General features: G+C 37.6%; 1 protein-coding gene across 1 annotated transcript; it reads right to left on the bottom strand.

Moving 5' to 3' along the window:
* Nucleotides 1–17,717: 17,717 nt before the first annotated feature.
* Nucleotides 17,718–52,124, bottom strand: SLCO4C1 (solute carrier organic anion transporter family member 4C1). The gene is made up of 13 exons (XM_070938760.1): nt 51,905–52,124; nt 46,271–46,534; nt 36,713–36,907; nt 34,565–34,661; nt 33,433–33,554; nt 32,106–32,212; nt 29,087–29,231; nt 26,871–27,066; nt 24,960–25,116; nt 23,193–23,374; nt 21,807–21,871; nt 18,673–18,810; nt 17,718–17,839 (listed from the first exon to the last, which is right to left on the bottom strand). Exons 1-13 carry the CDS (start codon nt 52,122–52,124, stop codon nt 17,718–17,720), a joined length of 2,010 nt encoding a protein of 669 aa, XP_070794861.1.
* Nucleotides 52,125–72,089: the final 19,965 nt, after the last annotated feature.

Raw genomic sequence — 72,089 nt, 5'->3', positions numbered from 1 at the left:
AGAACTTCTGCTTTCTGAATTAGGTACCAGATTATTGTGCCCATTATTAGGGGAAGCTTGAAATCAACAAACCAGATTAAAGTCTTTTTCAGAGAGGTCAGAACTTCATAGGAAACTTCTTTATATGTTACAGTTCTGTTGATACTTCTTTTATAGCTAATGGCAAAGGCAAATCTCAGAAGTCTTTAAGTTTCATGGATGGTTTCATATACATTGTCTTTGCAATCAGAACTCTAGCGGGGAAATTTTCATTAGAGGGACATTATAAATATAGGTTAAGGTTCTCTAATCTTTTGAGTGTGGAAATAAATATAATTTTCACATACCAAATGAAATGTTATAGCACTTGGATAAAAAGGAAACTGTACATTATCTAGCAGCAATTCCATTTTTGAGTGCCACCATATTATAAGGCAATGACTAAAATTCAGGTTTTGCAGTGAAATTTTGTATATAATCAAAAAGATATTGCACGGTACATCAACAATTTAAAACCTTAACTAAGTATCCCAGATATGGGTTGCTGAATGTCATTTTTGATACTTCATGGAAATTAGGAAACTCTGCAGTTTCTTTCTTTAATCTATTTGCAAAAGTCTATGGCCAAATAAAGATTGATTTGATCTGATTACAAAAGAACAGAAGTTTCATTACCTTCATTTAATTTGCTTTGAGTCCTTAAAATGGAGCCTATACTAAAGATCCTACACTACACTGGAGCCGCTTTAAATCTAAATTCCATTTTAAAATACAAAACAATGTAGATAAAGGAAAGAAAAAAGATACGCCCAAACAATCATTACTGCACTATAAATTACTAACACTGATGAACATTTGATTACAACAACCTAATTATTTATTAGCAGCTATGTTCTCTAGAATGGTACAGCTGCTGTATTCACTTATTTTGGAATGCTCACTCCACAACCTATGCTGTTTTTTCTCATAGATAGAAATGCTATGTCTTCCTATAGATTTTGTATAAATATTATTAAACAGATTGAATAGATTGAATATATTCAACCATAAAATTGATTTTAATTGCCAATGAATGGGGATATTCATTGCAGTTTAGAATAGATTAGATAAAGAGTTATTACTAGTTATGGTCATAAACCTTAATAAATGGATTTAAACTAGTTCTGCATCTGAAACATATCATATCATTCTAATGGGATAGGTGCCGGATGGGGTGGGTTCTATTTACCTTTACTACTGGTTCGCATCGTGCCCTCTACCAGAAAAAATGGAGCATGTGGTCTTCCCGGGCTCCATTTTCACTGGCAGAGCGCTCGGGCCACCACAGATGCCCCTGACATGTGTGACATCAAGCTGGCCATGCCCACCCTGGCCACACCCACACAAGCCCCCAGGGTCAAATGATGCAGCCCTGATGCAGCCTTCAATGAAATTGAGTTTGACACCCCTAGTATAAGGTCTCCTGTTCAAGCACGGAGTTGGACTAGAAGACCTCCAAGGTCTCTTCCAACACTGTTATTCTATGCACTCTGTTCTAATTTCTCTCATAGTATAATATCAGCAATATGTTGTCCAATATGTTTAAGTTCTCTAGTGAGTAATCATTCGCATATATGAAGCATCAATTGTAAATCATCAATGGCTTTGCTGGAAATCTATCAAACAGAGATCAAGCAGCTGTTTATTGTTAAAAACCACTAGATATTGATTGAACGTGTTGTACTTCCTGCAAGGAATGAGACATTAATTAAGAATAACACCCACTTCCTTGGATCAGAAGAGAGAAAGAAATGTCAGAGCAAGAAAGCTTTGTAAAAGCTTTACTTAAATAAAATTCACAGTTGGTTTAGAGTTTGCTTGAAACTATAAATAATGCCATATTGTTGAAATACTAGCTATATTTTCTTAGGATTTTAAAAAAGAAAGGAAACTTCAAATTGCCTTGTGTCTTTTAATTAAAGATGGAAAATTACAGATTTACAACCTTGTAGTTTACTTACAGTGATTTTTAAAAGAGAAACACTATTTTTTTTTCAAGCTCAGAAGAAGGCTGAAAAAAGTCAGACATGAGTAAGAGGAAACAGCTGTATTTGCATTCATGCAACGTCTAAAACACATCTCCTGAATCATTTTCAGAGTCCGCACACTCCTGCAAATCATTGTTTCCAACCCCTCATTTCCTGGTATGAAAGGAAGTATTATAGAAAATGGACTCAGACTAGAGAAGTCCAGATTCAAACCCACACGCAGTTAGGAAATTGCATAGGATGTCTTTGAATCAATCAACATTGCTTGATTGAAATATTCAGATCAGTCTCTGAGTGGGTCTGTAAAACCTCATAAGAAGCAGTGAGATTGGCGACTTCATAGTTCAATATACATTATAGTCCAAATTCATACAACTGAATTAATTCAGTAAAGCAGGTTTGTCATACATTTGCATTTTACGAACATATCCACAATTGTACAAGACTATTTCAGAGAGACGTGCAGATAACAGCACTTCGTTCCTGAAGGAAAAAAGCAATATCATTTGAATGTATGTATGTATAAATGATATTGCTGTCATCATCATCATCTTCCCCATCATCCTCATCATCAAAGGAAATTAATAATCCTTAATCCTATAAATCAACATTGATTCTATTTTCAAAAAGCTATCTCCAAACTCATTTATCCTGGAAGCAAGTTGATGGGTGAGTGGGTGGAGAATTAATAATAATTTTTAAAAACCTAGAAGCACGGTTAAGAAAACTGGTGACCCATATGATAATTGTTTGGGAATAGTTAAAGTTTCAAAAAGAAAAGATGCAAAAAGAAATTGAAATTACTTATAGAGCTGCATATCTAATTAGAGAACTTAGTAGGAAATCGTTGTTTATTGACATCTACTGTATCTTGTGAAATTTTAAATTTGGTTTTACCATGTAATAAAGAAAATGAAATGCATTACTTATATTGTAAGAATATTAAATGCAGGACAGTATTACAGCATCTAAGATTTCTACCAAGCAATTGAAGTTAGTCTTCTCTACAATTTCTGTACAAACTTACATTTACACAGAGCTTTCTAAATGGATATGTGCTGACAATATGGAAATATTGTTATAAGCTCAAGAACTAACATTTCACATAGCTGAAATAAGACACATTTCAAATTTGGGTTTCATGAAAGCTAGGCATATAGGCATTGCAAAAATCTAGAAGACCACTAGATGTAAACATGAGTCAAGGTTCCTTGCAACCCATTTGCTACCATCTAGTAATCATCTCTATTTCTGCAATCCAGAAATCTCATAGGCTATATATGTGGCCCAATTAAGATAAATGAATACTTGCATATAAACAAGTGGGTTTAATCAATGATCTTGGGTTAGTGGTCATAATACTAATCAACATTGCTGTATTAGAAAGAATACCAACCTTGTACAGTAGAGTCGAACTACATTTTTAATAAGATTTCTTTTTAAATTAGCACATAATGTCAGGAAAATCATTTTGGGGGGGGGTTATCATCTCAGTCCCTGGTGACCCTGCTGTTTTCTTGGCAAGGTTTCAGAAGCAGTTTGCCACTGACTGCTTACTAGGACTGAGAGAATATTAGTGGCCCAAAGTCACCTAGCTGGCTTTGTGCCTAAAGCAGAACTAGAACTTACTGGTTCCCAGTATCTAGCCTGATACCTTAACCACTACACTAAACTGAATCTCCATAGAATCATAGATAATGGTAAATGTCATCATGTTGTTTATATAGAATGAATATTCATTCACTTTCTTCTCAACAGGCTTCAGGATTGATGAAATAAAATGGTGGTGTCTTCCATCTTGTAGGGCCTTTCCCTATGTAGAGGTTATGCCGTATGCAACTAATTAATGAATAAGGAAGTAACTTACATTAAAATTATTAATGAAGGTGACCCTCTTTAGAGAAATCCAATAGTGATGTCTTTTTTTCATTTCTTCCAAGCATTACAGTTTCATCCCTCATTTCTTTTGTTTCATTTCACATCTCCTGTTATGGCTGCTGTAATATGCTTATTTGCCAATATCTCACTTGAATGGCTCCAGTTCACTTAATATAGCATATAGCTCAGAGTTTCTGAGCCCCTGTCATCTATAGCAGAGACTTTTAATATAGGCCAATTTTTGTGAATATTAAATATTAAAGCAAGGAATGACAATGGACATATCAGCAGAAAACATATCAGCAGAAAACATAATATGGTAATTGTACTGTATTATGCAAGTGAACAGATAATCTTAATTGTTGGCTTTGATCTCAACCCCAAAACTGTAGTTGTTTCATATATGGGTCATGTGTTACTAAGTCATGGTTTGTTTAAACCATGATTTGTTGAATAGGCCATAGTTTATAGCCATGATGGCAATTTAATTGAGTGCACAGTCCTTCCTTCTAATTCAGGGATTCCTAGCCTCCAGGATGAAGATCATTATTGGGCCGGGCCCTATTTAGAACTAGACCATACAAGCAACAGGAAGTGCACATGGTGGGTGCTCGTGTTTGCGGGTGTAGCTCCACTTGTCCAAGCAGTGAGCAAGGTTCCATTTGCTCAAAGGGAGTTGCGCATGATCATGTGTGCACCTGCCACTCACACGGAACCATTCCTCTTCCCCTCACTGGGCCACCAAGCCAGAAAGGTTGGAGGCCACTGTTCTAATGGCACAATTTGTTTCTCTCTCTCTCTCTCTCTCTCTCTCTCTCTCTCTCTCTCTCTCTCTCTCTCTCTCCAGAGAAAATAATTAAATATGAATGTGCATTCTCTTTTTGAAGAAAAGAATCTATACTTGCAATCCAAACATATATATTAAGATTTTAATTTCTACAATGAGAAGACAAGAAAGAATGGATTCTTTTGCAGTGTATGGTCTTGCTATCCTTTCTACATGCAGCAACATCCACTTTTCTTATTTTAACAGCCTGTATAAACATTTGGGAAATTAAATGTATTAATTCTTGATGATTAATTGCACTCAGGTAATGTCAAGATTACCCACTTTTTCTACCCATCCTGATATCAAATTGTGATATCCACTTTTTATACACACACACACACATACACACACACACGTATATGTGTGTGTGTATATATATATATATATATATTAATCCTCCAAATATTCCACTCTGTTCAGATGATGATATATACATTTTGGCAGCAAATCTATTGCTTGTAATCTATTTTTAATGAAGAATTGTTAGGAGATTGTTCTTTTTCTTTGATAATTTGAAACAAGGAGCATTAAGAAAAGACAAGCAGCTTTGGAACAAAAGCAAAAACAGTCAATAATGACTAACATGAAGTGCTATTTTTCACAAACGCTCCCCCCACACACACATTCCAAAAACTCTTTTCTCATTAAAATGGTTACAACTCACAGAAACAAATACAGAGAAGTTGACATTTGCAGGAGAAGAGCAGTTAAAAGAGTTTAAACAACCTTCTAAAGAATACTCCACGTACAAAAGTTCATTTAGTAACCATTCAAAGTTACAACAGCAGAGAAAAAAGTGACTTATGACCAGTTTTCACGCTTATGACCATTGCAGCATCCCCATGGTCATGTGATCAAAATTCAGATACTTGGCAACAAGTTCATATTTAAGATGGTTGCAGTGTCCCAAGGCCATGCGACCTTTTGACAAGCAAAGGCAATGGGGAGGCCAGATTCACTTAACAACTGTCTTAGTAACTTAACAACTGCAGTGATACTAACTTAACAACTGTGGCAAGAAAGGTCATAAAATGGGGCAAAACTCACTTAAGAACTGTTTTTTTAGCAACAGAAATATTGGGCTGAATTGTGGTTATAAGCAGGGGTGAAATCCAACAGGTTCTGACAGGTTCTGGAGAACTGTTAGCAGAAATTTTGAGTAGTTCAGAGAACCGGCAAATACCACCTCTGGCTGGCCCCAGAGTGGGGTGAGAATGGAGATTTTGCAGTATCTTTCCTCTGCCACGCCCACCAAGCCACACCCACAGAATTGGTAGTAAAAAAAATGAATTTCACCACTGGTTATAAGTCTAGGATTACCTGTATACCATCCTTTGACACACATTACTATAGCAATTAGAGGAGGGTTAGGCATTTGGCATTAAGAACATACAGTATTTAATTCTTGCCTTACTCAAGTGTGTTCAGGCCAGCCATCTTACAGGTTCCTGCCTAAATTAGAATCATTATGCAAGGCCCATTTCAACCATGAAGGAAAATCTAACATCAGAAGCAGTCAGTGGAGCAGAGACATCACTGTTAATTGTTGCCAGAGCTGATTAGGAAATCTGTCTCTCTTTGTCTTCCTCTGGGCTTTTCCTCCATCACTGAGTTCAACATACAACGTTTGCTGTCACCATTGTCCATCCCAATCATGCCTGTGGTGCAGCTGTTCTGAGTCACTGTTGGATGGGATTATATTGATTGACTGTGCCATTTGTTAAAGGCACCGTAACTGGATTTCTCCTCTGGCCTTGGTGCTTTCCTCCTTCAGTATTTCACCAGCCAAGGGGGAAATGGACACCTATCAGGGTTTTGCAGTGTGCAGAGTTTGAATTTTACCTCAAAAGTCTGTCTGGGCTTTTCTGTGGTGAAGAAACTTTCCATAGAAAAGCTTCTCCTCCTGTACTCCCTTTGACGCTTCAAATTAAAACAATCTCAAATACAGAAACATAAGACACATATCAGGGAAGAAATATCCACACAGAGGAGAGAAGCAATGTATTGTTTTTGTTCTCTTGAGTGGAGAATAAAATTGATTAGCTAGTAAGGAACCAAATCTTCTCCTTCAAAAGGAAAGGGAGAGAAGGTAATTGAAACTGACCATATGAAACTGACCATATGAGGAAGGTGGTGAATAAACAATAAAATATATCTCTCCTTATTTTCTGGACTAAGAAAGTCTAAAAAACTGTTCATGATGTCAAAGTGGCAGACAGAATGGATGATCAAAGCCATTATCTGATTTTGTTCATGGGATAGCTGCAGCATAACTTAAAAACAGACGTGCTTCCATCTGCCATAGAGAACCATGGTGCGCAGTGGTTAGAATGCAGTATTGCAGGCTAATTCTGCCAACTGCCAGCAGTTTGACTCTCACTGGCTAAACATTAATAACATTAACTCAGCCTTCCATCCTGCTGAGGTTGGTAAAATGAGCACCAGATTGTTGGGGGCAATATGCTGACTCTATAAACCACTTATAGAGGGTTGCAAAGTGCTATGAAGCGGTATATAAGTCTAAATCCGTGATGGCCAACCTATGGCACACATGCCAGAAGTGGCACACAGGGCCATGTTGCCTGGCACACATGGTGACACCCGTTCCTCTTCTAGATTTCTGGCGCACATGCGCATGCAACAATTAGCTGGCCTTTGAGCATGCGGCAGTGCCAGAAACCGGAAGAGCTGGTCTTCCGTTTTCCGGCGTGAGCATGTACACCGGCCAGGTGATTGGCGCATGTGCATTTGCAGCAGTAACCGGAAGACTTGCTTGCTGGCATGCATGTGCGTGCCAGAAACCAGAAGTACACTATCCAGCGCACACATCCCCTGGGCAGCTCCTCTTGCTGTTTACAGCCCTGACGAGCGCGCACGGAAAGTGCTTCCTTTTCAGCACTTGGTGCCTCAGAGGCGGGCGGGTGCTCAGTACCAAAAAGGTTCGCAATCACTGGTCTTAAGTGTTATGGCTATTGGCATTCGCCATTTTAGAATAGAATAAAAGAGTTGGAAGGGACCTTGGAGGTCTTCTAGTCCAACCCCCTGCATTGGCAGGAAACCCTACATCACTTCAGACAAATGGTTATCTAATCTCTTCTTAAAAAGTTCCAGTGTTGGAGCATTCACAATTTCTGGAGGCAAGTTGTTCCACTGATTAATTGTTCTAACTGTCAGGAAATTTCTCCTTAGTTCTAGGTTGCTTCTCTACTTGACTAGTTTCTACTCATTGTTTCTTGTTCTACCCTCAGGTACTTTGGAGAATAGTTTGACTCACCCTTCTTTGTGGCAACCCCTGAGATATCGGAACACTGCTATCATGTCAGCCCGGTCCTTCTTTTCATTAAACTAGACATACCCAGTTCCTGTAAGCCTTCTTCATCTGTTTTAGCCTCCAGTCCCCTAATTATCTTTGTTGCTCTTCTCTGCACTCTTTCTAGAGTCTCAACATCTTTTTTACATCGTGGTGACCAAAACTGGATGTAGTATTCCAAGTGTGGCCCTATCAAGGCATTATAAAGTGGTATTAACACTTCACGTGATCTTATTTATTTATTTATTTATTATTCATATTTCTATGCCTCCCATTCTCTGAGGACTCTGGGCGGCTTACACCAAAGAAAGTATACTAAATAGCATATTGCCCCCAACAATCTGGGTCCTCATTTTACCCACCTTGGAAGGATGGAAGGCTGAGTCAACCTTGAGCCGGTGAGATTTGATCCGCTGATCTGCTGAACTAGCAGTCAGCTGAAGTAGCTGCACTCTAACCACTGTGCCACCTCGGCCACCTGAGCCACCTGATCTTGATTCTATCTCTCTGTTTATGCAGCCTAGAACTGTTTTGGCTTTTGATTATTTTTTATTATTATTTTCTTGATCATTGCCATGGATATTGTAACAAGAAAAATAGGTTTGTTGCATCAAAAAATAAAGGTATAGTTCAGAATACCTGTCTTTCAATTATACTAAAAGTGATCTGGCGGTGGAGGACAGACGGACGTATTGTTAGAGAAAAGTCTTGATTTTTAAAAAATGGTAGGAGCTTTCATGAGAAAGTATTATATGTACTACAATATATTTGCTGAGATTTTTTTGCAAATGAACAAACCCTAAATACTTAGTTATCAAGTATTATAAGAGGCAATAGCACCACCTGTTGACCAGTAATGGAAAACAGCTCATTCATTATTTGCTTAGTGTTATCAATAGTTGTAGAGTTGTACAAAGTTTAAAGAGGTTCTCTGCTATGATGTTTGAAGCAAAGTATCTCCTCAAATTTACACTGCAAAACAAGGTGGAAATTCTGTTTCTATTTGGTCACATTTATTTTTTAAAAAAATCTTCATTGAAAAGTATCTAACTGGTATTTGTAAGTCTCACTTTTAACTCTTTATTGGAGCTTAGGTCTTCTTAACAATAAAAATGTAAAATGAGAATGAAAGGCAAGTGGACAGATATCAATATTATAATTGCAAGACTAATTCTATTTTATTTGAATCAACTACTATCAATGGCAAATAAATATGATTATGCCAAGGACAACAATTAGACTTTTCAGAAGTGGTGTAATGGTAAGGTGTTCGATTGAATTAAGGTGGCCAAAAACATTAAGATGATGGTCTTTATGATATAATCAAAGCCATGCCTGTTTTGTGTGTGTTGCATGTGACGTACATAAAAAAATAGGCAGGACTTTGGTTACTCTATTGTGGCTGCCATCTTGAATTTTTTTCTACACTCCAGGGACACCACTGAAGGTAACTTAAGTTTAAGTCAACATTTAGTCATAGTCATTCTGGGTAAGTAGATCAGTGGTGGTATTCAGCCAGTTCTCACCACTTCGGGAGAACCGGTTGTTAACTTTCTGAGCAGTTTGGCAAACTGGTTGTTGGAAGCAATCATTACGGCAGAGAACCAATTGTTAAATTACTTGAATCCTACCACTGAAGTAGACACATCTTCAAACAAAGCACTAAGCTGCACTTATTTTTTATTCTGTAGGGCATATGTAAGAGTCAAAGACAGATATAGACATGGATGATATAGATAAGATGGTGCTTTGCTGCATGTAGCTTCAGAATTTGAAATACATATATTTTTAAAAGTCATGGTGTGGAGAGTCTGGAAGACACACGGGTGTCCACAAATACTCCATTGCCTATATTGTATCTCCATTGATCTCCCAAGAAATTTGCCAGGCCATAGGACACCAGATTTCAGCCAGGCATTCTAAGGATGAATTAATAAATTTTGCCGGCATTCAACTAGCCCTTTTAGCAACCAACATAATAAGATAATCCTTAATGGGAGTACCCCAGGCGATCTAGCGGGTGAATTTACTTTCAGTTCCTCATGGGGGAGTAGTGTTATTGATTTTGTGCTGGTTTCCCAGCTACTAAGACAGGCAGTCCATGTCTTTTTTGTGGACTGCCTCACAGAGAGTGACCACTACCCACTGGTTACAATAATTGGGCTCTTTTCAAATATACATCTGCCTAGGGGCCCCCAAATATTGGATCCCTATGTGACTTCGTATGCAAGGAGGATCAAATGGTCTTCCAAGACTGAAAGAAGTTCCACTCTCTTTTATCATCTCCGGAGTGTCTTAGCCTATACAATCAGGCCCTAACATGCAGTGACTCAGAGGCAATCTCGTCTTTCGAATCACTAATTAATAGTATTCAAAGGGAGCTAGGAGCTGACTGTAGGCCAAGTGGCCCATATCATCCAAGAAGCAATTCCTGGTTTGATGAAGAATGTCTGCTGTTTAGGAACAAGATTAGTCAGGTTTACCTGCTTTATCATAATCGAGGGAATAAACGCCCACCTGAGGACTATTATCGCCTGAAGCGGGAGTATAAAGGATTAATTGTTAAGAAAAAGAGGGCTAAAGAAAAAGAGAAGTGGGATCTACTTCTCCTCTCCATCCAGTAGAAGAACACTCGACAATTTTGGCAAATTGTTGCCAGTTCGTTGCCTGGTCATCAAGAACTCCCTCTCTGTTGTATCTCCAACAGAGATTGGGAAAACCATTTTGGGTCAATCTTCCAGGCTTCAATAGTCATGACCGGACTTGGACCACAACTGCCCCCTGCAATTCAGGACTGGCATCCTGTGTCTCACACTGAGATTAATGAGTTTATCTCTGAACTCAAGTCAGGCAAAGCCCCTGGCCTTGATGCTATACCCCCTGATTTGCTAAAATCTAATCCTGAGTGGTGGATTCCTCTTTTAGCAACACTCTTCACCCATAATAATACCTCTGGCACGACCCCTTCCTCTTGGAGTCTAGCAATCATTGTTCCTGTTTTTAAACAAGGAAATAGGAACAACCCAGCCGATTATCGTCCTATAAGTCTGCTCTCCACCATTGGAAAATTGTATTCTAAATATCTCCAATGCAGATTCCTCACCTGGGTCGAGGAATCCAACATAATTGGTGTTAAATAGATTGGGTTTAAAGCGGGCTGTGCCACATTGGACCACTGCTTTTTCCTAGCGCACCTGGTTGATAAATACGCCACCATACCAGGTGGTAATTTTTTTACTGCTTTTATTGATCTAAAGACAGTGTTTGATTCAATCCCAAGGGAATTGTTATGGTCAAAATTGCTCAAAAGTTCCATTGATAGACGTCTTCTGTTCTTAATTAGATCCCTACATAATCAGACTTTTAGTCAGGTCAGGTGTGGTTTGCAGGGAGAGCTCTCAAATCCTATCCCAATAAAGAGCGGAGTTAGGCAGGGCTGTGTCTTGGCTCCTCTTCTGTTTAACTTATTCTTATCTGACTTGGTGTCTTACATTGGACATACTGAGTCCCATGCCCCAAAGTTGTCAACTACGAAGATCCCGCCTCTCCTTTATGCTAACGATGTGGTCCTCCTATCACTGTCAAGGCTTGGTCTGAAAAGGCTACTTTCTGCATTTGGGTCCTACTACGCTGAGAAGCACTTGTCCATTAATTATGATAAATCAAAAGTATTGGTGTTCTCTAGAGCCCGGAAGCTATATAACTGGGCTATTAAAGGTAATGCTGTTAAGCAGGTTCTCCATTTTAAGTATTTAGGTATCCATTTTCAGAACTCCGGTGCTTGGACTAGACATCGAATTCAGGTGCTGAATTCGGCCTCCTGTAGCCATCAGCAGATTCTAAGATTTTTCTATACCCAAGGAGGCCAGTTTATTCCTTCTGCTCTGCGTATTTACAAAGCCAAGACCTTGGCCCAAACTCTTTACGGAATTCCTATATGGATATGGGGCTTCAAGGAGTGTATTGAAAGAACTCAGGCTGTTTTTTTTAGGAAACTTTTGCATCTCCCTCCCTGTGTTGGCTTTGCTTCGATGTACCTGGAATTGGGCATTCGATCAGTCGAATGCATGGCGTGGATTAACACCTTTAAATGGTGGTTTTGGGCACTCTTTTTGGCAGCCTCTGGTAGCTACCTCTCCCTGGTGTTAGCTGACTCCTATACTTCTCGATGGGAGAGGGAGCTGACAAAGAAACTCCACCTGATAGGTTTTTCGGGGGATGCATTGGGAGACTATGGCCTTAAGGACACCCAATCTAGGGTAGTTCAATGGCTTGTCGACATAGACTTGCAATATCTAAGAGCTAGAGCTAATAAAACCTGCTCCCGTCTGATCTTCAGCCAATTTAACAATTATGGACTGAGGATGGTCTCATATTTTTACACTTTAACCATCCCTAAGTATAGAAGAGTCTTCTCCCTTGCTCGTTTCAACGTCTTGCCCTCAGCATTGCTGGACGGACGATTTAAGAGGCTCCTGATAAGTGAGCGGTTATGCCCCTGTGATAGAGCTGAGGTTGAAACTGTGGACCATGTTCTTTTATACTGCCCTATGTATAACACAGGCAGGACTAAATTACTGTCTCTCTTAGAAACAGATCTCTCTGGATCTAATGCTAGTAATTTGACCTTATATTGTTTAGGGGATGGCTCCTCACACATTACTTTTCAGGTTTCTAAATTTTTTTTAAGAGCTGTAACTATTAGAGGAGAACAATGTAATTCCTCTCAGCCAAGGCTTCTGGTAACCAATGTTCTTTTGCAATTATATTTGTACTTTGGTCTGTGACTGCAAATAAAAGTTATTATTATTATTTTCATTGTTAGTCATTTGCAAGGATAACAGAGTCCATAAAACAACAATGAGTACTTTAATTTCAACCACAATAACATAAGGGCTATCAATAGATTCAAACTCAATGTAATTCGCTCCAATCTTGATTGTAGGAAATATGACTTCTGCAATAGAGTAGTAAATGTCTGGAACACTCTACCTGATCCTGTTGTTAGTCTCACTAATCCCAATACCTTTTAGCTTAAACTGTCTACCGTGGATCTTTTATGTTTCCTAAGAGGTCGCTAAGGGGGCATGCATAAGCGCACCAGCGTGCCTAACATCCCTGTCCTACTGTCCCCATTTATATGTAATCATTCTATGTGTTTATGTTTATGGCTTATGTTTTGCCTATTTATATCCTTTTATTTGTGCCAATTTTTTTCATGTGTCCATGTCTATGTCTATACTATTACTTGTTTCCTTGTACTTGTGGATGAATGAATGAATGAATGAATGAATGAATGAATGAATGGTTGTTTAGGTGCTACAGAGCCAAGACAAGACCACAGATATCATGTGTAGTGTCCACATATATTCCTATCCTCCATTTTATCTCCAGGGTTAGTCATTTGAAAGATAACAGAGTCCACAATCCAAATGCATTAATGACAACTTTGAAAACTGTTTTAATCAGTATAAATAAATTACATAGGTTCTCACTGAACAAAGTAAATTTTCAAAATTATTTACATTGTATGATTATCTAAAATAAATGCCTCTTTCATTTAAAATATTGTGCAAAAAGTATTTAGACACAACTGAATGCTGTCCATTCAGATTATTTGCATAAATTATTGCCTTTTATTTCTTTGTTTCAGAAAATATATTCCTGACATAATACATGTCAGCACTCAACAGAAGCCTGGGAGCTGCATCCTCGAAACTCTTAAAGGACAGCTTATTGACTGCAGGTCAATATTTCATTATTTGAAATTTAAATATTATGAAATAAAGGTGTTTAAAACACAGACAAAAATAGTCTCTATAGAAAAATATGCATAACAAGGTTAATAATGAACTGTCTGCTATTTTCAAGTAAGCAACTTTTAAAAGAATAATTTTGGAACAAAATAAAGTACCTTTTCTAAATCATAAGGGGGAGCTCCAAAGCAATTTGAAAAGTACACTATCACATTTCTATACAGAAGTCAAAGGCACATCTCTGAAATGTAAGAATGCTGGAGCAGCCATCAACTACGTACATACCTCAAGTTTCAAATATTGAAGGCACCTCCACATTTTTTTAACTTGCTTAAAATGTGGTTAGATGGTTTTCTTTCTCAACTTTTCTTTTCATTTTGCAATGATGTTACAAAACTATCCACAGAGTCAGCCATTAATATAATAAACTCAGGGGAGAGGGAGAGAGATATTATAGCTGCTTTCCTTGATCTAGTACCTTGTTTACATGTTGCAGTTAAATCTGCCATTCAAGTGTCTTATTTACAATGCCCATTTGCTATTGACAATCCGAACCATTCTCAGATAACAATATGAAACAGAACAAGTACTGTAGATGAACACTATAGCAGGGTAGTATTCCATACTTCATAAATGCAAATAACAGTAGTCTCTCATGATACCTGCAGCCAGAGATTTCTTATAAATATAGGCCAAAATGTGACTTAGCATTTATGAATCAAGGAAATACTTGAAATGCTATGAGTGCTGAAATTAATACATCAGTGCTGAAAGTCTTAGTCACAGTTCATCAAGTCCTTGGAAATGGCCCAAGACCATTTTGAATAATTTTGGAGAACTCCAGTTTTGATTTCTGAGTGTGGTGAAACAGTTATTGGCTCAGTGTGGGCTACTCCCATTGTTTTTAGTGAACTGAGTTGATTAGATCTGTCTCGGTTTTCATACCAGCTTTAGGGCAGATCTTAGGGCTGTAACCTAGCAATAGCATAATCTGTAATTTGTGTTTCCAGATGATTAAATTGGCTATAATAATCCTGGACTTCTCCTTGACTGATTAAATGGATCAATCCTTAAAGGAAGTGATCTGTATCTCTTTGCAAGAGGAAGTAATAATGCTTTTACTAATGAGAAAGTTCTTTGACATGAAAGATCTGCATAATTATAGGTCATTCTCAAATATTCTAGTTTCGGGAAAGGTGAACAAGAAGATAGAGGCCTTACAACTTCAGACAGATGTGAATGATACTAATTTTCTACCTCTATATGAATTAGCCTTTCAGTTTGTCATGGTCAGGAATCTACACTGGTTCCCTTGATAGATGAGTTATGTCAGAAACTGAAATGGAATAGTATAAACTGCTGGACTTCTTGAATCTCCATTTAGACTGGGCGATGAAGGCATCACTTATAATAGTTCTAGTACTGCCAGGCCATGTCTAGAATATAGTGTCAGGGGACTACTGCTCAAGACCAGGGCTGACAATCTTTGATGATCCTCAGGGTTCCTTCCTGGGGAAATTCAATTGAAATTTTAAAATTTCAACGGGCCTGGTAGCTCAGCAGACTAAAAGCATTGTGATTAACACCAGCTGTCTGCAATTACTGTAAGTTCGAATCTCACCAGGCTCAAGGTTGACTCAGCCTTCCATCCTTTCTAAGGTAGGTTAAATGAGACCCAGTTTGTGGGGGCAATAAGCTGACTTTGTATAAATATACAAAAGTATGAAGGCTATTGCTTAACACATTGTAAGCCGCCCTGAGTCTCCGGAGAAGGGTGGCATATAAATCAATTTTTTTTAAAAAAAGAGTGTGTCATGCAGATCAACCTAAACTATCCTCATCTATCTCACCCAACTCCAAGGATACAAGAGGGTTGAATGAGGAAAAATATACTATTTGTATTGTATTTGTATTTATTGAATTTGTATACCGCCCTACTCCCGAAGGACTCAGGGCGGTGAACAGCCATAAAAATAAAACATGGAATTACAAAATTTAAAATAGAGATAAAACAAATTAAATAAATTTGGCTGAACCATATTTAAAACCCCAATAATTTAAAACCAAATTTAAAATTCCCATTTAAAAGCGGAGAAGTTTAGGTCAGGCCGGCTTGCTGGAATAGGAACGTCTTAAGCGTGCGACGGAAGGTACGCAGATCCGGAATCCTCCGTATCTCGGGGGGGAGCTCGTTCCAGATAGTAGGTGCCCCCACAGAGAAGGCTCTCCCCCTGGGGGCCGCCAGTCGACATTGTTTGGCCGACGGCACCCGGAGGAGCCCCTCTCTATGGGAGCGTACTGGTCGGTGGGAGGCTATTGGTGGTAGCAGGCGGTCCCGTAGATAACCAGGTCCTAAGCCATGGAGTTTTACTGAAGTAAAACTTGGAGGAGATGGTGATATTGTTGGTAAATAGGAAAATGTAAGTGGGAATCTTTCAGATGGAGTTCCACTTCCCATAGAAAAAATAAGTTTTCTATCTGAGAATCGTCTTTGATTCTAAGCTATCATTGGATTCATATATGGTAGCTGAGGTAAACAACACTTCTGAATAATTATATCTAATATATCAGCTGGGACGTGTTCTGAACCAGTCGGATTTCATGATGGCTATCCATGCCTTGCTTATATCCTATCGTGACTATCCCCATATACTTAATGTGGGCCTACCTCTGAAAAATATCCAGAAATTGCATTTGGAGCAAAATAATCTGACAACTAGGCTTTTTTTGGCTCAAGCATTATATGATACCTATATATAAAATATCTGCAGAGAGCCAGTTGTTTGTTACTTGGCACAAGTAATATTGGGACAATAAAGTAACATTGGGAGGGACCTTGGAGATCTTCTAATCCAACCCCCCAAAGTGTTGGCGCTAATCCTAAAGATTTTAGGATCTCACTATCTGAAGAACTGCTCTTCTGAAGATGACCTTTAAAAGGCCATTTTTTGTGACATGTAGAATTAGACCTCCCTTCTGTGTTGTTCCCACATTATACAGTGTATTTCCTTGGGAATAATACTTGGCATCAACTCTTTCAGCATTTCAAAAATTAATTGTTCAGTGGTTTAAGTGCACATGCTAGGGTTAATTTTAATAAATGTTTTTAATCTTGGGCAATTTTTCTTTTAAGACACTTTGCTTCTCACCCAAGAAGCTTCTTCAGCTCTGAGTGTATAGTGGGGAATTCCCACTATATAGTGGGATGAGAAGCGAAACATCTTCAAAGAAAAACCAGAAAGTCCAGTTGCCTCTTGAAAAAGCACCTTTAAGACAACCATGATCTGGATGATTGAGAATCTCCATAGACACTTGAGCAATCTGATATTTTGAGGTGGAGGCATTAATTTTGAAAGCTGCCTTTGAGTACTTAACTAGAGTAGAAATGGGGAGGTAAATAAAATACATAAAGGTATAATTGTAAAATGTATTATTGTGAAAAATTAGTAACTACTTGGTTAATAGTCATGTTAACAGATTTAATTTTATTTCATTTTGTTTTTATCCTGGCCCATAATCCTCTCAGTGTCCTGAGTTCTAACAGGCAAGATTGAAAGATTGAGCTTGCCTTTTACAGGACAAAATTGGAGATGCTATTTCTTATCAAAGTACTTTCAGGTCCCATGGAAATCGCTTATCGTCCTACAACCAATTAAATGAGTTTCTAAAGTTGATTTTTGGTTAAAATATTTAGACATTCTACACTACAAAAACCATACTATTCTCTTGAGAGAGTAAAAAGTTTTATGTAACTGAGATACACTTGAAGTAAAATGGACTTAAAGTAAAAGTGTTTATTTTATTTTATTTTTTTAAAAAAAGAATTAAATGACTTGCTCAAAGTCCTCCAGTGCTGGTACTCAGAAGTTACAGCTGCCATTAGATATCACTGAAATTTTTTCTTTGACTTTCTCTAGAAATAATAGTTTGTTCCTCATTCAAAGACGTACTGAAGTGCTTGTTTGATCTGCCTTCGAATCTGCAATAATATCTGGGGGAGGCTTATATAACACATATGATATGATAGTAAAAATTAGAGAAACTGCTTTGGAACATGCACCTGCAAAAATAAATTAAACAAAAAATAAATTAAACATTGCTGTTAATTTATCTTCTTGCTTTAAGAGGGAAAAAAACACAACCTTCTAAGCTGCCATTATACCAATAGATTTTATATGTATCCTTATCACATGACAATAGGTTGGACCTGCACTGCTTAAAAATCTGAAGAAACAAGGCTTGCAAATTACATAGGAGTTCCCAGCTCCGATCTCTGCCAATTAACACTTTTCTTTGATTAAAACTGCCAATCCATTGGCAGTTTTATGTGTGTAATCAGCCTGTAATTAATTAATATTAAATTGTTTCAATATAAATTTCAAATAATTATGGTTATGGCCTTGAATTGGTTCAGTTAGACAACTTACGAGGTGATCTCTACTATAGGTAGCTCTCAATTTATGACCATAATGGAGCCTCCCATTGCAGTCATAAGTAATTGCAGTCATTAAGTAATATGCCCACATGATTGCCTTGCTCAATGATCACTACTGTGGCCCTCCAAAGTGCTGTCATTAAGTGACTCTGCAGGTCATTAAATGAATGGAGCAAAAGAGGGCAGGAAACTCTGTTCTATGCACAGAAGGAAATTACTTCTCCTCTCCATGCATGGTTGGCTAGGGAATTCTGGGAGTTGAAATCCACCTATTTTAATGTTGCCAATGTTGAGAAACACTGTTTTAGACATTGAAGATCAGAAAACATTGACTCTTTTAACACATATTTTGTTTATATACCAAACCAAAGAAATGAGAGAATAAAGTAAATTATAAAAGTGTAAGCTGATCCTTTCAGCATATTTTCATCATTTTTAAGAAAAACAAAGATACTTACTTATACCAAACAGCAAATATGCCATTTTGGTGTTGTTATAGGTCCAACATGCTCCTTTACGTCCACATCTATCTATAGACCAGAGAGTGCAAGAACTGTCTATTGAGATACCAAAAAGGATCGGGCCAGGAATAGTGCCTGCAAAAGATGGAGTGATACAAAATTATAATAAGATACCAGCTACAGATGACTGAAACTATAAAATAGAAAATAAAGATCTAGAGAGATTTATAAATGTAAACGTGCAAATGATCTCAACAAGAAACCCTTTGCTAAAGTTGTAGACAAATCATTTAGTTATTTTTGCATAAATTTTTAAATGCCTTAAAGTTAGCCATTTTTAGTTCTCCCGCCTACCCCAAGGGTTTCATAAGAGCTAAACCAGGAGTGTCAAATTCAATTACATTGAGGCCCGCATCAGGGTTGTGTTTGACCTCAGGGGGCCGGAGTGGGCATGGCCAGGGTGGGCATGGCCAGCTCAATGTCACTCCTGTCGGGGGCACCTGTGGTGGCCTGAAAACACTGCCAGTGAAAGCAGGCTCCTGAGCTCCGTTTTCGGCTGCCATGGCCACCTGCAACCCTCTGCCAGTGAAAATTGAGCTAGGGAGGGCTGCACATGAACTCCATTTTCACTGGCAGAGAGTTGCAGGACACTGTGGCAGCCAAAAATGGAACTCGGGAGCCCGTGTTGAGTGGCAGTAGCACCATGGGTCAATCCCAGGGGTGAAATGCTCCCGGTTTGGACCAGATCACCTGATCTGGTAGCGATGGAGGTGGGTGGTTCGGAGAACCGGTAGCAAAAATCTCTGCCCCCCGCCCCCCTGATGCCCAGCTGAGCCGTACAACCATCAGAGACTTTTTTTTTTACTTTTAAAAGCATTTTTCCTACAACCTCTTCGGCCAAAAAATACTTTTAAAAGTAAAAAAAAAAGCCTCTGATGATCACGTGGCTCAGCTGGGATCGTCAAAGGCTTTTAAAAGAAAAAAACCTGTTTTTTCTTTTAAATGCCTCTGGCGATCCAAGCTGAGTTGCCTGATCTGCAGAGGTTTTTTAAAAAGCCTCTGCTGATCAGGCAACACAGCTTGGATTGTCAGAGCTTTTTGAAAGCATCAAAGAGGCTGTAGAAAAAATGCTTTTAAAAGTAAAACAAAAAACAAAAATTGGCCACGCCCACCCAGTCACATTACCCCCCACCACCAAGCCATGCCCACAGAACCAGTAGTAACAAATTTTAGATTTCACCACTGGTCGATCCTTCACTGTTTCCAGGGAAGCCCCGCAGGCCAGGTCCAAATACCCCACGGGCCAGATCTGTCCCCCAGGCCTTGAGTTTGACACCCCTGAACTAAACTATACCTCAAAAATCTTCAAAGTGTCTAAAATATTTAAGATGTTGGCAATCTCATTCCTAAATTTTGCAAAGTCTCATCAACAAACAATAACATTTCATGTGGTCTCACATAAAATTGTCCACATTGCAAGTAAGGTGATTTTGTGGTCTCTTCGACATCTCTTTATAGTTTTAAATCTCATTATTGGGGGTGAGTCTAGGCATTAGTTAGGGATGAATGAATCCTTGATGCTTCCTTAACCACTGATGTTCCTCAGGAAATACCTATACCAGTGATGGTGAATCTATGGCATGCGTGCCAGAAGTGGCATGCAGAGCCATCTCTCCAGGCACACTAGCCATTGCCTGTTGCTCTTCCGGTTTCCGGCACTCCCCCAAGCACTCGCGTACTCCCATTTCAGCACTCGGTGCAGAAAAAGGTTTGCCAACACTGACCTATACAGTTTTTCTGATACGCAGTCTCTTTTTATGGAAAGCATAAATTGCTTTCTTCCTGAATTGTGAAATATGTTTTCCTGGCTGCAGTTTGTTTCATAAAAGCTATGTAACTACCAGTGATTGCTTACTTGACCTTTTAACCCTATTCAGAAAATAGATCAGCTTCCTTTTAGAAAATACTATTTTTTTCAGTTAGGTCAAGTCCTAGAATCTGTTCTCCTATTTAACTTCCTCTTCTTCTTCAAGAAAATGTAGCAGAAATGATGCCAGAAATTTCTTGCTGCCTCTGTGCATAGTTTTACTTGGCCCAGTTTTTTGGCCAAGAGAGAAGCTAACACAGCAACATGATTTCATGGAGATTAGAGAAAGCTATACAGGCTTTTGTGACTTGCTTTGGAGAAGAAGAGGATGTGACTAAGAAGGCTACTTACAAACTGAGATCTTTGAAAATAAAGAATGTATGCTATAGAATTATAACATATTGTAGTAAAATTGTATTGTATAGCTTGACATTTTCTTATAAGGAGCAAAATGAGAAGGATAATATATTTTGGGGATGAGAAAAAAAAACTATCTTCCTGTTTTTAGCAGCTTCGTATAAAGCAATGAATAGGAAAAAATGGAAACTTAGGCTAAAAGTTCTCAATGAAGGATTTTCAGACAAATACATGATGGTCAAAGCAACCAGGAAGGGATGGATTTCCAATAATAATAGTGAAAACTGGAATAGTTCTCTCTCTACTATAATCCTCATAGTACCCAATAGATCAAAACAATGGCAATATTGTAATAAACTATTATTCATGTGTACTTTGAAGGAAAAAAAAGTCAACAGGAAGGACTCTCAGATTTTTGGTCAAATTTGATCTGCCACTTAAATCAGGGGTGGACTTCAAAAAATTTAGCAAGGGGTTCTCTGCCCGGTTGCTGGGTGGGTGTGGCCATGGTGGACATGGCCTAGTCAGCCTCCTACATCACGGTGGGGGGGACGGGACATTTTTGTTCTCCCCAGGCTCCGGAGGCCCTCTGGAGGCCGGAAACGGGCCCGTTTCTGGCCTTCCTGAACTTCCTGAACTTCCGGTAGGCCCATTTTTTGCCTGTGCACCTCCTGCACTAACCTGCATCCAAAATGGGGTGTGTGGGGACTCCTGAGAGGGGAGGGGAGGGGTGGGCGGGGCCAGCCAGGAGTGGGATTTGGGGGTCTTCCAAACTACACAGAATCTTAGCTAGAGGTTCTCCCAAACCCCTGCGAACCCCCAGCAACCCATCCCTGCCTTAAATCTATAGTTCTTAGACTGACATTATTCCTACCATGAAAGCTCTTTTGTCAAGCTTTAAACTTACCTAAAAGTCGTAGAAAGAGCATATGAACACCCAAAGCAAACGATCTGTGATTTTCTGGCACACATCTGTAAATCAAAGTTGGTTTACCATTTAATATGATATATGCCATCTTTCAACAGATACTATGATATGATTGCTATTGTTTTAACTATGCAATGTATTTCTTGAAAATGCAAGATTAAAACAGAAGACAAAACTAATACTATAAGTTATTAAAAATGTAGATAGTGATTCAAGAAAATGTTAACATAGCGACTTTCCAGTCATTTTTCTTCTGATCATTGTCATTTTGAAATCAAATTTCTATTTACTTCTTCATCCTTAAAATGAAAAATGCTTTTTAAAAAACAATAAACAATTTTCATACTACACAAGAGTTCTATAACACAACACATGGACACAGACACCAAGGGATATATGAATAGGGCCAGAAGAAATGGTAGAATAAAAGTTAGAAATAACAAAATTGACAAAATGTGCACCATGAGGTATATCATGACACAAACTTTATCCATAAGATCCTGTAGTACAATTATAAAAGAGTAGGGCAGGACTTATAACAATACAACATATATTGTTTTGCCATCACTGTGGTAAGAAATGGATGTGTTCTCTGAGGTACTTTTGACTATTTAGGCTGCCAGCATGAACTCTATGCAGAAATTTATCATTGTACTTGTTCAACCAATTATTGTTGAATATATCTATGTAATAAGAAAGAAGAAAATCAGTGCATCTACTCTATTTCAAAATCTCCATCTCAATAGATTAAAAGAAAAACCATCTTCAGGGGAAATATCACCATAGAGACATTATGCAAGACTATTATCCTGATGGTTAGAACAGTTAATCAGTTTAATGACTTGCCTCCAAAAGTTGTGGGTGCTCTCCAACGCTGGAGGTTTTTAAGAAGAGGACCGACAACCATTTGTCTGAAATGGTATAGAAATTCCTGCTTGAGCAGGAGGTGGGCCTAGGAGACCTCCAAGGTCCCTTCCAACTCTTGTTATTTTATTATTCTTTTTGGTTACATTTTAATTCTTAGCTGTAGTTAGAAATTAGTATTCTGTTTGAATATATTCAGCTCAATATTTCAAACAGCTGGACATCCCAGTACTTTTGTGGGGGATCTACTGCATTCTTGAACACTTTCTTCAGCACTGGGTTGTCAATTTAATTTCCCAGAATGCCCTAGCACCTGGAATCAGACTCAGGTTTTCTCATTTGCATATTATGGAAATAATTTCTTCACTGTACAAATAGTTTGGTGTGTTTGCAAAGGGATGGTGGAAGAAACAAGTTCATGTTTTTTTTTTAAAAAAAGAATTCCTATACTGTATTGCATTTTACAAAATTTAAAAAAGATAAAAGCAGCATTATAACTACCTGAGAATGGCCACAGTTGTTGGTGTAACTGCCATAAAAGTAAAAACAACCGCAAAAAAGAAGAAGCTAAGGAACCAAGGCAGGACTGTGCACTTAGATTTACATTTTCCAGAAGTGGCCCCATGGAAGGTATTCTCAATTTCAAATATGGGATTCCCAACACAGGAACAATTGCTGTAGTGCTATAAATAGTGCATTCAAAAATACAGATAAATAAAATAAGTAACTAATTTGTCCAAAATTAATTGAAAATTCATTCGACAGCAAAATAAATCGATTTCAAAGTGTTACAGATATACACAGACAACATATAGCAAGATTGAATAACTAACTATTCAGCCAGTTGTAAAATATAAATTGTTCTTGTAGCAAGAGAGTTCTATTTCTAAAAGTAATTGTGGAACATTTGGTGATCATGGATCTATCTTCATATCAAAATATATGTTCAGCCAGTTCAGTGGCCCTTAAATAAACCAATTGCACCACATCTAAATTCTAGGTATGATATCCATTTCCGTATGTGGATCTTTTCTTTAAAATCCAAATAGCTGTTCTTCTGTTGTCCGCTTTGCAATTACGTCAACAGAGAATATTAAGAATACATTAAATTCCTGGTATTTTCTGAGCTTGGTTGCAGTTGTTTGGTTACCAAGCTACAGGAAAACAACCAAATTTAGATCAAGAAGCCAATAGTTCAACACTGAGTCACATATTATTCTCTGCTAAACTGAAATAAAATGTTGCAGCTCCTAATATAATTGCTCTTATTCATTGTTTAGTCTAGCTAGTCATGCCATCACTGAAGATAGATATTTCATTTGTCTACCTATGCCCAGTGGTGAAATCTAAAATTTGTTACTACTGGCTTGGTGGTGGGGGGGTAATGTGACTGGGTGAGCGTGGCCAATTTTATTTTTACTTTTACTTTTAAAACCATTTTTACATGTAAAACCATGTAAAAAAATGCTTTCAAAAGGCTCTGATGATCCCAGCTGAGTTGTCTGATCGTCAGAGCCATTTAAAAGAAAAAACTTTTTTTCTTTAAAATGGCTCTGACGATCCAAGCTGAATTGCCTGATTGGCAGGCAACTCAGCTGGGATCGTCAGAGCTGGGATCATCAGAGCTTGGATCGTCAGAGCCATTTAAAAGAAAAAAAGCCTCTGATGATTGTGCGGCTCAGCTGGGCATGGGGGGCAGGGGCAGGGATTTTTGCTACTGGTTCTCTGAACTGCCCGCCGCCATCGCTACCTACTTGCCCGAACCGGTCCGAACCAGGAGCATTTCACCCCTGCCTATGCCCCCTTGTTACTGTCTGGGTTTCTTGTCTGTTTTATTTTCCCATGTAGTCCAACTTAGCTACAGACTTGCCCAAACATCAATGGTTTGCTAATGATACTATTTTGATAATGATAACAATTTGGTTTATTTTTCAAAGCACCAGAAGGCAAGACAAGAAACAAAGGATGGGAACTAATCAAGGAGAAAAACAACCTGGAATTAAGGAGAAACTTCCTAAAAGTGAGGACAATTAACCAGTGGACAGCTTGCTACCAGAAGTTGTGGGTGCTTCATCACTGGAGGTTTTAAAGAAGAGACTGGACAGTCACTTGTTTGAAACGGTATAGGTTCTCCTATACCAAAGTCCCTTCCAGCTCTATTCTGATTGATACATTTAAACAAGGAACATGGCTAAATCATTTTTAACATTGGGAACTTAGATTTGATGTAGAGTGAGCAACCTCTTTCATAACATAAAGTGGCCTTACCTTTGTTCCATGCTTCTGAGGAACAACAGCAGTACATCCTGCATAACATGGAGAAAAATACTGGACTTCATCTGCACCACAGATGGGCAAAAAGTCTGAACGCAAACATCTACAATGGGCATTGCAGGGTGCTGTTAAGTTTAATAACGTACCTGTCCTGAAACAGAGAAATAATATATAGATGAAATGAATAAACTTTCCATAATAGCGTGTTGTCATTCATTAATAACAATGAACAATTGGAGCTAAATATTTCTAAAGTCACTGCAATGTGCGTGCGAGGATTTCTTAAAAAATTATATTCTTCATTTCATAAAGAAATGGGAGACTACTGAAGTTCATGGAGATGATTTCTAGGTAGCCCTTGACTTATGATGGCAATTGAGACTGGAATTTTTATTGATAAGCAACGTAGTCATAAAACATAATGTCACATGACCATACTACTTAGCAATGACAATACCTACAGTCCATCTTGTTATTGTTAAGTGAGGATCATGAATCATTAAGTGAGCATCTCTCACAATTTCCTACTGGCTTCCAACAAGCAAACTCAGTGGAGAAGCCACCAGGAAGTTGCAAGTCTCAGGCAGTTAGCAAAGCAGGCCAGCAAGCAGCTGGTGGCTGCTGCAAGATGGGGGCAAGAGGATGAATTGGTGGCTGGGAAGGTGTGGCATGAGTGAGGCAGGGCTTGGGATAACTGCTGCTGGGTGGGAGACAGTGCATAAGGATCTGCAAATAGCCAGAGAGGCCAAAACGAGCACAGGAACGCTCGCAAGAGGGGCGTAAGAGTATGTGGGTGGCAGGGGAGGCATGGCATGAACATAGTGGAGATTGGAGTGGCTACTGCTGGGTGGAGGAGAGTGTGTGAAGGTGGACGTATGGCTGGGAAAGTTTGGAGTGAGTGCAGCAAGGTTCAGGGAGAGTATGTTGATGTGGGAGACATACCTGAGCACTTGCAACCCTTCCTTTTCCAATAGGAAAGCCAGCAGGGAAGGTCACAAATGGTGATCATATGATCACTGCAACTGTCATAAGTACAAACCAGTTGCCAAGTGTCCAGATTGTGATCACATGACTGTGGGTATACAGGTACAACAGTTCATTTAGTGACCATTCAAAGTTACAACAGAACTGAAAAAAGTGACTTGGGACAATTTTTCACACTTACGACCATTTCAACATTGCCAAAACTCAGATGCTTGGCAACTGGCTATTATTTATGAGGGTTGCAGTGTCCCAATGATTACCTTTGCTAATCTTCAGACAAGCAAGTCAATGGGGAAGCCAGATTCACTTAACAACCATGTTACTAAGTTAACAATGGCAGTGATTCAATTTAACATCTGTGGCAAGAAAGGTCGTGAAATGGAGCAAAATTCACTTAACAAATGTTTTGCTTAGCAACATAAAATTTTGGGCTCAATTTTGGACTACTGGTATTGGGACAGCTTTTAACTCCCACCTGTTCAGCTTTGAATGGATGCTGAAGAAGGGATTGTTAACTGAGCACTACCTGTAGTGTCATTGGGAATGTGGACTAATTTACAAAACAAGCATGTGAATGAAAAGTGAATTGATTCACAAAAACAATAAGCTCTGATGATGTATAATGAATAGTTGTAGTTGTTTTATTTGTCTTATGTCTTCTACTTTTTCTTATTTGTTTTCTATGCTTTGCATGATACCACTTTTCTCATAAAGACAATGTGATGGAAATATATCCATCACATAAAATATAATACTGTTTTCATCAACATCAATATGAACAATTTTGATTTTATGTTTATCTTATGTTATCTCTGAGATGTATAAAAATATAAAACATAAAATGAATTCTGAAGATTTGATTTAATTCACCATCTTGTGGCCCTTAAATATTTTAACATATACTTTTAATCATATACTTGCCCATTATATGTTTCAGAAACACCAGCAAATGGTTCATTCCCACATTTAGCAAATGCAAACACCATATTTAATAGCAGCGCCAGCACACAAGTAGCAATAATAAACTTGATTATAGTTTTGCAATTCATTTGCAGCTTGGAAATTAAGGTACCACTTATGATTTGGCCAATTGCTGCTCCTGGGATTAAGACAAGTCCTAAAAAGAAAATAAAGGAAAACAGTTATCAAAGTAATAATTTCACTTAAAATAAAACAATACTACTAAATTTACTACTAAAAAGAGAACTAAACACATTTATATTATTGTTATAGTAAACAGTCATTCTTTTACTTTTCTCTCTCTCGCTGCATGTTTTATTTTTTATGAATTATGACTAAAACAGAAATAGGTTTGGAATGCTAATCTGTGGAAAAAATACATTTTCCTGCAGTTACTACAGTTACTTATATAGCTGTGTCACACAAACAAGCTTAGCATATCTATATGACTGAGTCAATTTATTTATTTATTTATTTTTAAATTAAGCCAATTTCAAGATTTATATGACACACTCAGTGGTGGACTGCTACCAGTTCGAACCAGTTTGGGTGAACCGGTAGTTCCAACAGCGGCTGGGCCTACCCAGCCACTCTGGCACTATCATGTCCTGTATAATCGCTGGTTTTTCGATGCCGCACACATGTGTGGAAGGTCACATTTTTCATACACATGCACAGAAGGTTGCATGAGTGCGCTCTCACATTTTCGATTCTGAGCAAACCAGTTGTTACAGTATGTGACGCCCATCCCCTTCACTTCATATAATGATGCCACTGATACTGGTTGTGTCGCGGGATTACACATGTGTAAATCAGCTTTCAGACATAAAATGCCCAAGGTTGTACAACTCTGATCCTCTGTGATCATATCTGTATTTCTTCTATGACTGGCATGTTCTCTTACTCAGTAGCATGTTCCTGATTTTAAGTACAAGAAAGCAGGTGGAAAGAGCAGCTGGAGGCAGTTCCAGGCTCCTTACCTTCCATTCAAGATGGCATCCCAGTAAACCAATTATTAATCAAGGGTCTCAAACAATTTGACTTTGACTATTACACCAGAAAGAAAGACAAATGGTTCTTCCTGCAATGTCACCTAAGGCCCCCTCCATTCCCTGGAGCCATCTTTCAAACAGGCATCACAATCAGGAAGGTTCAAGAGCCAGAAAGAATCTGACTGCCTGCATGGAGTACCAACTCTTCTTCCCAATGAAGTGGTAGATTCTCAAATTATAAGTATCCATTTTACGTGAGATTTCTTTCTTTGTGGGAAACCAATCCAAGTAGAAGCCACAATATACAGTAAATTGCATCCTAAGAGACATTACCTTTCTATCTGCTGCCTCATATATAGATTTGAGTTTTATGGGGACGATCTGCTGAACAGTTTCTGACACTTTTTTTTTTAGAAACTGCATCTTTTTCTCAATTTGATTACCATAAAGGAAAGGCAAGCTTGGAAATAAATATTTAAACTAATTAGGAAAATCCTGTTATAACCATAAAGCAAAAACCAATTCTGAAATTGTTAGGACCTACTTGAAACATTTTATCAACTGAGGATCCAGGCTTCCTACACTTCCTACCCTGACTCTGGAATGGGACAACTTGCCACAACTAACTCATTGCCACCAATTCACCATGGCTAGCTTGCCATGGTCAACTCGCTGAAGCACAACTTGCTGGTGGACAATTTAACAATTCTATTTAATTATTTAAAATAAATAAAAAAATATTTTAATTTTTTGCTATTCACATTTCATTCTGTCCCTCTTTTTGCATCCTTTCTTCAATGATTCTATTCCACTATTTCTTTGATATTAGTGTAACTCTTCTCTTGCAGCGAATTGGCCATGGCAAGTTGTCCTGCTGTGAGTTGGCCATGGTAAATTGGCCGTGAATTGTCATAGACACCCCTCCCCCCCGAATCAGTGCCCCTCAAGGGATAAATAACCTGAAGAACATTAAATATTGCTTGGATTCCCAAATTATTCTGAATTTATCAAAGAAAAAAAATTACCAGATATAAAATTCACAGAATTCAATAGGATATTTTCTAGTAAAATTCTTAAAACCCTAGTCTGTCTTTCCATTGTTTAGTTTTCTTTTTTTCCAAGTATTAAATCCCATCATTAACAAAATTAAAAGGGTGTTTGTGTAGAATGAATCAAATACATTACCTCCTAAAGTAGCTGAATAGCTAGATGTAAATCCAAACTGATTTTCTATAAATTTGGGTAAGAAAGTTGCAAAACCAGTAGCGACTAAAGCTTCTAATGCAGCTGCTATTACAAGATACATCAATACGGGATTCCTCAGCAGCATCTAGAAACAGAAGTTTAGTTAAGTTCTTAAATCAATGTTACATTACATATATAGCAGGGGTGAAATGTAAAATTTGCTACTACCGGTTCTATGGGTATGGTTTGGTGGTGGTGGGGTAATGTGATTGGATGGGTGTGGCCAACTTTTTTTATTTTTTAACTTTTCAAAGCATTTTTTCTAATGCTTTGAAAAGCCTCTGCCTGGGATCGTGAGAGAGGCTTTTTAAAAAATACCTCTCCGCTGATCAGGCAACTCAACTGGGATCATCAGAGACTTTTCAAAGCATTTTTTTTACCACCTCTTCAGCCAAGAGGTTGCAGAAAAAAATGCTTTGAAAAGCCTCTGACTATCCCAGCTGAGCCGCGTGATCATCAGAGGCATTTTTTTTTTAATTTTAAAAGCATTTTTTCGTCAGAAGAGGTTGTAGTTGTAGTTTAGCCAGAGTTTTTCTTAGCATCCATGACAATAATCCCACACAAATTTATACACATACATTTATACAAAGAATTGCATTAGCTCAATATTTTTATCTTCTTTCTTCCTGTTCTATTTGGTTTTAAAAATCCAGCAAGTTGTGAGCCTTAGAGCTATCACAGTCTTGACAAATCTCTTAGAATAGAGTCTCAACTGTTTCATCACAAAAGGTGGTTACTTCAGAACTCAAATATTGAAATGTGTAGAAATCTGGTTCACAGGCCACAAACAAGTTGTCGGAGGTTTCTTTTTTATAAATATATGTTTTATAAATATAGTTTGGCTGGTTTGACACCACTGCATGCATGAAAACAGAAAAATGTTGGTCATTTCCTCATCTAGGCACAGCATATCGACTGAGCCAGGATATTAGATGGAGTTACCCCCTTGTAATAACTTAGTAAGATTAAGATATCATTGCCTGTTTTCTTGAACAGAAGCTTTTACTGGCACCAGTTGCAGTAAGAAATCATCATGAGGCACAATTATCCTTGTAATGATGAAAACAGCCAACGGCTATGATTTCTATCAAGGCTTGCAGGGGCATGGAAGGAAATGAGATGAAACTGTCAAACTCATCCCTTAGCTGGTACTTAATTTTAAAATCATTTAATTTAGTATCTAACCGGCCCTCAAGAAGTGGTGAAAACAAACATTATTAGCTACTGATGAGGTGGCCATAAACTGGAACAGGCAATTAGAGCTGTTGATGTAATCTGCAAAGATATACTGGGTAATAAAAGTTATTATTCATGGTTAATACATTTATCCTTTATTATGCTTTTTACTTATCTTTTTTTCAAATAATGTGTCTTAGTGATCAAATATCCATTTAAAATCAAAGGATAATTGAATTTTAGAGCTGCAAGAGGTCTTGGGGTGGCATTTAGTTCAGTCTTTTGCTTAAAGCACCATTTACAGTTCAGGAATCTTGCAACACACTATCCTTAACAGATGGTCTTTATTTAAATGCCTTACAACTTTCTGAGGTAATTTATTCCACTCCAACTAGATCTTCCCATTAGGAATGTGCACTAATGAAGAGCAACTGTATTCCCAATGCCAACTCCTCTGGCACTTGTCAGAAGCTTTGGCCTATGTTTTGGTTTGGTTTGAGATCTTTTTTAAAAAAAAAATTAAAAAATAAGAAATTATATCTGCAAGTAAACTCTCAGGTTCTAGCATCATTTTGATTTCCAAACAATACTTATCAACCTCGTATTGGCTCTATAGGCATACTTAGGAAATAAGAATGGATGACTGCAATACCTCAGTGTTTTGTTTGGAAGTGTGACTACTTCCCAGAAAAAAAAAAAACTATAAAGGTTTTGAATTGATAGAGTTTTATCTATGGGATGACAGATAATGGGGAGCAATCTCATCAGGTTTGTTTGTTTGTTTTGTAGTTAATGAGTATTTTGTGATTGGACACATTTTTGTGGCAGCTGTTTTTATAGCACACATATGTTGTTGAAAATCCAAACATCTATCAGCTCAAAAGGCAGGGGTGTTGTGCTTAAGCCTTTCAAACAGAAGCAATCTGCACCACCCTCACCCATCAATAATCTGTCCAACAACAGACCTTGCAATTAGGCATTTCTTCTTAACACTTTGCCAAATCTGCTTCCCTATTAGTTCCATTCATTGGTTTTAGAGCTCACTTCTAGAATCATATAAAACAACTCTGTTCCATCTTCTCCATAAAAAGTCTTCAGACATTTGAAGGTCACTGTCATGTTGTCCCTTAATCTTCTCTATTTAAATTTCACCAATTCATCATAGATCTCATTGTTCTAATTGACAATCACTTTTGCCTAAACCTCAGTTACATATAAAACATGACCGTGGGCTTGAATTATATGCACATATATACAAAGCCACGATGAGACTTGAAGCAACTTAGGAGCAGCATGTTCATTTCCTTCTCAAAGCATCTTATACAAATACAATTCTCCTTCCTCTTATTGTTCTTTGCCAATTAAAAATCAATATTCAAATAAGTGATAGTAGCACAGGTGAGGAAATCTACACTACTGAAATTGATGTTTGAATCTGACTTTAATCATTTATTGCTTTGAACGTAAAGTACTTCCTTATCTAACCATTTCAAACATTGAATAATGCTATTACCCTTGTTGCATTCTGTTAATGAGGCCTTGCAAGTATTATTGACACAATGACTCCCAGATTCAAATTAACTACAGATATTGATTTAAATATGTGGCTTTTGTTACCCAGAGAATCATAAGAAGTACTGCCTTATCTAACCATTTCAAACATTGAATAATGCTATTACCCTTGTTGCATTCTGTTAATGAGGCCTTGCAAGTATTATTGACACAATGACTCCCAGATTCAAATTAACTACAGATATTGATTTAAATATGTGGCTTTTGTTACCCAGAGAATCATAAGAAAGTCCTTAATACTCCTCCCAGTATATTCACACATCTGTTTTCCACTATGATGTGCTTCAGAAATCTTCTCTGCTCGTATTTTGCTTGTACCTAGAAAAAGAAATAATTTACTTTTGACAAAAAGCAATTGTAATTGCAAGAAGTACATACATTTTGTGGAAATCAGCTGTAATTTTAAATGTTTAGTCAAGTAACTTTAGTAAGTCTGTCTGCTTGGACACAAATCTGTAAAAATCAAAGCCTCTCTGGGAGTCTCTGGAGGCTGCGGAAAGCAAAAAAAGTCACTTCCTGTCCCACCAGGAGTTGGGAAATGGGCTGTTTCAGGCCTCCAAGGGAATGGGGAAGGCTGTTTTTGCCCTCCCCAGATGCATAGAGAGGATCTGGAGCCAGGTGAGAAAGAAAAACGGGCCTTCCCCACCCCCCCAGGCCCTCCAGAGGCAGGAAACAGCTTGTTTCCCTACTTCTGGTGGGCTCAGAAGGCCCAAAAATCAGCTGGCTGGTGCGCGCATGCACACCAGAGCTAAGCTGGTGTGCCCACTGATATGGCTACGTGTGCCACCTGTGGCACACATGCCATAGGTTCGCTATCACGGCCATAAGTCATTGAGTTATAATAGCATTTATTCCTACCAGCTGTAATGAAGTAGGATTGGCTAATATCCAAAAATGGATTGAGTCTCCCTCTCCCTGTTCAACCGGTTTTGTCTACTGAAAAGTAGAAATGGGGATTTCGAAACAAAGCTTTGCCTTAAAGAACTTTGATTTTGTACCACAGGAAAATTCTGCCTTAGCTCAGGACATCATGAAGGGACTTCTCGGATCTTTTTGAAAGATTGATTCTTGTAATTTATTTTTTCAAACATTGGTTAAATAATAAGATATATAAAAAAGGATCTTCTTATCAAAGATTGAAAAACTACCAAGTTTTTGCTCATATATCCTTATTTTTATTGCTATTCAATACATATGTTGTCTTAGAAATAAGTGTCTGGATTTCATTGGTCTACATCCAACTGATCAATGTGCTTCTCTTAGTAATTGCCTTGTCTTCTCTCTCTCTCTCTCTCTCTTTTTTTAGAGTACGCCTTATTACTTTGTACCCAATGCTCCTCATACAATTATACTACTGCAGTAAGAATAATTTAAAACTGTGATGAGCTATATGAAAGTTTCAAATTCCAGAATATTTATTACAGTACAATCCATTCATTCATTCTGTATTGTTTTACACTATAACTTTAGGAATCCCAACAATTTATCTAAGGCTCAATAATATTATGCTAATTACTTATTTTAGAATACTTATTTACCTGGCAAATGCTTTGGGAAATATGAAAATGGTGCTACTAAAAGGCATGTAGAGAAGCTGCATATCACAAAGGCTATCCACCATGCTCCAACCCAGCGGGGATCTTCTGGAGTGAGGTCTACACTAGAATAATATTATTTAGTGAACGCATATTTAACGAAGGTATTATGAATTAAATAACAATACTTTTTGCAAAGCTATTCTGTATGATAAAACATACATTGTAGTTTATTTATTACAACTGTGCTGCCTTCTTCCCACATTTATGCAGTTGTACAAAAAAGAAATTAGTGCTGTTTTACTAAATGGAAAGTATTTCAGGTAATAATGAGTTCAATCAAGTATTATTGTTCAAGACTACAGAAAACTTGAAGGAGTTTTTTGCTTCAAGGAAGATTCAAAAGTAGCACCATTTTATAAGTTTTGCATAGTAATATGAGCACCGTACTTATAAGGTAAAGCAAAAAAAAAAAAAAAAAGAACAGCACTTTTTCTCTTTTTTTTCCTCCTCAGAGCTCAAGATACAAGAAAACGCTTTGAGAAATTTTAACTGCTGACTGAAGTGCTTTCAGAATGTATAGTTTCACCACAAGTAGTGGGATTGACTATAGTGTACCCTGAAGCTGCCCAGTCTGGATCTACCTTAACATGTGTGAAAAGTCTTCCTCTCCCAACCTAGAAGCATCTTAATCAACACAGGAGAAAAGAAGGCTAAGAGAATCCTTCTTCCACAGCAGAGGCCCAAAGAAGCGTCAAGCAACCAGATTGCTTCATGAAATAAATTGGTTGGCCTTTGACAGCATAAATGGCTTCATGTATATCTCTTCACATAGACCTCTTCTAAAGATAAAACAATCAAAATCTACATCTAGCAAATTGACTAAAAAGTGTTCATTATTCATGGCTGCTCAAGTTTCCCAAATATAAGTCAGTGTTTGGTTATTAAAAACAACCCCCCTCTCCCCCACAAAAAAAAAACCCTACCAACCAAACCCATTAAAATTATTATCGGTAACTAAAAAAATATGTATTTCTGTATGAACTATTAGGATAAGGCTTTTCAAAATGATGTCTTACTATTAAGAAAAAATGTACATTCTTATTTATGTAGATGAAAAACAAAATGTCCTTGCCTTATATTACGATTGAAATCAACATAGACATTCAGCAACTGTCCTCCTAAAACATAGCCAATGGCAGGACCCAGCAGTGACATGGCATATCCAATTCCTGCAGGGAAGATAATAGTTTGTATTTTGGATATTGAGCACAAAAATGCATGTTGGATTCCATATCCACTTTATAAATGTGTAAGGTGATTTAAGACTGAGAATGTTAAATTCATGCATCCTGAGTAGGTTACCATAGGCAAGACACTGTTTAGAATGAGAGGAGGATGGCCCAGCTTCCACATGGTTCTTCCCAGCACACCATCTCATTTAAAATGCATTAAACATACAGATAAAGACAAATGATGCATCTTATTTTCAAGACACAGAATCTTCATCACATAAATGTAATTATGGTAAATGCCAGACACTGAGTTCAACCTTATCCTAGTCTTAACCCTGTTATAGGAGGTTGGACTAGAAGACCTCCAAGGTATCTTCCAACTCTATTATTCTGTATTCTGTGGTCAATAGAAAAATATTTGGAGGTTGAAAGGTGGGATATAAATATCTCAGATTTAATCTACCCATCAATTCCTATTGAATCATCAGAGGAATGCTTTTCCATTTACCAATTGTGTCATGAGCTCGTGTTGACAGCTGATCCTCATCTGACCAAAAGGGCCAAATGCTTCTCAGAAGAAAGAGATGATTTAGAATAATGAACTTCTTTCAGATTCTGTGCACCCTTTGCCAGAAGGAGATAAAAATGCAGAAAGACTTTCGGCAGTTCACTGCTGAAGAGGAATCTCCAAGAATGCACAACATTCTTAATGAAGAAGAATGATCTTTTCAACGCTTCCAACTTCCTCTAGACTTGAAGGCAGTAATTCAGAATTCAGAAGGGACTGAAACCTCCTTCTCTTTCACAATTTTTGCCACCTTTTCTGGACTGCCTTAATGGACCACCAGAGATTTGTTTTCTGCTGCATGGGGAATTTTCCACGGGTCTCCATTAATGAATGATGGGTTTAGCTGTCACAGTTGACACATTTGTTATTCTTGCTGGTTATTCATTTGTAGTATTCACACGCTGTTATTCTGTGGTTAAAATGATTATGAGACTGATTGTGGCTAGGCAAGCGAAAGGGAAATCAAGTTTCCCAGTATCTGATTCTTATCTACTGATTCACACAGATGAGAAGGAGCAATTGCAATGTGGCAAGGAATTCTTCCAGGCTCCCAAAATAGGATCTAAGTGCAACCCCGCTCACTAAAAAACAAAATTCTAATGCAGGTATTCAGCTTGTGATTTGAAGTGGGTAAGCAGCATCCTCAAACATGCCAGCTTTAATTCTTTGCATACAGGTAGTCCTCGACCTACAACAGTTCATTTAGTGACTTTTCAAAGTTACAACAGCACTGGCTAAAGTGACTTATGACCATTTTTCACATTTACAACCTGTGCAGCATCTCCATGCTCATGTGATCAAAATTCAGATGCTTGGCAACTGGTTCATACTTATGACCATTGCTATGCCCCGGGGTCATGTGATCACCTTTTACAGCCTTCTGACAAGCAAAATCAATGGGGAAGCCAGATTCACTTAACAACCCAGTTACTAACTTATCAACTACAGTGATTCACTTAACAACTGTGGCAAGGAAGGTCGTAAAATGGGGCAAAACTCACTTAACAAATGTCTCACTTAATAACAGAAATTTGGGACTCAATTGCGGATGTAAGTCGAGGACTACCTGTATTGAGCACATAAAGGTATGAAGTGGGAAGGTATGTATGGATGAATGTTCAAAACACTTAGATGAGCATTTGCTTGGGAAGTTCCCAATGTGGGTGGGTGCTGACTTTTAAGTGCATTCAGTATAACATACTTACAAGGCCCCTTCAGGTCTTTGTGCTGATCATGAAAAGGGCTGAAGCTCCCTTTCATGGGAACTGAGGCCTTAGAGATAAGGTCATCCTCCATATACCTGAAGATGAACATAGCCCTACTGTAAGCAACTGTAAAAACACATCCTGTATCCCAACCAACTAAAAAAACTTACAAGCAGTTAAATAAGCAAATAGAAAATGCAAAAAGATATTACCAAACTTGCTAGATGCTCAAGGCAAATTTGGCATTTCAAGAAATCAAAATGAATTATACCTACCTATGTAGACTGAAGCTTTGTGCTTTGGGACACTATCATCGATGAAAGTTGTGCCCAGTGTGTACAGAGGAGTTCCACCAGCTCCTAAAAGGAACTGACCCAGTAAGAAAACATAGAAGTAGTTGGAAAGTTTGGATCTGCTGCCTCGGTGGCACGGCGTGGTTTGACCTCCAGAAAGAGGTACTGGACAGATGTCTGGAAATACAGGAGCAGTAAGTCAATGGAAGTTCTTTCTCTATCAGGAGAAACTGTCATATCTTTGCAATTGTTTGAAATAAGTCTACTGGGTCTAGTCCCGTCATGGCGAACCTATGGCATCATGCCCAAAGTGGCAAATGGAGCCATGTCACCTGGCATATGCGGCATCACCCGTTCCTCTGCCGGATTTCTGGCATGCATGTGCACGTGATGATCAGCTGGACTTCGTGCATACAGCACTGCCGGAAACTTGAAGAGCTGGTCTTCCGTTTTCTTGTGTGATCCTGTGCGCCAGCCAGCTGATTGTCACAGATGCATGCATGCCAGAAACCCAGAAGACTAACTGGCCGGCACGCATGCGAGTGCCAGAAACGGAAGTTCATTTTCAGGTGCACGCATGTGCCCTGGACAGCTCCTCCTCTGGGTTGTGACCCAGATGAGCATGGCACATTCCTTTTTCAGCACTCAGTACTGAAAAGGTTTGCCATCACTGGTCTACACTGTAAAAATCTAGCTGCTAGCAACAAAGAGTTAGAGTTTTGTTATCTGTTTGCTGCCATCTAGTACTATCCAGCAGTTATATAATCCACAATCAGAACAGTCATAAGATTTCAAAACTGCTCCAAAGTTTCAAAACTATATAGAGCCATTTTTCAGACAATACGGAGGAAATCAACATATAAGTACATTTTCTGAGTAAGTCTTCTTTAATGTAAATACACTGGGATTTCAAGTCCCGCAATGCTGTTAGAATGACTGCTTGAGAATTTGGGGAAGACTGGTCATCCCCGAATAATGGAGTTTAGAAAATAGAAGCCAACTCACTGGAACTACTGAGAATGTAATTTAGCTCAGTGGTGAAATCTACAATTTGTAACTACCGGTTCTGTGGGCGTGGCTTGGTGGGGGGCGTAATGTGACTGGGTGGGCATGGTCATTTTTTAAAAAACTTTTAAAACCATTTTTTCTACAAACTCTTCGGCGAAAAAGTTGTAAACAAATGCTTTCAAAAGGCTCTGACGATCCCAGCTGAGTTGCCTGATCAGCAGAGGCTTTTTTTCTTTTAAATGCCTCTGACAATCAAGCAACTCAGCTTGGATTGCCAGAGGCATTTAAAAGAAAAAAAGCCTCTTCCAATCAGGCAACTCAGCTTAGATCGTTAGAGGCATTTAAAAGAAAAAAAGGTTTTTTTTCTTTTAAATGCCTCTGACGATCCAAGCTGAGTTGCCTGATCAGCAGAGGCTTTTTTTCTTTTAAATGCCTCTGACGATCGAAGCTGAGTTGCCTGATCAACAGAGGCTTTTTTTCTTTTAAATGCCTCTGACGATCAGGCAACTCAGCTTGGATCGCCAGAGGCATTTAAAAGAAAAAAAGGTTTTTTTTTCTTTTAAATGCCTCTGACAATCCAAGCTGAGTTGCCTGATCAGCAGAGGCTTTTTTTCTTTTAAATGTCTCTGACAATCCAAGCTGTGTTGCCTGATCGGCAGAGAAAAAAAGCCTCTGCCGATCAGGCAACTCAGCTTCGATCGTCAGAGGCATTTAAAAGAAAAAAAGCCTCTCCGATCAGGCAACTCAGCTGGGATCCTCAGAGGCTTTTAAAACCATTTTTTCTACAACCTCTGAAGAGGTTGTAGAAAAAATGCTTTTAAAAGCCTTTGAGGATCCCAGCTGAGCCGCGCGATCATCAGAGGCTTTTTCTTTTTTTACTTTTAAAAGCATTTTTTTGGCCAAAGAGGTTGTAGAAAAAATGCTTTTAAAAGTAAAAAAAAAAAGCCTCTGATGATTGTGCAGCTCAGCTGGATATGGGGGGGAGCGCGCAGGGATTTTTGTTACTGGTTCTCCAAACCACCCGCCTCCATCGCTACCAGATCAGGCGATCCAGTCCGAACCAGGAGCATTTCACCCCTGATTTAGCTATATTCTGTTTTTATATACTGTAACTTAGGTAGCTATGGTGTCTTTAAACATAATTCATTAATAAATCATAACTGACCAAATTCATTCAACCTGCTAAATTATAATCCACGATTTACAAGCCACAATGATCATTTTAAATCAAAATCGATCAAAACACATTATAGCTTAACAATTCTTAAAAGAATAATGAGAGAAGATGGAGATAAGAGAAGTAATTAAACATAGCAAAACTTTCTCTCATTTTAAAAGAAGCATCCCAGTTAGGATCATACGCCAACATTTCCTCTAATTCAACATCCCACTCCTCGGATTTCCTGAATTCTGTGTTTTCCAACTCTCTGCACTACTGAATGTGTACAGACTTAATATGAAGATTGTTTTATATTACTGTTGTCTGGTTGCTATACTGAAAATCTTGGGATTTTCTAAATGATGTTGATAATCCTTTGAGTTTTTCAGTTGTGCTTCGGTTACTTTAGTGGCATTCAGTATATACTTAAAATTGCAATAATGACATCCAGTAGAGGGTGCTGCCATTTAATACATCTAAAGAATGGAACTCATTCCTAAAACAAGGTGGGCCTAGCTATTTTGTGACATTGTCTGTGTTGTTGTTGTTGTTTTAAATAAAGGAGAATAGTAAAAATTGAAGCTTCAGCTTCATTTTTTACCTTGATTTTTGTTGTCAAATGCTTCATTATATTCAATAAACAATGCATACAATAGTAACCATGTTGACGATGCCACAAGTTTTATTTCCAAAGTACAGGCCAGTGGTGGGTTGCCCCGGTTCGCACCGGTTCTATAGGTAGTAAAACCGACAGAAAGCTCCGCCCACCAACCCCAACATCATCAAAATGTTTCTACGCATGTGCAGAAGCTTCTGCGCTTCTGCAGAAGAGCATGCGTTCCCGCTGCGAACCGGTAGTAAAGGTAAATAGAACCCACCCCTGGTACAGGCCTATTATGGTGCACAAAATATCCATGGACCCTTATATTGTAAGAATCATATAATGCAGAAGACAACACTTCTTATTCTTCTTGGCCACATATTCATACCACCAGGGATTACACCCTGTAAAATCCAAAATGAGCGACTGATTTTATAACTTTTGATTGCTATACTTCCTCCCACATCTATGGCAAAATGTTTATACCTGTATAAGAATACAAAATTTTCTGTCTTTGGCTTTCAAGCTCAGTTTATAAAGGGACTCATGTCTTCCCTCCAATCCTGCCTGCTGGAATTTATCTTCCTGATAATGTATAGAACTCTATTGTGGCTCTACCTCATTCCCCCTTGTAACTTTTTCCAACCATCTTCTATCTCATTTTATCAGCTACACAAAGCTCAAATATGAAAAAGGCTGTCTTGAGCATTCTTCCAGGCTAGTTTTCATGTAACAGCAGTTCAGGAGATTTTTAACCATGGTTTTTAAAACAAGCTAGTGGCTTGATTTATACACCATGAAAGACTAAATCATGTTGCCCAAATCACAAGGTCCAGGTGGTTTAGTACAATTTATGAACCTAGCTTTAATCTTTCTCTTACTGAAAGTCTACTAAAAACTTCCTTTACACTATTGTTATTCTATTTGGGTACTGATTAACAGCTCACCTTTAAACATTGAAATGTAATTAGCAGCCTGATGCTTATTGTATAAAATAGAAGAGATTAGTACAGCTCAGGGTTGAACCTTGGAGTCCTTGGTGACTCCAAGACACTCTGGAGTCCTTGGTACTGATGATATTACCTAGTTGGGCAATGAAACATCTGCAAACAACCAAAGTCAGAGAGCATCCAAGGACTTCTAAGGGTAATATATAGAATGAACCAGAAGTCCCAAGTCTTATGCAATAGTTCTTAGTTTGTTTATTTATTTCAATTTTAATTCAAGTATTATACAGTGTTTCAGCAGACGAGGTTCTGAAAGCAATGACTTCATGTAAACCCCCAAATAATATCCTTTCAAAGGGCATAATGATCGTGGAGCTATTTGGCTAATGCTCCTTTCAACACGTATGCATAATCTTTTTCAGTATTCATTAACTTTCATTGCAATAAAGAGAAACAAGATTATGTTTCTCATTGATAGAATCTTAGAAGATAAGATTAGACATGATACTTTAGCAATCCATTTGTAATAACAAAAAAAACAAAAACAAAAAACCAACAAAAGAGCTATAACATCCATGGACTTTTACTTTCCACAGCCAACTTTCATTGTAATAGAAAACAAATGTACATAAGTCCTCAACGTACAACCACTATTGAGATGAAAATTTCTATTACTAAGAAGGCAGTTGCTTAGTGAGCCACCCTTAATGTTATGATCTTTAATGCTATGGTTATTAAACCAATCACTCAGTTGTTAAGTGAATCAGGTGGTCGTTAAGCAAATACATTTTTCCCAATTGACTTTGCTTGTCAGAAGCCAGCTGAACCAGCTGAAAGGGTCACAAATGGCAGCTACTGGATGTGTGTTTTGAGTAGCCCCAATTTAAACAGTAGATAATGGTTGCATATAGACATTTTCTTTGTGTATTATGAGACCCCCATGGCTTTAGTTAAAGTGACAGTTCTGATTATGTAGTACTCTAATTCCACATGAATCTTATGTGATACTAAGATGTTAGTATATAGTTAACATTAAACCTAAAACCAATAATATAAGAGCTATACACCTTGGAGCAGTCCATAACATCCATATCAATGGATGGAAGGAGAGAAGCAACCTGGATTTAAGGAGAAACTTCCTAACAGTGAGAACATTTACCAACTGGAAAGTTGTGGGTGCTCCATCACTGAAGGCTTTTAAGAAGAGACTGGACAACCAATTGTCTAAAATGACATAGCGTCTCTTGTTCCAGCAGGGGGTTGGACTAGATAGCAATAGCACTTAGAGTTATATACGGCATCATAGTACTTTTACAGCCCTTACTAAGCAGTTTACACAGTCAGCATATTGCCCCCAACAATCTGGGTCCTCATTTTACCAACCATGGAAGGATGAAAGGCTGAGTCAACCTTGAGCCTGGTGAAATTCGATCTGCCAAACTGCTGGCAGCCGGTGATCAGCAGAAGTAGCCTGCAGTACTGCATTCTAACCAGTGCACCACCGCAGCTCTTAATGACCTCTAAGGTTGCCCTCTAGATGACCTCTAAGTCCCTTCCAACTCATCATTCTATGTTCTATATTCTTAAACACCAATAGCAACAAGCCAAAAAAAGTACTGAATGGATGAAAAGCCTTAACAAACAAAATCAACAGAATATTTATAGTCCTGGGCATGTAACTTGCATTCAAACAAGTTTACATTCTATTCAAGACATACTGCCTCTGTGTTCAGCAGTTTTGTTTCTCTGAACTGTATGCTAAGTTTTAGTTTTGCTATAGTTTGAGGTATGGAGGAAGGAAGCTACGTAAGTTCCGTAATGGAGGATATTGTTGAATTATAACATCGCAGAGAAGTACTGGCTCAGATGTGACCAGGTGTCTGTGTCTCTTTGTGTGTGTGTGTGTGTGTGTGTGTGTGTGTGTGTGTGTGTGTCCTCATGCATGCATGCTAACCTATTTATTAAACTGCATAACAAAGACTCAAGGCAGGTACTTTTTAAAAACCATTTCTAATCAGCATCCTCAACAGAAGCCATTTTTCAATAAACCTCCCTCTCAGAATTTCGACATTTCCTCAAGTCTAGTTCCTTTCATTTTCCTCTCATTTGCCATTTTACTTCTGAGAAGAAAATAGAATGAAGCACTCTAGTTAATGTCTTTTTTTAATTATTTTTAAAACAGTTTCAGTGGCTTTTTTCTTCTTCTTCAAATCAGCAGTGACAGTGTGTTAACCACACCTTCAGGAGGAGAGTAATGAGGACATATAACTTTGTTGCATAACTGCAATTTCCCTTCAAGACAGTTTCACTGGAAACAAACAGAATTAGAAGGCATTGGGTAATAACAGTTCCACCCTTTTAAGAATTGCTCAGGAACTGGATGCTATAGCCTCTCCTGAAGCCCTTCTGATGCATCAGGTGTGCCAAGCCAGATTTCATTAGCAGGATGCAAAATAGATTTCAACTTGCATTTCAAAAAGAGGCCAGTTAGGCAACCACTTGTATTACTCGAACCACTGCAATGTTTCATCAACTCTGCTACTACCGGTAGGAATATGTTAGGCAGATGACAGCAGCCAATGGGGAGACTTAATTCATGGTACCTCATGCTGTGTTTACTTCATTTTTGTACCATTTTATATTGCACACACACACACAAAAAAAAGGCTGTCAAATTCAAAAGTTCTGTCCTTGGTATGAGGAAGCTGACATTTACAAAGAATTGAACACACGCACATTATAGGAAGCAACAGCATGTTCCATTCTAAGATCTTTTTGTTTTATTCCAGATCAGACTTGAATCCAAGCTGATCATAATAAATATGCTAAAATGATGTGATGTCATTGTTCCTCAAATGAACAATACACAATCTCAGAAGGGCAGCGGAATTCTTGTGCAGCAATGAGAACTCACTGAGACGCAGGTTTGCGCAAAAAGGGGAAAAAAAATAAGTTAGGTTGTTTTAAAAAATGTAAAGTGTGAGTATTACTGTGTATTGAAGCCACAGAGATTGGGCTGCAAAAAAGGCAAATGTAGTCTGATAACTGCAGGTTATTTATTTCTGATGTAATTTAACTAATGAAAGAAAAACTATTATGGAATTATCATGCAAATGAACCTAAGAAGATTCCTCATTAAAGAAAACGGAGAATAGAGAATCATCATGATTAATATCCTAGTATAGGTCTCCTGCGTGAGCAGGCGGTTTGGACTAGATGACCTCCAAAATCCCTTCCAACTCTGTTACTGTTATGTTATGTTAATGTATATAAAACAGAAAAATACAGGTAGTCCTTGACTTACAACAGTTCATTTAGTGACCATTCAAAGTTACAATGGAACTGAAAAATTCACACTTACGACCACGGCAGCGTCCCAAGGATCAGGTGATTAATATTTGGACACTTGACATCTGGCTCGTATTTATGACCATTGCTGTGTCCCAAGGTCATGTGATCACCTTTTGCCAACTTTTGACAAGCAAAGTCCATGGGGGGAGCCAGATTCACTTAACAACAGGGTTACTAACTTATCAGCCGCAGTGATTCACTTAACAACTGTGGCAAGAAGGTTCATAAAATGGGGCAAAACTCACTTAGATGACTCACTTAACAACAGAAATTTTGGTGGATTACCTCCAAAGGAATTACAAGATTTGATTTAAAAGACGAGAAAAATTATCTTGTTCCAGGTAATATTAAATTTTAACCCTCAAAAGCCTTCACTTTTGCTCTCAGGGCTTAACTTTAAACCTCTAGCCTTGATGTAACAGACAAAAAAACCTTCTCTTATTCATTGAGACTTTATTTTTAATGATTAATACTGTGTGTGTAATGTGCCGTGTAATGGTTCTTTAAGAAAAGTGGCTAATTACTTCACTCCTCTAAACACATTTGCAACAATGCTTTCGAGTAACTTGGCTAGTCTGTAATCTGTCTAATGCAGGGGTGTCAAACATTATCATGGCAGCATCACATTTGCTAAACTGAGCGTGAGTGTAGCCAGCGCATGACGCATCCGGCCCGCAGGCCGGGAGTTTGACAGCCCTGATCTAAAGCATTGAATTGAATTACCATTCTTAGTTGCTTTTCCATAGGAAAAGTGGGATGTAGTATCATTATCCATTGTAGTATTTTAGTCTGTAATTAGAGCTGGACCCATGTATACTATGGTGCATGGGTTTCAGCAAGCAATTGACATAGTAAAATCAAAGTCACCATTATTTCAATAGTTCATTTTTCTTTATTATCCACCTTTCTTCTCTTTTCTCTAGCACATTCTCTTATATTTTCTTTACTCAACTCAACATAATAGGTTGCCAAAGAGGGATCTGGTCAATTTTACAACAATATGAATCGATTACTTTTGGTTCTCCATGTTTGCAGCTAAAGGGAATTTTTACGTACACAAAGAATGGGACCTTAAATAGCTCAAGGTTACAGTTCACATGGAAGTCTTCACATAGACTTGGAAACTTCCCACTGAAGACAACTGGGCAACTAACATTGGACTTCAAAATTAGGAGATAAATGACATCCTAAAAGCTACTCACAAAAGAGATTTAGCTTATCAGACACTGAATTGGGGATGTTAATCCATGTAGTCTTTTGGAAAGAACAGTTATTTGTAAAGATAGTAGCTGGGATTAACTTTTTCTTCTGATTAAAGACATTTGATATTTCTGTCATTGGGACCACTGCTTTCCTTTTGACTTTGAAAAAGCTAAATCCGTTTGTAATAATTTTTTTTATTTAGTTTCATTATAGGAATGAAAGTTAGAAAAATATGAAAAGAAGGAGAAAAGTGCAGAGAAAAGAAGAAGAAACAATGATTTCCGATTTTCTTCAGTGCAGTAGATTATGAAAATAAATCAACATCATTTGAATTTCTTTACATTTCACAACATTTCAAGCCATTTTTATAATTACAAAATATTTCTAATCATCAAAACCTAAAATTAAAGTCTCATTTTTTTCAGTTTTGAACAAAACTTCAAAAGCTGTTTCAAAAGCTGAAACAAAATTTCTACTTGGAAACAGGAGCCTGGATAGCTCAACAGACAGAAGCACTGTAATTTAACACCAGCTGTCTGCAATTAAAGTAAGATCGAATCTCACCAGGCTCAAGGTTGACTCAGCCTTCCATCCTTTCTAAGGTAGGTAAGTTGAGGAGCCAGTTTGTGGGGGCAATAAGATGACTTTGTATAAATATACAAAAGTATGAAGGCTATTGCTTAACGCACTGTAAGCCGCCCTGAGTCTCCGGAGAAGGGCGGCATATAAATCAATTTAAAAAAAAAAATGGAACTTTTTTTTCTTCCTTCTGTGGTGATAGAGTTAGAGATGGTGATATTTTAATTAAACAGACAACTTCACCATCTCTAACTCCATTACCTTACCATCCACTCTTCCATTGAGGAAGAGAAAGCTAAATCTATTTGGGCTGTTGTACTGAGGTCTACTCCAAGATTGTGTTGTCAATTCCCAATAAGTAACAGAGGAAAAAAAAATTTGTGTATTGATTCCATAAATACATGCTAGACAGCGGTGAAATCCCCCTGATTCTATCCGGTTTGCTGAACCGGTAGCACTGGTGGTTGGAGGCTCCGTACACCCCCCAGGATGTCATTACTACCATGTTTTTTATCATCTGCCCATGCGAAGAAGGTTCTGTGCATGTGCAGAAGAGGCACGCACACTCCCATTCCCAAACCAGTAGCGAAAGTAAGTGGATTTCACTGCTGATGCTAGACATATATTTTTGAACTAGGTCTACAGAGCAACAATAAAAGAAATAATGACTGGTTTAAGATATATGAACTTACCTTCTGCTTTTTCTCCATATGTGTATGGTCCAGTAGTAAAATGTGGCAAAGAAAATACTAATGCTCCTATAGCGATCAGAAAAGAGGACAAAGCCAGCCATCTTGGTTTGTGACCTCTTTCACCATAGAAGGATATAAAAAGGCATAACACAGAGAATGAAATGTCATAACCAGCAGAGATTACGCCTGTAAGGGAACTGCTCAAATCATAACGCTTCTCAATTGTAGAAATGCTGACATTTATCAATCCATTTACAATAATCCCTAGAAGAAAAAGAGACAAGCATTAGTTTATTTATTTGTGTTTTTAATCTGTCAAATTTGTAGCCCGCCCAACTCCAAAACAACTCTTAGTAGCATCACAAATTTAAAAGCATAAGAAAAACAAAATGGAAAAAAGAAGCACAATCCTCCCAAGAAAATAAGCAAAACATACTCTTTACATCGTCATTAACCTAAAGCAGCCCATCAAATTCCCTAAACTAAAGCCTGGAGAAAGAGCCAGGGTATTAGAACTTGCTGGAAAGTGGGTCTGATTAATCAGATTACGTATATAATTTTGTGGATTTTTAAATGCAGTTTTCAGACCATCCTTTTCTGACTCTGACCAAACAGTGATAAAAAAAAATGCCATTTTAAGAAAGAAATACGTACAATACTTTATCCAGAATTCCTCTTAAAGAGAACTCTTAGGTTCCTTAACCTGATGGCCAAAACTAGAGACATCCAAGGAATATCTCAGACTCTACAATGTATATTTACAGTCTCCATTTTTCTTCCCCACTTCTTCCCCAGTTATTTTCACCTAAGTTAATAAATGGGATGGTTTTCTTTTTCCCCAAATACATAGTTCCTTGCAATATTACACATCTGTAATATATCTATATGAATATATCTAATTCATGCAGAAGAAAATTTGTTGTGTTTCCAAATAATTGTGCATAAGGTTACAGTGTTCACTACCTGACATTCACCATCTAATTGATTCATTGATTTCTAAGTTTTTAATTCTGGACCCAACTTATAGAATCCAAAGAAGGATTGCTTGTCATCATTAAAAAGCACCTATTTTCCTATTTAATTAGAATATATTTCCACAAGTAGTTTTAGCTCTATTTTATTCAAGTCAGTATTATTTCAACAGCAATATTTGAACAACAACTTTATGCAGAATCATAGGCATTGGCAATCATAACCTTCAATCTCAGTTATAGTTGTTGGAGAGTCCAAATTATCACCTTGGAAGACTTAGATGGATCAGATAACTAGAACAGTAATTGCTTAGTTCTCGTCAAACAGCAACTGTCAATAATACTTTTGAATCTAAAAGCTAAAGTTTACGTTTCAGGTCCTCCACCCATTAGTTCCTCACACATCATGTGGTAAGATAGCTGATGCACCATTTGACACATTGCTGAACAAGTTTCTTGCTGGAATAAAAACCTCATTTATGACTTGAAGCAGATGAGTGAACCAGTCAAACTCCATGGGAGTTCACTTAGTTGAATTTAGTTTGTCCCTTTCATTTCAATGGGCCTATCTTATCATACTGATAAGTTTGTACCCATGTAATCTGTACACTGAGATGTACAGATTGTGTAATTGACCCCAGTTTACATCGTAATCAATGTACATAAACCATTGGGCACATTTTACCAAACTATGGCAACTTGACATAGGGTATAAAGCTTCTCTTGCTGCAGTGACAATTTCTCTTCATGTCAAAGAAACAGAAACTTTTGCACAGGAGTTAAGAGACTAGAAAAACAAGGAGACCAATAAGAATTCTTTTTTATTACCTCTATGGGGTTCTTTGGATCAAAGAAAATTTATCCCCTTTGTTTGTTCCAGTCAGATTTTAGTATCAAAATAGCTGCTTTTAAACAGTTGGGAAATTTATAAATTTTCTTTCCTTACAAAATCTTATACCTAACCCTTTCCTGGGTATAAAGCCCTACTCTTTAAAAAAATCCTAAAATTCAGAATGATAAAACATATATGCTATGTTTGAAAACAATTATGTGCCGAGTTGTATTATTTCACTGAAATGAAATGTTTACTATTGTAAACTGCCTTAGAAAATCTGGCTATGAACAATTTGTGACATTTTTTTAAAAAGTGTGATACAAAACCCAGTAAAGCAGCACTCAAATCTGAAACACTTCTTATAAAACACACCTATCAGTTTACCTCATAGCACAGGAGTGCCTGATATCGGAAGCCATTACTTAGAGACAAGAAGCATATTCTCATTGCCATAGAACAGGGGTCTTCAAACTTGGCAGTTTTAAGACTTGTGGACTTCAACTCCCAGAATCCAGCATAACTGGCTGGAGAATTCTGGGAGTTGAAGTCCACAAGTCTTAAAGCTGCCAAGTTTGAAGACCTCTGCCATAGAAAATAAGATGGGAGAAGCCTGGTGAAGAAGATGGTCAAGCATTCAATCTCACTTTAGAAGTAGACAAAGGAATCAAGAGAGACTTCAAAGGCCTCCACCCCATCCCAGCACAAAGCTGATAATTATTTTCTGGTTTCTCTTCCACAAGACAATGTTCCACCTCTAAGGTGATTGCCACATATCACCAGCCTACACTAGTTTCGTCACATCTGCATGTGACAACCAGCGAAAGCCAGTGAACACATCTCCCAGTGTGATTATTTTTGTTCTAATATAAAAGGGCTTATAAAATAATAATATAATATAATGTACTCAAAATCACTTTACATTGTGAACTATTTGAAATGAGGGGTCAAGAGGTTTAGAAGTACTAAAGAGGTTTGGGGTGCTTTTTTGAGGGTGGAGAGCTTTCCGTTACTCATATTTCTGCATAAGAAACAATTGTATATTTCACATTAACACCTCAGCCTAAATCCACTTGTACTGAATAAGCACTTGATAATTATCAAACAAAGTTCTCTTAAGCAGGACTGTAATATTCATTCTATTTCCATTTCTATAAAATTGCAGAACTGGGACAGTAAGGCTATCAATCTCTACTTCTCTATAGGAAAAATTAAAGTGTTTATGATATATTGCTGCCTAGCCTATGCTTGAAAATAACCAAAGCCCAGAAACAGACTTGGTGATTAAAAAAAAAAAAATTCAAACTCTTGGCCTGACATTTTAGGAGGGCCCAAATCAGGGGTCAGCAACCTGCAGCTCTGGAGCCGCATGTGGCTATTTCATCCTTCTGCTGCAGCTCCCTGTCACTCAAAATATGCGTCACAACTGCCAATGTGTGATACCCACCAGCACACGATTTATTGAGCTTTTCGACACCCGGTAGGCCAACCATGGTTAAATCCAAGAAAAAAAAAGTTTCAAAAGAAAACAGAACGTTTAATTCAACTACATATGCTAGTTCTGTGGCCGCTTAGAAAATAATCAGGCACGGGAAGAGTTTTGTGGCTCTATTCTATTGGAGGCAATGTTTTACAATAGTTCCAATCCTTGGAGTCTTGGATCGTGTCCAGAGGGTTGGCCAGAGAGACTACTTGTCAGGTTCTTTGAGACAATTGTCTCAAACTGATGGTAATTATTTGCAATTATTTCTTGTTAATGCACAAAGAATATTTATTTTCAAGGCTTTTTTTAGCAAAATATATTGAGAGAAATGTGATGGGGTTATAAAAATGGAACAAGTGGATTTTTCCATTTAGGACCAATTTATCTCTTATTACTTGTTTTGGTTTTTTTTAAAATGATAATCTGGGAGTTCCTTTTTTCCCCATCATTACTAGAAAACCTCCAATTGGTTATTTACATAACAGACTGCTAAAGGTGTTATTAATCAGGTCTGGTGGTTAAACACCAGTTTAGAAACCAGGTAACAATGAGTTCTAGTCCCACTTTAGGCATGAAAGTCAGTTAGTAACTTTGAGCCACTCACTCTCTTTCACCTCAACCCACTTCACAGGGTTGTTGTTGGAGGAGGAAAGATTATTAGCTATGTTTTTCATCCAGAGTCATTTATAAACATAATAAAGGCAGGATAAAAATAAATAAACTCACCATTATACTAGTCTTTGACATTTAAGCTATTGATTTATGATGTCCCACCAGATTTCCACTTCTCATGGAAATGTTTAATATTTATATGAAATTGCTGTTAAGAGATAATACCAAGTTCTGGAGTGCCCTGTCATCACAATGCTTTACTGTTTCTTGTCTTCCAACTCCAAGGGAGTAATCAATACAGGTAGTCCTCGACTTACAACAGTTCATTTAGTGACTGTTACAACGTCACGGAAAAAAAGTGATGACCATTTTTCACACTTACGACCATTGCAGCATCCCCATGGTCACATGATCTTTTGATTCAGATGCTGGACAACTGCTTCATATTTATGACAATTGCAGAATCCTGGGGTCAAGTGAGCCCCCTTTTGCAACCTTCTGACCAGCAAAGTCAATGGGGAAGTCACGTTCACTTAACCACCGTGTTACTAACTGAACAACTGCAATGATTCACTCAACAACTGTTGCAAGAAGGGTTGTAAAATGAGGCAAAACTCACTTAAATGTTGCACTTAGCAACATAAATGTTGGTCTCGATCATGGCCATAACTCGAGAACTACCTGTACTACTCTTAATGCTGTCTACATTACAGAATGGGTTGGATTTGGAAGAATAAACTGAAGTTAAATTCAGTCGGGGCTGGCTCACAAGCAGTTAGATTCAGAGACTAAGGTTCAAATATTTTACATGGAATCGCACTTCCTGGAGAAAATGAAACCTGAAGCCTGGGACCCTCTTTGATTTTTACCTGCCACTGGATTCTCAGATGGTGTGTGTGTGTGTGTGTGTGTGTGTGTGTGTGTGTGTGTGTGTATGCATGCACACACACACACACACACACACACACATACATATGGATACACATACATACATACATACATACTCCTTAGTTTACTGCTGTGGGTTCTACACGAAGTTGCCTTGAAAAGTATCTCTAAGTTACAAATGAATGACAAATAGCCAGCTAAATTGCCAAAGTGCAAAGTGCAAGGCATGTACAATCCTTGCACTGAAAGATCTGTATTGGTTAACCCATTGTTTAACAGACACAATTTAACGTTTGTGCTAATCCTTATATCCTTAAAGTGGTTTAGGACCAAAGCAGCTATTCTTCCCCTTCAGACTTGTCAGGCTGATGTACCCCTGCCCCGGTCAGAGGCTGGTTATGTGACCCACAGGCTGAGGGGCTTCTACCGAGTCACCAATGGATATCTCTGGTCATGAGTTTTGCCTTGTGTTAGGAATGCCTATAAAGATGACCCTCTTCCACAGGACCTTAACTGCTGGTTAATTTTAGTCTCGAGCTTCATTTTGTTTCAGCCGTTGTATTTTTATTACTGCTAATTAATTATTTTGACAGCGCACCGGTTTCATTATCACGCATTGGAAGGCATTGGAACGATCTACCCGCAGCAGAAATGATGGGAATTAGTTCAGGGGCGCAGCGTCTGGGAAGCGGGGTCCCTCCGCTCTTAAATCCTCTTATTCGCTGGGACAGAGAGCTGGAGATCCGAGGGCGAGCGGAACACTAACGTCGCCAAGGCAACTCAATAGTAACTCAATAGTCCTGATAAAAAGTCCCGTCCCCGGGAATGGGCTCGCTGCTCCCGCTTACCTTGGAAGACCGAGAGGAGGCTGTAGAAGACCAAGTAGCCTTTGACGTTGTTGCAGACCTGCAGGGCGCGAGGAGTGCATCGGCCGATCCCGCAGAGTTGCTCGTCCGGGTCAAAACTCGGCGACTGCAAGATACTCGGGGTCGTCGGAGAGAGCCGAGGGTCGATAAGATCCGGGGTGGAAGCCTGGAAAGCCGGATTCTCCAAGCCGGCTTTTTTCATGGCGCGATCGGAGGGGGCCGGGAGAAACTCAGCGTCCGAAGCACCTGTCGTCCAAGCGCCTGCCCGTCTACATAAGGCAGAGGGAGAAGAGCCGATCAAGGCGGGCCCGCTGTCAAGAACCGGCAAAGTGAAAAAAAAAAAATTAGGAAGAAGAAAGGCAATGAAGAAAGCCAGCCCTCTTGCGAGAGGACGGAGGTGGATCCCTCGGCGCGGTGACCTGAGGTTTCTCCTTACTGGAAGGATCAGTTTCCTCGTATGCCCAAGGAGACGCGCCACCCTTGCTCCCATCAGCGCCTGAAATCAGCCCAGCGGGGAGAAAGGAGATCTGCGAGTGGGACAGCCGCCAGGAAGACGAAGCCAAACCGACCCCCCCACACACACATCGCTCCCCTTTGCCCCCCCTCACTCCCTCCCCGCTCACCCTTAAATAGAAGCCACCGGAGAGGAAAGAGTAAGCGCATGAAGAGTGAGAGCCGGTAGATGTCACCCGTGTCCGTACTAAATCTGGAGTTGCCTTCTCGTTTTCGCCACCGGACTCTGATCGGAAGAGTTGGCTTCTTAATAGTTGCAGTTTTGGGGTATGGGCGATTCCCTTCCCATCCCCGATGCCCACGCTTTCCTGAGATGTGACAAAATGTCTCAAGATATTGGGACAGACAGTAGGTGCCACATTCCAGTTTAGGGTCTTAATAAATGCCGATTCCAGATCATTGATACAGCTCATGGCCAAAACAATGGGTCAACTAAGCCGACCATGTTAATTGCAGAACATTCAACCCATCTGGAATGTTGAAGACAGCCTGCTTTGTGACAGTTAAAAATGACAGTTGTCGATGGCGCCATGGAAGGCATGACATCACTCTGCCCAAGGTACACACTCTTTATCAGTGTTTCTCAACCTTGGTAGCTTGAAGATGCGTGGACTTCAACTCCCAGAATCCCCCAGCCAGCAACGCTGCAAGATACTCAGATTCTGGGAGTTGAAGTCCACCCATCTTCAAGCTTCCAAGGTTGAGAAACACTGCTCTTTTTGAACTGGACCAGTAGACATTAACACTAGGTGTCCCCAAGTTTAGAAAAAAAAGTGAATACTTTATACTTCAGATTTATCTGGCGATTTCACAGGAGTTCGTTAAAGCTAGTGGGAGGGCTGACCGAATAAATGAATAACTGAAAGGGTTAACAATGATAGGTTTTCTCTCTTCCCCCACCCTCTTTTTGGGAATCAGTTGAGTTTTCCTTTTCAGTTTAAAGTATTGATAAGATTTGAACTTAAATTTGAGTCTTCCGATCCCACAAAGAATGGGATGTTCCAAATAGACAAGTGACATTCCTGTCTGGTGTAAGTATGATTTTCAACAGTTTATTCAAGGGGGGTATTATGTCTCCCCATCATCCACTGATGAAAAAAGATAAAAGTGAGTATGTTTGGCCTTCATTTAAAAAAAAAACAACCTACTACTTTGCCTTTTTTTAATCAAGTCAGATACATCTGGCTACAACTCTGTTTGGGCTGATGGGAGCACTCACTACTTTCATTTTCAGGATGATAGTAGTTCTCCTAGCCTTGAAATGAAGCCAGCTGAGTTGTAATTACCCCCCTCCCCTTCCATGAGATAGGTAGGAGATCAAAATCTACTTTTTTTATCCAGGGCCTTTTATTCTTTCAGGAGTTTTGTTTTAATTGCTTTAATATTTTTAATTGCTTTTAAATGCACTGTGATCTTGTTTTTATGGTGTTTTAAAGCTTGCTTTCTTTGCATTCTTGGATGCAGCCCTGAGCCATTATTAGAGTGGGCAGCGTACTAAAACTCCAAGAAAACAAATGAACAAAAATGGCTTTTGGAGGTAATAGAAAAGTAGGACAATCATCTCCTTTTTTCTATGCCCAAAGCATGGAAATTGAATATCTCTGTGGGGTATATTAAGAAATGTGGGAGCAAATGAGTTTCCCCCAACTAATCACTGGGAGCATGAGGTATTCTTTAGAGCAATCCCAAAGGTGCTTTTTCAAGAGACAACTGGACTTTCTGGGGTTTTCTTTCTTTTTCTTTGAAGATGTCTCGCTTCTAATCCAAGAAGCTTCTTCAGCTCGCTAAAGAAGCTTCTTGGATGAGAAGCGAAACGTCTTCAAAGAAAAAGAAAACCAGAAAGTCCAGTTGCCTCTTGAAAAAGCACCTTTGGGACAACCATGACCTGGATGACTGAAAATCTCCATAGACATCTTTAGAGCAATGTTTTTCCACCTTGGCAACTTTAAAATATCTGGACTTGAACTCCTAGAATTATGGCGGTTAAAGTCCATACATCTTAAAATTGTCAAGGTTGGAAAACACTGCTTTAGGGCATGACAAAGAGCATGACAATTATAGTGCCCCCACAACAGCAGAAGCAGCATGACATTTGCTCAACAACTCACAATCATACATAATAATCCATTGCTACATATTATGTTTCATATGTTATGCAATGGAAACTCAGATGAGCAAAATAAAGATAACAGTGTTTAGATTTGTTAGTGAACAAATTTAAAAGAGCGAACAGCGGAAAGAAAGAGCTCTCTTTGGACTTTGATTAATTGAAACCATGTTTATCAGCTTTTTTAAGGCAATCTGAAATATGTAAAAATTAAAATAATTCTTTAAAAAAAATAAAAGTAGAGCAACAACATAGTACAAATTAATTTAATTACAGATGTAAACATTGTACAAATAAACGAGTGAAACAATTCATGTAATACTTTATTAGGAACATCCAAAACTTCACAGGCTGTTTATAAAACATCTATGAAGTGAGGAACTAATTAGACAACATGCATATATTGCAACACAAATTCTGCACCAGAATGTACCTGTGTGCGATATTGTAACTCATGTATCCAAGAGTAAAATTTACATCCTGTTTTACAATGCATTTTTCATCATTCTGACTTTATAATAGCTAGCAAAAAAGAAACCATTCACAGATACCTGGATATTTTACAAGGACTGCTGCCACCACAGAAAAGACTGTATCTCATATATAACTAGCCTAGTAAATTTTACTAGTAGATTCAAGTGTAGGAATTCCAATCTTAGAGTCTCAAGTTTCTACAGAGATGAAAAGTCCCATACTATTTAGTCATTACATCCTGTTGCCAATAAGATATTAACCATCACTTTGATCCAGCTATGTTCCAGATGACTTGGCAGATTTTACTACCCTAAAAGAACAGTAACAGAGTTGGAAGGGACCTTGGAGGTCATCTAGTCCAACCCCTTGCTCACACAGGAGACCTGTACTAGGGATTCAAACCGCCAAACTGCCAGCCTTTCTAATCTACAAGCTAGTGTCTTAGCCACTGAGCCACCTAGTTAGAGTACATAAAACCAACACAGGAAATGTATGATAGCATGATTAGGTGGGACACTGGTTATACACAACTCCGCGTTTGTCAACATGGTGGTATTTATTATAAAATGAAGTCAAAATATTTGGAAGAGGGGGTGAGGAGACCCAATGAAAATCTTGTTGATTTTCTGATCCAACACGGAACAGGCATCTCACCATTTTTTAAAAAAAAATCTCAAAGCTGATGTAGAGGTGCAAAGGTGGTCAAATGTTACTTTGGATTATCTATGTTTCTTCTTTTTCCTCAGCTCTTTTTTAATCCATCAATGCACAGAAGAAACAAACATGTTCCTGCCTGTAAAAAAAAAAAAAAAAATCTCTTGGATGAGTGACCTAAGAATGAAAATAAATATTTCATGTTCTTCCTGGTCTTTTTTAACCTATGTACTTTGATTTGCTGTACAGTCCATGCCCATAGACGAAGTTCAATTGTACGTGGATTTTAAGTTCCTGATTAATATCAGTTCATGATTTGCTCAAGAAGTGACTGAAATTTAATATAACTTCATCAGAGACCAATATTACTTCTGTAAATGACATTGTACACAATTACTATCTGAAACCTACAGAAAGCAAATCTATCCATACTATTATCCATTGTACTATATATTGGAAATAAAAATATCTTGATTATCCTGGCCTAGAAACACAAGAACCAGGAAATACATGCATAACATTGTTGAATGGGGGAAGGTGTGTTATTTGCTTATATCTATGAGCTATTCCAGTGATGTAAATATAGCCAAAATTAGGGAGGTAGTTGCCTTGGGTTGTACAGACAAAGGGATGTGTGCCTGGGCCAAACATCTTTTAAATATTAACCAGCCTAACCCACAGATACCCGCCCATCAGGGAGTCCAATATGAGCAGAGTGGCATATTGGATAGGGGTGGTGTCACAAATGGCAAATGTGAAGGAGCAAACCAGAAGGGAAAAAATCATCAATACAAGAAGTAAAAGAAGTTAACTATGAAAATCAGGAAACACATCCCCCCTTCCCCCATTTCAATAACAATCACATTTTCTATTTTCTTAGATTTTATTTTATTTATTTATTTTGTCAAGGATGTATTAGATAATATATATAAGTATAAACATGATTTGAATACATGAAATGAATACAAGTAAAGGAAACATTAGGACAGGGATAGTAGGCACAGTGGTGCGCTTATGCACGCCCCTTACAGACTTCTTAGGAATGGGGTGAGGTCAACAGTAGACAGTCTAAGGTTAAAGTTTTGGGGGTTTGGGGATGAAATCACAGAGTCAGGTAGTGCATTCCAGGCATTGACCACTCTGTTGCTAAAGTTGTATTTTGTGCAATTGAGTTTGGAGCTTATGAATATGTGACAGTAGTAAATGTCTATGAAGACTCTCAATCATCCAAGTCATGGTTGTCCCAAAGGTGCTGTTCAGAAAAACCAACTGGTCTTGTTTTTTTGTTTTTTGTTGAAAACATTTCACTTCTCATCCAAGAAGCTTCTTTAGTTCTTGGGCAAGAAGTAAAATGTTTTCAAGGAAAACAAATAATAAAACCCGGTTGCCTTTTCAACAGCATCTTTGTGATAGTCACAGTAACTGCATTTGTACAATACTTTTTACTATTGCATGTTAGGGAGGAGCCCCCCACAAGGACATCAGGTGGGAAGAAAACCACCCCAAAAAACGGAAAAGCCTCCCACAAAATAAAAATCAAGCTGCACTCTCTCGCTGACTAAGAAAGTAACCCAAAGCCGCAACATCAAGTATCCATGAATGAGATACTTTGGATCCATGCATATAAGCGGAGCACTTATTGAGACCAGATACCAAGTATGTGGAACAGTTCCATTCAGGAGGAGAAAATACAGCAGGCTATAGCCTATTCATAAACAGAACGTTGCCAGCTGAAGGTTTTGCAAGAAGCCATAGATTAAACATAAACAATAACACTTAAAACTACATTCCCCCACTTAACCTGAAGGACAAGACCCCTCAACCACAATAGGAGCCAACCCACCATAATTAGAATAGTAAACAACACACATTCAATTTCATAGTACAATGGACCTAGATATTTCAATCTCAAAGCCCAGAACCACATAAAAATCCATCCACTCACCAGATCCTTTTGTCAGTTGTCCCAGAACTGAGCCCTGTCTTTCACTTCACTTCTGAATAAACTGAACTTCCTTCTAAGCAGCTGACTTCGATCTCTTTACTTCTGCTCAGGCGACATTTTTGCCAATTGTTTCCTGGATGGAAGGATGAGCCCAGAATTCAACTTCTAACACATGTTACAGATAAATAGAAAATCATTAAGGATAAATTCTAGTGTATATAGGAGTAGGTAGGCCTCAATTAGAACTGACAATGAAATGTCAGAAATGGTTGCATTATTTGAATTTATACTATAAGTTTTCTAGTTAATAGAAAACAAATATATGTATATATCATTCCTATCTATTTTCTAGATCAGTGTTTCTCAATCTGGGCAACTTGAAGATATGTGGACTTTCGATTCCAAAAGTCTGTCAGTCGAATTCCAGATGCCAACACTGAGAAACACTGTTATAGATAAGTGGATCTCATAAATATTTAAAATAAATCAAGTGAACAAAGATAAGCTGGACAATAAACACATTTCTGCAAGGGCATTTCAGCTGAAATTGGCAACTAAGATGCGAGGTTCACGCTGCCAAAATTCTCTCTGGAAGAAAGAGAAAACTGGATATTGTCTATATGTACTTCAAAAAGCTGGTTTTTGTGAGCAGATAGCAGAAACTGTTATTTTTACCGCCTCTCTTGTGATCAGCTGGAAGTTGCAAGGTCCATCATTCTCTGAGCTATAAATTCAGCCTTTTAGGATTGAAGGTTCGTGTAATCACTTTGGAGTTTTTTGTAATTACTTTGGAGTTTTACTTTTCTTATTGCTCTTCTAAGATTGAAAAACCTTTGAAGCAACAAGTTTAACAGTTGTCAGTGGGATTCTCTTTACTCTGTTTAACAAGAAAGAAAAATCACATTTCCCAGCTTTCTAAGATCTTTTTGTAATCTTTTGTAATATACAACAAAGAGGTGATTTTAAAGTTTCTTTTAGAAAGCTTTATAAATACTAAGGTTTTGCGAAACTGATTTAAAGCCTGTGAAGTTAATTATAAAGAGCCTCTTGGGTGAGAAAGCTGTCTGGTTTCCATATCAATTCTGAAACAAAACCATGAAGGTCCATTATCAGAACACAAGATGACTATTTTAAAGGAAGTGTTTGATTTATAGGCCTGTGAAGTACTTACACTTTTTAACTCTTTATTGGAACGAGAAGTTATTCATGAAGATGAACAAATCCCTCTGGAGACAATTGAGATGGAGTCATTGGATTTACAAAAGCAGTTGGATGATCATTTATTTTTTTTTAAAAAAGTTGTGAATTAACCCTTTTAAACTGAAATATAGGACATTTTAACAGACAACTTGTTTTGCCCATAAAATTAATGTGCATTATGGTTATAGAAACTTCCTCAACTAGTTCTTGTTATGGATGTGGCTTGATAGAACACAGCATACCTACCTATTGTCTGCTGCAGGGAACATTGCATAACTCCTGTAAATATTTACATTTTATAAATACTGGTCATACTGGTTTTCAGCTCCTCTCCTCTCACCTGGAAATTCTATTTATATATAGCAATGTTTATCAACTTTAACAGCTTGAATATGTGTGGACTTCAATTCCCAGAATTTCCCAGCCAGCTATGCCCAAAATGTACTGCACAAATTAAAGGCATCTTCTCTCAAAATGTTCTGGAATTCAAATAATTTTAAAAAATTAAGTATTTTTTTTAGAAAATATTTTATAAAACGAAGTGTACACATACTGGATGTTTGGGGATTTCCCTTATATTGCTTAACTGAATGAAACAGTTGCTGGGCTAGAATCATAGGATTTTCCAACAAGTCTTCCTAGCAAATGAGGAATCATAAAATTGGCAAATGGAGTGAATTTCAAAAAGTACCTCTGCTAAAATTGTCACATGACGTGAACTGCTGCTTCAGACTAATTTGTTTCCAAACACACCATCCTAGCAATTAACATGAGCCAAATGTCATGAAGATTTATTATAATTAATAATATATAATTAATATCTGACATACTAATATCTGGATTGCCAGCTGATTTTGCATACATATCCATGCACACTTTGAAGGGCATTTTCTACTTGAAAATGAAGTGTTGCATAACACAATTACAAAGTCTCAGACCTTGTTGCAGCTATTTCCACATAGGGACAAAAGAGGGGAGGGCTGTTGAATAATATCTTGGGCTTTCTAATATTAGAATGAGTAGCTGGCCGATAGTTTTATCAGCTGTGCAAAAGTAATTTATCAGAACTTATGTCTCATCCTTCTGTTGGAATATGTTCAGGCAGGTTTATATAAAATGAGAGATTAAGATTTATCTATTTTGTGTGAGAGAGGTTGTAGGTAAGCAAAGATGAGAACTTCGAACATTTATCTCAAAAGAGGCATATCAATCCAGCTGCTGAACAAAAGTACTTCAAGAAAAGTCCAGCTTAGTTAACCCGCCAAGGCTGAGAAATCCCTTTTAGAGTTTTTACAATTTCTATATTTACCTCAGACTAGCACTTTCCTTCCTGAAACCCATGTTGTTCTTGCTTCTTTGGTCTTGCCAACTACATGGGACTGGCCAGTGTGGGCCTAAGATATTGTAGTGTGCTTGCTACTGGACTACTACATGCACTGTAAAGCCTTTCTCACATAATAATGTCTGATATATGCAATAGTAATGCATATATTAAAATAAAATTATACAATCAATGTTTAATACAATATTCAAAGTAAGAGGTTAGCCTTGGCAATGAGTCATGCTGGCAAGTCTGTAATATTGTACAATATTTATTTTGGTCTGCCAACTCCAAAACATCTGATTCTACTATTCCTGATACTTATGCCTGCCAAAAAATTAAGCAACTGCAGGAGGTTTGATGCATTATCAATGAACTCTTTTTAATTAAACAAAATTTTGAATAATTAAAATTGCCTTGAAATCATGAATTATAAATTCAAACAGAACCATAGTATCTTTGGATCTCAGAATTTTGAATTCAAATCAGAACTTCACTCCCTTGTACAGCCCAATTAAACAAGCATCTATTGCCACCAACTATTATAGAGCAGATACAAGGAGTGTTCTTCATATTTGTATCAGAAAATCACTTATCATTACACTAAACTCAATTCACTGGATCAGAGCTTCAAGAGAGGGAATAGTATTTTGCATCCATTTAAATGTCTAATGCCCTCATAAAAAGAACTGAAGATTAAGCTTGGACACAAATAACAAGTGATTACATCTCAAAAACATTACAGTATATGCTTTATGCAAGTGCCAAAATAATGTCATCATCTGAATAACAAACCCAGGTTTAAATATATTCTTATAAGCAAATATGTAAGCAGTTTTTGAACAGTGTTTCTAATGGTAGTTATTAAATAAATGTATATTTCATTTTTCTTCTTCCTTTCTCTGAAATGAAGAACATATTCCCTTCTTCCTGTTATCTTCACAAATTCCCTGTGGAGATGTGAGGCTAAGAGATTATGATTGTTTTACGATCACCTGGTGAGCTTCATACCTGAGCAGATAATTGAATTGTTTTCTCCTACTCTTAGTCTGACATTCTAGGCACTAGACCATGATGAGAAGCCTGTGGTTGTTCAGCTATTGCTAAATTACAGTTCCCAGCAATCCTCATCATAGACTGTACTGACTGGGGCTGCTAAAATCCCAATTTCAAAACATCTGTAGGACCAAAGATTTCCTAGCATTGCATGGGAACATATTGGTAAGTGTTAAAAGAGTTCTTTCACCTAAAGCAGCAATATTTTGCCAACAAAGCAAATAATGTCCATATACTTATTTATCAATTATTATACATTAACATTTTGTTGTTATCTGTTCAGGAAAATGAGAGTTATACAGAATGGCCATGCAATTCTGGACCTGATTCCATTCAAGCTGCAAGATTCTCTGTGTATTTTCTCAGGAAAAACCCCCAAGAGTCTTAGTTCCCTCTTACTTCAGATATTACCCAGTTATCTATAAAATGTTTGCACATTCTCTCTTTCTGTGTGATCATGTATTCAATTTGAACTTTGGTATAAAAGGGCAGGACAAAAGCAGCAGCTGTTTCCAGGCAGATACTGTGTTACTTTTAAAACATAATAAGCTGAAATACCGTATATCAGAATTTTCTTGTGCTATACCATGAGATATCATATACCGTTTATGATTTCTTTTATCACACCTTTCCTTAGGGCAGCAGATAAACACTCCATCGCTGCCTTTTTCTTCATACACCAAAGTCATCCTCAGTGTTTTATGGCTAAATAGAGATATGATCTGAATTTTAACTTTAAGTCTTCAACTATAGCATTCTATTAGTTCTTTTACTTGCCTCATTATATTTGAAAAAGTATACTCTATCTTGGAAAGTAAATGGATTAGGGAAAAACATAAGAATATAACTTCATTTAGCCATTCTATCTTTTCTGATCAACAATTGAACAGTTCAGTCCTAGCCTCTGGCTTATTACTCTAATGACATCAGCATCCTATAAACAAAAACATTTTCAGCACACATATCTGTAGTGAGGAAAGATGTGTATGTATAACTATTATTCATAGAGACTTTATTGCTGCAAATGCATATGTATCTGTAAAAGGATGACTTCTAAGGGGATGCAGCAGGGGGTTGATACCAATCTGAATGTTTGTGAATTAATGTGATGAATGTGGCATGTCTGAAGGAAGCCTATGACATTGCAAAGTCATTGAGGGACAGGGAGTTCTCTGCAGTGCTTATATGTTGAGCTTTCCATGTCTGAATGGACTAGAAACCCCAATACATGTGGATTATTGAAAATAGTGTATACCTTTTACATTTTTGCCATTGTGATGGGTTCCAAGTATAAAACTATTGTAGTGATTTCGAGAAATTACCAAGAAATGAGAAACACAATTCGACTAAATATATTCTAGTTCATATCAGGTAACCCATGATTCTAAACATTGGAAGTTACTACTGCTTTTAAAAGCCTCTGCTTTTAAAAGCCTCTGACGATCAGGCAACTCAGCTGGGATCGTCAGAGGCTTTTAAAAACATTTTTTTCTACAACCTTTTTGGCCGAAGAGGTTGTAAAAAAAAAAAGCTTTTAAAAGCCTCTGACGATCCCAGCTGAGCCGCACGATTATCAGAGGCTTTTTTTTTTTTTTTTACTTTTAAAAGCATTTTTTCGGCCGAAGAGGTTGTAGAAAAAAATGCTTTTAAAAATTAAAAAAAAAAGCCTCTGATGATTGCGCGGCTCAGCTGGGCATGGGGGGGGCAGGGATGTTTGCTACCGGTTCTCTGACCACCCGCCGCCATCGCTACCGGATCGGGCGATCCAGTCTGAACCAGGAGCATTTCACTCCTGCCTCCCAGGTCTCTGGCCATGGAATGATGAGCTGATGTCTCAGGAAGGCACGATGAGTAGTTTTGATTTCCTCCGTCCCAGCAGCTCTCTCCCCCATAGTCTCTGGCAAGCTGGCATCTAGCAAAGTGAAGCTGAAGCTCAGGATGGCAGTTCTGACAAGAAATATTGCTATTTCTACATGCAATTGGTATTCTCTGCTACGCTGCATTTTTAATACGCCATAAACTAACATCTTTGCACAGATATGCTTCAGAATATGGTTGGCCAATTTGTCAAGCTTATTTTTTTTCAAAAAGCCAAAGTTAACTTGGCTTAAACATAATACTAAGTCATAAATCATGGTGTACAAACAACAAGGGCTCATTGTGTAAACCCAGAAAAACACCATTTGGTATCATATGATCAGAGGGATGACAGCCTTGACATAAGTTTTTTTAACAAGTAAGTATTAAAAGAGACTAAATGACAATTTATGGTGTGACACAGAGTATACAGTATGTAATACACACACACACACTGAAGCAAACACATTCTAACAAGCAAAATAGAATTTAAACAAACAGGAACTTTTAATGTATTGCTTATGTGGTAATATTTTTTTAAAAAAATATTAACTTATTCAATTTATATCACCACCCATCTCAAATATTTGACTCTGGGAAGCTCACTTTAAAAATAAATAAAATATATACAAATGTTAAAATAATAAATAAAAAATAAATATAAAATAAATATAGACAAATATTAAAATAAGAAATAAAACTTATAGCAACCAGAAACCCATAAAATCCCTCAGTATAACCAAGAAGTGGGACCTATTCCACATATGTATAAACTTTGCATATGCCAATCTTTAAGAAGAATGTGTGAGGAGACAGAGAAAAAAATAGAGTGGCAAGTTGATAAATAAATAATTGAACAATCAATAAGGCTAAATATGCATAGCCAATAACCAATATTACATTTAATCCCATTCATGCTTGCTACTCTCTCTTCATCAGTTTAGAATGATCATAGAGAAGGCAGATTGTAATCAGTGGTAAAATTCTAATTATTTTCTTGTGGTTGCTGCACAACTACTAATTATGCCCAATGCTAGAATTGGGTTAGATTGTTTCAACTATATGAATAGACATCTAGAGTTGTACATGCAATACTTCATATTGCAGTAATTGCCTGATTTCCATCAAGTACCTCCAACTTCCACATTTCACTGATTTGTAACTGGTTCTCCTGGGTGGAACTTTGACAATCTTGTACAAGATGATGACCCAACAGGACACATCTTCGGAACTGTTACTCAAAGAAAACTGGGCTGGGAAAGATTGACCTAGCTGAGTAAATTGCACCTTCTTGATGGCTACTCATTTTTCTGTATATGTACTAATTAAGTTTATGAGTAGTATTGATTTAAACTCTAATAAATTTGCCCTAGGTTTTTTATTCTAAAATTTACCATTGCTTGCTTTATTTCCTTATATACATTTGAGACTGCTTACAACTATATAGACTATTTTTCCCAACTTTTTACTTTCAACTGTAAATTCCACTGTGTAATCCTATTTCATTCTCAGTTCATTTAAATCTGGCTCCCTCCAGACCAAAGCTACCATTATTTTCAAGCACCTCTGCCTCCCACTTTGCAAGAATCTTTGCTTTCTCTATGGAAAAGTTGTACATCCTGAAATTGAAAAAAATGGGTTATTGTTACCAACTACTCCTGAAACTAGTCTTTGTCAATCTCTGATGGCTGCTTTTTAAATGTGTTGGATTACCATTCCCAAAATTTCCATCTTGCATGGTTCTACAGGTTTAAGATAAAATGTTTTATTACTAATTAATTAACTAGACATCTTAGGCAGTCTGAATATCTTATTTCAAAGCTTTTAAGCTGATAACATTCTCATTCTCATTACAACTTCATTTTACTTTTGCCAGTATTAAAATAATTCATAATGGTGCGATCCAGGCATGTCCAACCCATGGCCCATAGTCTATATGTAGTGTCAATAAGATTGTAAACATTGAACATTATTATGTGTTTTATATACTTTAACTATATTATATGCTTCATATGGAGCCCAAGACAATTCCTCTCCACTCAGTGCAGCATAGGCAAGCCAAAAGGTTGGACACCCATGGTTATTTCATTTGCATTCTTTTTCATCTGGAATAATTAGTAACACTTGTGGGCATATGGCAAAAGGCCATCAATAAACATCATACCTACTGTTTCATTGCTTACAGTAGTGAATACAGATGATTGAATTCCAAAAGGATTGGTTGCCAAGTAAGTTAATCAAGAAACAAAATAAATCTTTTTTTATTTTATTAAATTTATTGACTGCCCATCTTACCACAAGGTAACTCTATAGTATAAAGTTGTGAATTCCAGGTTATGCAAAACCACCAACAAGCTTAAAAATGATCTATTTAGATGATATATAGATAGATAGATAGATAGAAAGATAGATAGATAGATAGATAGATAGATAGATAGATAGATAGATGATAGATAGATAGAGGTAGAAGAGAGAGGGAGAGGGAGAGGGAGGGGGGAGAGAGAGAGAAATAAGTAAGCAAGCTGCCCCCCCCCACACACACACTGCTTCACATCAATGAATACCCTGATTGAATTTGGAATAGGTCCAGTGGCCTCCAGAGGAGACAGCATTTTGTGTGTCATATGCAAAATCAGTACTGAGAAAAAGAATGCGTGAATTGCCCTTTCTGATTTTTAACTTGAAGGAGAGCAAAGTTAGTAACTCCTGATCCCCTGAATAGGAAAGGTTCATCAAGGTGGAAAGAAGAGATACACTGCAACATATTGGATGTCCCTACTGCTCAAATATTTTCAATGATTAAGGACATGTTAGGATGGAGAAAGGGAAAGGGAGAAAACCTATCTAGTCACTAATCCTTCTTCTGTGCCTTCCCTGTAAAGAGATACTTTTCTTGAAAAGATGCCTCCAATGTTTGAGTTCCAGATTTGAATCACAGGATTAATAATAATAATAATAATAATAATAATAATAATAATAATAATAATAATAATAATAATAATAATAATAATTAAAAAAAAACCTATTTTATATTTTCTTTTAAGTGCTTTTGTATTGCTTGGCTAGCCCGTCATGTCTCACATGCTCTGGCCCAATACTCTGCTGCAGTTGGTGTCCTTCCATAAGCTGTAGAAAAGGAAATTCCCAGTCTTGGCCAAATTCCATTCAGCAAGTCATTAAATTATTAAGGCCAAATTCCATTCAGCAAGTCATTAAATTATTAATTAAGTTAGAACAGTTTATTTTCAATGAAATAAAAACTAACCTAATGCCTATTATATGGGTATCTCTTAAAACTGCCTCCGCATAATACTTTCATGAACCTGGCAATTCAGCAAATGCTTCATCCTCATCAACAAACATCAAAGTTATCATTAACTGTTACCATAATTGTTCCATATAATGAAATATGTTAAATAGTTTTAGAGAAGCATGTGAGGATTGTTTGAAGTGTCATTCAAACGGCAAGAAGTAATATATAATTTTTATTATTTGATGAAATGATATATAGACAGCTACTTTATTCTGAATTAGATCTTGTTTCATCTGACATTTGACTTCCAATTTCTTTGAAGTGTTCTACTCATGTCACCTCTTGGTCTTCCTTTGTGAGCAAAAGCTTCCCATTCTTATTTTTAATAGGAACATCAAGATTGCCACTTGTGTAAGACTGCAAACAGTATAGTATAGTATCTTCATATCACTCCAGTCTGCTGCTTCTTTTGCCTTGATGCCTTTATGTTCCAGCCACATGTGCTTGTTGACCCAGCTACTCTGCTTAACCTGACAGTCCATACCTCTGTATTTGCCTTCTGCTGCTATTCTTTCAATGTCTTTGCCAGATTGCTTTCATGTTGCACAATCCGGCATTGTCAATGAGTTTCCAGGTACCATCTTGAATCCATCATTCTCTTCATGAATCTTGACGTCACCCTATTGTTATGTTGGCACTGTTGACAATGGCCTGTTTAAAATGTGTCCACTGGTTTTCGATGTTTAAGCTGTCTTGCAGTAGCTGTTGAAATCTGTTGGTCAATGTAAGTTGGAACTGTGCAACAACTGCAGCATCCTTCAATTTCTCAACTGCAAAATGGCTTACTGTTTGGCATTGTTATATTTTCACCTGAGTTGGAGTGACACCATGACCAGGCAATGGTCTGATTTCACATCTGCCCCTCCAGTAGGGGCCTACATCAAGCAACATGAGCTCTACCTCTTACAAATTACATATATAGTCAATTTCATTGCTTGTGGAACTATCAGAGAGCACCATGTTGCTTTGTGAATGTTCTTATGTGCAAAATAGATATTCTCAATACACTGACTGTTTATACCACAGGATTAGGTGAAGCATTCAACATTATCATTCATTTATAGAACCAAACTGTGTTGCCCAATGACATGTTCTTTGCTATATATGTGTCCATCAATCTGGGCATTCAGGTCTCTGGATAATCAATTTGATATCATGAAATCCCATGCAATATAGGAATTATATAACATAGGAATTTATACAGAAATTTCTCAGGAGTTCAAAAATGAATCTTCCTGAGCCCTAACTTAGAAAGGTCAGGAGTGAATCATAAATCTTTATTATGCAAAGCCTGACCTATAGTACCATAGAATTTACCAAGAAAGTCTACTTAGGAAGATCAAAACAATTGAAAATAACAAACATGTGGGATCCATACAAAGATGTTTTAATTGTGCAGAGGAATGACTCATAGTCTACTCTGTCCTTTTCTATGCCCAAAGCTGCCATTTTATTTCAGTGGAAAGGACAAAAGTGTAGTTGATTTTGGTACCCTTATGTTAACTGTAGATACTGACACCCACAGAGTTAAGCAACCCATTTCCTTTCAATCTCCTCCACAACTTTCCCAAAGCCCACATTTTAAATGTCAAAAGACTCTGTCACAACTTCTCAATAACTTCCCTATGCTACCAATAAGCTCTCTGCAGTCCTCTAAGACTGAAAAAAAAATAGTCCAACTCCAAACCAATTGCTTATCCCTGTTTAAATGAAATTTACCTTAATAATGATTATTTTATCCTAGCCACAGAAGACTGAGGGATGCTAAATCACACAATATAATGCAAAACTCTGTTCTTATATCCTTGCATGCAAATATGACATGGAAGTAGGAAAGGGCCAAGCTTGTGTTGACATGACAAGACACAGTTCACGCTTTTAGCATCATCATGCCAATCCACCGATCCCTATAACTAGGACATGTCTCCCTATTGTCTTTTTTGTCATAAAAATCTAAAATGTTAAACAGTGAAATTCTTGGATTAGGCCTGGAATATTGGATGCCTTGAATAGTGTCTTTTACTAATATAAAACAGTTTACTAAATAATTTCAAAAGACATAAAGTGAAACTATGTTTTAGATTAATTTTAATAGTGCCTGCCTCTAACTTGATTTGGTTTGCTGGCTGAATAACTGGGACAGAGGAAATGGGAAATGAGTAGCCTTGCTTATAAATGTTTAAAGACGTTGGTCCCTTTATTTTAATAAAACCAAGATATATTCATTCTAATATTAAAGAAAATAAATGCAATACCTAATCAGGTTTTTTTTTTAATAAAAGAATGCTCTTGAACTGTCTTGGCATTGCATGACATTGAGTTTATGTCACAATATCATTCCTAAGGAAACGTGCATGAGTACATCTTACCAAACAAACACAAAACAAAAACAAGGAAGATTAAATTATAAAAATGGGAACATGGAAATTTCTTTTTTTCCCTTTGGCTTAAGTAATATAGTAATGTTGTAAACAGGTAGTATCCATCCACCTTTATTTTTCTTTTGTCCTTCGGAAAAACAGAGCAGAATGTTCTAGGATGAACTTAAAATATCCTGGAATTTTACATAAATGGTTTGACCAAAGAACAAGTTTTTTATTATTTTTATTATCATGTTAAATATCTATTCTAGGCCATAATGGCAGATTCATACTACATTGAAACGATCAAATCTGGCACCCAACCAGTGGTGGGATTGAAAATTTTTTACTACCGGTTCTGTGGGCATGGCTTGGTGGGCATGGCAGGGGAAGGATACTGTGAAATCTCCATTCCTTCCCTACTCCAGGGGAAGGTGACTGCAAAATCTCCATTTCCTTCTGATCATCTGGGACTCGGGAGGCAGAGAATAGATGGGGGCAGGGCCAGTCAGAGGTGGCATTTACCAGTTCTCTGAACTACTCAAAATTTCCGCTATCAGTTCTCCAGAACAGGTCAGAACCTGCTGAATACGACTTCTGCACCCAACCCAAATCAGAAACTTGGTTAAAGTGGTAAGAGGGCATAAATAAAAATAGTGAATGAATGCAATGAGTGCAATGTAAGCTCTCATTTGAAAAAAGAAATTTCTGTTAGATTTTGAATATTTCAGTTTTGTAAACTCCTAAGCTAATTTAAAAACTCAAATTGTCTGGGTAGATTTTTTGTTGTTGCTTGTTTATATTTTTAGAAACTGAATAGGAAAAAATAGCTGCTATAGTTATTTCCAACATGAAGAAAATGTCTACAGTTTTGCCAATTCCTTACACTTTTCTGTAGCATTTGAGCTGTAGAACAAAGTTTAGTAGATAGCAAAACTGCTTCCAATGAAAACTAAATAAACTGATAAACATACACACAAACAAAGAAAAAAATAAGAGCCAGAATACTGGTCAGAACTAAAATGTCCTTCTTCACTTTTGGGCAATATCTTTTTTTTTTGAGCTAACACAATCAAAACCCTTTTCTCATTTTTCAGCTCTTAGAAGCATTAAATCATATCAAATGATAAGCAGAGGAGAAATGCTGTTCAAGTTACAAGTCTAAATTTAGTTGCTACCTGCTGCAATTTAGGAGTACGTATCACTGCATATTCTTCAGGAACTTAATCAGTCCATCATTTAATCAAACTGAAGTGCAAAGTTTTAAGAGTAAATCAGTTGCACTTGGTGTGGAATCCTATGCATGTCTTTTTAGAAATTGATTGAGATTTTGAAACCCAATTGCTTCAACATATAATAATATAAGGATTAATAGTTCTGTTTCATTTTTCTTCTTATCCCTTTTGCAATTTGTGGAATATGTTTTATATTGTTTTCATTTACATGTATTTTATAACTGTATTTCAACTATTTTTATTTTTTCAGTAAAATGCTTTGAGTTGTGAGTGCCTAAAAGCAGTATAGAAATATATCAGAAAAAAAGATTTTGGCTTTGAACAATAAAAGAAGTTTTGGTTTTGTAAATATAGTGGCTAGAGAAGGCTTGTGATGAAGATGAGTATAAGTACCTAACTCAAACTAAAACATCTACCATTCAGTAATAAACTTGAATTTATTTATTTGTGTAGCAATTGCAATAACACATCAAGTTATATACTGTCCCATAGTGCTTTACAGCACTCTCTGGGAGGACTCAGCCTATTGCCTTCAACAATCGGACTCCTCATTTTACTGACCTTGGAAGGATGGAAGGTTGAGACAACCTTGAGCCTGTCAGGATCGAACTCCAGGTTGTGGACAGAATACTGCCTGCAATACTGCATTCTAACCACTGCACCACCAGGGTTCGCTATTTGTATATCCCGCCTTTATTATTTTTAAAAATAATTCAAGGTGGTGAATATATACAACATACCTTCCTCATCCTATTTTCCCCATGACCCTGTGAGGGGAGTTAGGCCAAGAGACAGTAACTGGTCCAAGGTGACCCAGCTGGCTAAGTTTCATGGCTAAGTGGGACTAGAACTCACAGTTTCTACCCTGCTTTCTACCCTGGTTCCTTAAACACTAGACCAAACTGGCTCTTTCTCTTTCAAACTAGTAAATAACAAAAAGACAACAAATGTATCATATATTTCAAATATAAGATCTGCTGCTATAGATGAATCAATCCCCTCCATCTTTTTCAGGAATCATTCACAATAACTTAAGTGGAATCATCTATTTCATAGCTTATCCTTGATAATATGATTTTGCATCAAAGCATTTGGTCCCAGTGCAATTTTTGGAAGATACAATATGAAATTCAGCTCATAGCAATTATCTTTTTCTCTAGTATTATAGATATTGCTAACAACTATTTCTAAACTGAAAATATTAAGGTATAGATAATTCATATTAAATCGTATTAAAATACTTTTGAAATCAAATACATTTTACCCGAATAAATGCATCTCCTACTTTATTTGAATACATTTGGAATTTAAAGAGCACATACACACAATTCATGTTTTTGGATAGTGAATTTCTTCATCTGATATGTAAGTAGAGGGTAGCAACTAGTGCATTATAGTATAAAAGATAATATTTTCTTAACCTATTCTTATCTTTCATAATCTGCTGACTTAAGTCAGAGATCCTCTGCAATGTAAGACATGACTTTGTTATTGAAATGCAATTTACCTTACAGGACACGGTGTTCTTTTGTTGTTGTTGTTTTTTTGTTTTATATTCCTCTTTCCTGGAACCCAATTTGTTGTCAGTTCAAATGTTCAATTTGCAGTGAAGGCTACTGCAAATAATTTTTAAATATTGCTTCTCTTTCTTACAGCATATAATGTAAAATAACTAGTACTAGAGTACTTCACAATAGCCCACTACTTGAATAGCAATCAAAAGAGAGGATTGTTGTTTTTTTTTATTAAAAAAAACAAACAAACATGCTTGACTCCTACACAGCACTTTTTCTGGTGCCAGGTTATTTGTCTGAACACTATAATTGATGTTAGTATCTTGGTCTGCTCTGTTATGTGAGGGTGTTTTTCTAAGGGGGGGCGGCTGCTCATTATTGCTACTAATGCCGCATTACTATTCTATTCTATGTTACTTATCAGTGGTGAAATCCAAATTTTTTACTACCAGTTCTGTGGGCATGGCTTGATGGGCATGGTGTGGCTTGGTGGGCATGGTGTGGCTTGGTGGGCGTGGCAGGGGAAGGATCCTGCAAAATCTCCATTCCCGCCCCACTCTGGGGCCAGGCAGAGGTGGTATTTGAATCTCTGTATCTCTCAATGTATTTGTTGTCTCA

This window comes from Pituophis catenifer, unplaced genomic scaffold (genome assembly GCF_029215685.1).
Source record: "Pituophis catenifer annectens isolate HBS135680 unplaced genomic scaffold, rPitCat1.0.hap2 SCAF_2, whole genome shotgun sequence".
NCBI lineage: Eukaryota > Metazoa > Chordata > Lepidosauria > Squamata > Colubridae > Pituophis > Pituophis catenifer.
The sequence above is the reverse complement of the archived record's forward strand: the minus strand, read 5'-3'. Positions and strand labels throughout refer to the sequence as shown.

Coding starts and splice junctions, on each gene's coding strand:
- SLCO4C1 (XM_070938760.1), bottom strand. CDS start 52,124: ATGAAAAAAGCCGGCTTGGAGAATCCGGCTTTCCAGGCTTCCACCCCG. Junction 29,232..32,105: donor ACTTTCTTATGATTCTCTGG/GTAACAAAAGCC, acceptor TTCTGTTTCTAG/ATGCTGCTGAGGAATCCCGT. Junction 25,117..26,870: donor GTTTCTGAAACATATAATGG/GCAAGTATATGA, acceptor TCTCTGTTTCAG/GACAGGTACGTTATTAAACT.